This window comes from Primulina tabacum, chromosome 11 (assembly GCF_025594145.1).
Source record: "Primulina tabacum isolate GXHZ01 chromosome 11, ASM2559414v2, whole genome shotgun sequence".
NCBI lineage: Eukaryota > Viridiplantae > Streptophyta > Magnoliopsida > Lamiales > Gesneriaceae > Primulina > Primulina tabacum.
In genome coordinates, this window is record NC_134560.1 from 1,140,762 (window position 1) to 1,197,487 (window position 56,726).

Consider the following 56,726-nt stretch of genomic DNA (forward strand, 5'->3'; position numbering starts at 1 on the left):
AGATGACCTCCCGGATGACCTCCATGTAGATGTCCTGCCAGGAGTTCCTGAATGCTGTGCCACCAACTATATGGGCTACCGAGAGTAAGGCCGGACCCATCCTCGATCCGAGATATCAATCATAATAACAGTACTAACATCCATTTGTGATATAGTTTTTATCGTTCAATATAATTCGTCTTTTCTTTCATAGGAATGTATTTATTTATTATTATTACTAAACAATTGGTGTTATTACAAAACAACTGTAAAAATGATCATATAATAATCTAATTTGATTCAATTAAACAATTGGGATGAACTTATAGCTTGAGATCTTTATGGGACCCCATCCATCACCACAAATTTTGAGGAAAACAGCACACACCACCAAACCATTCCTAAAGTTTAGGCACGATCCAATGATACAAGGTTTTCCAGTGGTTTGTTCTAATTAATTGCAAATCGGATTGTTAGAGAAGTTTAAAAGGTTGGAATTAGGCTATATATTACAAAGTTACAACTTGTATGATAGATCCTCCCAGGGACGGAGCCACCCCAAAGGCTGGGATGGGCTCTAGCCCAGGCTTGATTTTTGGGCTTATTTAAAAATATGGCTGAAGTTTTTTTTTTTCCATTTTAGCCCACATTTTAGCCCACAAATTTAAAAAATAAAATAACATTGAGTATATCACAAATTTTAGCCCACAAATTTTTAGCCCAAAATCGAAACTTTTTCTAACTACGTCCCTGGATCCTCCATCAATTCCTTCCGTCCATTGGATGATGACAGTGATAGCGGGTGTGACCAACTTCATATGGACTTGTTTCTCGCTACTTTCATAATTGTCATCTTATGCCAGCCCCCACCCTCTTCTCCAATCATTTCCACACACAAACACACGCACAAGAATATATATATATATATATATATATATATATATATATATGCAGCTTTTCTTTTGTTATTAAATTAGCTCATTAGAACAACTGTAATTGATTATTTTTAATGTTTAATCCAATTTAGTGAGCTCCAGAGTTGGAAGAGAATATAACAAGTAGTGAAATTTTATTTTACAGGATTGAAGTCTCTCTCATCCCATATCGTTTCAAATTTCACATTCCATTAATTTCGATTTTATGTTTATATACGCAAACACACAACTTTTGAAAATTATTCAGCCAAAAAATTTATATTGATTGGAAAAATGGGAACAGGCTGTTTACAAGTTTGCTTTAGATGGAATTTGGTAAATGAATAGCAGAGACAAATGGAACCAATGACCCTTTCTTTACCTAATATTTATATACCTGTCTTTATAATGAAAGTAGCTACCTAGCTTTAAGACCATGGTGACTGATTCTTGTTCTAATCCCACACGAAATATCAAAGAAAACTGTCGAGTTTTTTGATCCTGACAAAAGAACTCATGTGCAGTATGCACCGACGGTAATTTGTTAAATCCTCTAAAGAAATCATGTCTGGATCATTAATCATGCCCCCAAAAAATTTCGGCCTGCAATTTTGTTTTTTAAAAAAGTCGATGAATTATTTGGTTTCAGGCTTCGGTTGGAAGAGATCAGTCAACAGCTGGCAAAATGAGTGTATATTACGTGAAAAAAGAAAGCTACGCGAGCTTTAAAAATTGACAATTGATTGTTGTCTTGGGCCTGAGTTTTGTTTTGTAGGTCTGGATTATTTTCTGTCTTTTCGCGTGTTTGCTTGAGAGAAAAATAACCAACAAAGTATTATAATTATAACTCTGCTATTATATGGAGGAAACACACAAGATGATCAGAATCATACGAAAATGTAGCAAGACTTCAATGATGCTGATAAAAGCAGTGAAGGAAATCCGGAGAATCATTTTTTTTTTGGGAGGTCTGAAACATTCCCTAAGCTTCAATCGAGCTCGAGCTATTTGAATCCATATTTAAGCTAAAATCAACGGCAATACAGCATGCTGCAGTCAAAATTCAAATTGTATATATAATGGAGCGCACACGAGTCCAATTCAACTGCGCCCATGTATACAAAGAAAACATTGACCTCAACTGACAACAAAGATTTAGATAGATATCATATAGCAGCCAGAGTGCTTCCTTTATAAAGGAAAATTCTTAACCAGCAACATCCGGATACATTGTCATGTCACGTATCCTCGGTCTATTCATGTCATCAATAAATCTTAGAATATTTTTCTGTAAATCTACTTCCCCATCTGCTCTGCTCTCAGATGAAAATTTTCGTTGCTCCTCTTTCACTAATTTGTTGGATGATATCCCCAGAATGAAAATTTTCAAATTATACAAACGTATAGATCAAGAACGATATCTGAACTATTATATTATAATTTTTAATTATTAAAGAACTTGCTGGTCTCTAATTTTTTTTAATCAAATTCTACCATTAGTCTGAATAGTCGATTTCTCGATTCGGCATCTTCTCGGACTTTTATTTGGTCCCAAAAACCATCTAATATTTTATTTCCAGTTTCATTTCAGAAATACATCCACCGACAACCATTTCATTCGTAATCCTAGCGGATTTATGCAGATCACATTTACTGCAAGAACGTTGATCCGAAGGTTGTTGCCTCAATAGATAAGCCCCTAGCACAGTCTTTCAAAACGGAGAGCAGGCAGAATATTTGGAGTGATTTGACACTTCTCTCTTCTCATCCTCCTATCAAGCATATCTATCCTCTGCTATCAAGTTTTCTTAACCGAATGTAGGCAGTTGTTATGTTTACTCATCTTTTGATATTCTTTTACCGGCAGCTCTACAGAACTTGGATGCTTGGACGTAAAATTATGGAGGAACAGAGAAACTTATTGTTACCGTCATACCCGCGTAGCAGATAGAAAAGGAGAGATATAGTTATACAGATTTCACATCCCTTCATTGTAGGGTTGAGGTATCTTGCAATCTGGTGCTAATATAAATTTAGTACTTTGAATACATTTGATACCATATCCTGAATATGTAGTGCGTGGATCAAGATTTTCGACTAAACAATATGTGAGACTGTGAATGTATGTCTGATTGAAACCTCTCGAGTCGAATCCCAAGATTAGTGACACACTGATACCTGTAATGAAACAACATATGCAACCTTATGAACAGTTTCGAGCTCTATACAGTACCACACCCTGTAACTAAGGAGGTAGCAGTTTCTTGACTCCAGATCTCTGTTCGGCAGTCAACTTAGTCGGAAATTTTATTTTGAACTTGATCCTCATATCACCCTTTTTCGAGGGTTCTTTGGAAATCGGCATTCCTTCTCCACGCACCACCTCTTCATAGCCTGGATGAATAACACTATTTGTAGGTATACTCAAGTTCCTCCCATCCAACGTGGTTAAGTGGACTGTGTATCCTGTTAACGCTTCAGCAAGAGATATTTTCTGTGTGACAACAAGATCATTGCCATCCCTCGTGAACACGCTGTGTGGCTTCTCGTCAATTACAAATACTAAATCTGAAGGAATCACGTTTGGTTCTTCGTTTCCTTTATCTGGGAATGTGATCTTTGTTCCCTTTTTCCAGCCAGGTTTAATGTCAATTGTCAAAATCTCTTGTATCGGTAAAGTCTTCCTGTACAAATATCGCAATAATCATAAGAAAACCAACAAGCAAGCATGGTAAATGAAAAGCGTAATAAAAGACTTGGACAATAGCAATCTATTCTACATACCCACTGGCATCGGCAATTTCTCTGGAAATTTTCATCTTCTTCTTAGATCCTTTGTAGAGTTCTTCCAAGCTGCAAGGTAAGAGCCGTTCAATAGGTGGCGCCTTTCTAGGACCTGAACTCATATGTCTACTGTCTCCTCCAAAGGAGCTAAAGATATCGTCTCCAAAAATGGAACTAGAAAATTTCGAACCACCTCTCGTTCCATTACCATTTCCCATGCCTCCGAATGGGGATGAATGGCCAAAAAACTCCGCAAAGATGTCATTGGCGTTTCTGGGGCTGAATCTAAACACATTGGGTCCGTCCCCAGTCCGGAAAAATGTTGTGCCATCAGGCCCACCAGCATTCGGAGGGGGCACTTGACCTTTCAGTCCCTCCTCCCCGTACTGATCATAGCTAGATTGCCATCTTCTGGGAATCACTTACAACCTGGACAAACAATTAGAATATAATATTCAGGACCCCCATACTAAAATACCAACAAATTATGGGCCACTAACATCTAAAAATTCCACGTTTAAACAATCAAAAAATCACAGGCAATATGATCATTCTAGCCTCTTTGGTAGCCTCTAACCAAAGATAACTCCCTTAAACTATTTCTCTACAGAAAAAGCTCCATGTTTGTAAATAAACTCAATACCGTTGTGATGAATGAAAAAAAGGTTCTACCTTACATATCAGTTTGTATAAAAAACGATAAATCTCAATAAATTAAGCAGGTAATAAACGGACGGATATCAATATGCACGCACATGTATCTTTGGGGGAAACAAATAGACAGCAAGAAAAAAGAGCTTATACCTCGTACGCTTCAGAAATTTCCTTGAATTTAGCCTCGGCTTCCGTCTTACTGTTGGGATTTTTGTCGGGGTGCCACTTCATCGCCAGCTTTCGATAAGCTTTCTTCAACTCATCGTCCGTTGCATTCTTGTCAACCTTCAATATCTTGTAGTAATCCACACCCATACTTAATTCTTCTTCTTCTAATCTGCTTTTCTACTCAAGACAATACGCAGTTGTGACACAACTAAAAGGGAGATTTCGAATTCGAAATCTAAAAGGTATACGTATATCGATCGAATCGGAGGACCGCTTGTATATATGTTATATATATTTTATTTTATGATGATGATGATGATGGCGATTATTATACAGGCAGATGGAGAGATAGGGTCTGGGAGGACGTGGAACTCTCCAGATTTTGGTTAGATTCCGATTCACCTTCCAACGTGGGAGGATCTAGACTTATTATTATTTCAGTTAGATGCTTATATAATTTAATTTAATTTAATATTAATAATAACAATAATTTGAGATATAGAATAAAATATAATCATAAGGAAAATAACATTTTTTTTTAAATTCAATAAAAAAATTTGATGATCAATTTATAATTTTAGGCCATTAATTTACATTTTTTCGATTTTAATTTTTTAAAAATGTTAATGTAACATTGTAGTCTGGAGTGAAAATTGATTACATGTTTTTTACGAATAAGTAATTACCACAATGTCTGTTACTTAACAATTTAATATAAATTATTATTGATGTATTTTGTGCATGATTTTCATCATTATTTATATATTTCAGTATAAAAATTTAGTAGAAAGACGTGTCGGCTCCTTTTCCTTGTCATTGTTTCTATCCATACATAAATATATATATATTTTATGTTTATACGTTCTACTTTATATATAAAATATTTGTCAAATTTATTCATAAATAGAATGTAAATATTAACGTTCTACATATTTATAAATATGTATGATGTACTTATTTTATTTTATTTTTTCTAGGCAGCTTTAATATATCTAAATATTTATACGATCTAAATTTTATTTTTTTAATCTATAACTATCATATTTTGATAAAATATTATTTTATTTTTATCTTTATTTTGAACTTTCAAATGATCAAATCACATTTAACATAAAAAAATATTATAATTTATCTATTTTTATATGTGTTTCACAAAAACATTATTTAATATAATTTTTTTTTTAATATGAACGATGAGTCTAGCTCTACTATGGACAAAGCACGTTCAATTTGAACCAAGAAGTTAAATTTTAGTTTTATTCTTTTTTTTTTTTTTGAGTAAAGTTTTATTCTTTTAAATTGAATATAATTGAATGGGCCTTTCCAATATATAAGTTATTATTCAAATGGACACATCAGAAGAAAGAACGTAGGATAACGTATTCATGACCATTTCATATATACGGTGGTGATGATCGACTTCGTGGTTAAACTGAAATGGAAATAAAGAATAATGCATGTGAGCTAAATGGATCCCATGTCAATCCAAATTCCAAGCTGTTGATGTAAATGTTTGATGCGAGAGATCAAACTTCAGAATTGCAACGACAAGAATCAATAACACTGAGAGGTCCCTCATAGGATATAATAAATTATTGATGTTTAATGGATTTAAATCGCAAATGAATGCCGCTAATCGCGCAAGATTTTCACGAAGATGAGTGAGCACAAAATCCTCAAATTTTAGCGTGTCGACTGGATGAGTTTTGAGCTCCTCAAACTTCAATTTATATTTGGCCAAACAACCCCTGAATAATAGAAATATTAATTTTGCGCGACATATAATTTCTAGAAAGACAACCACGGTAATAATAAGTGCAAAAAGTTTGGTGTGACCTTACTGAATAATATTTTCAGGGGACATGCCTTGTATAGTAGTAATAGTACACGGCTTGCTCTATTGTTCATGTCCCACCCACTCCTCAATCCACGCATAATGAACCGGCATAGTTTTATTTCCCCTCCTTCGGTCAATTGACTATTGTCACTTGCTGAATTCTTCCAACTCGAGACTCGTGAATACTTACACAATCTTCTCTTCTCCAAAATAAATCGAGAAACTTTGGAGTACTTATACATAAAATGAGAGGTATAAGCCTTTCATGTTATTTATTAATAATTAGTAGCTTATTTGACACTAATATCTTGAACTTAGAATAGTATATCGAGTTCAAAATTCAATTATAGCAAAATATGTACGTTTGCCCCGACTCGAAAAAACAAATCACATGTAATTTATTATTAAAATGAAAACATATTTTATAATCAATAAATACTATTCTTTACTAGAGGCATCCATTTGCACCAAAAATAAGTTGAAACTTAAATGCTGAAAACACCAGTAACATATCACCCCATTCCCACTAGCCACAAGAAAGTACTTTCATCTCTCGTAAACCTCTCTATATAAAAACAGAAAGAAGCATGAGAGAGCTCTCACAACATTATAACGAAATCGATCATCTCTTTCTCTATCTTCGATCCAATGAATTCCTCTTCAGCCAAATATTTGCTTCCCTTCCTCCTCTCACCCTCTTATCCTCACTGCATTTTACCCATGCACGAGACAACCAATTCTTCAACACAGTTACCAACAACAATGTTCTTCCACATGAAGAACAGCCTCTGAACAATCAGCAACAACAAGAACCCGATTTCCACCCTGAAAATGACAATGGCTATCGCCAAGAATCCAACAATTACCTCCATCCTTCCTCCGACGCCACCACCTTTCCAGATGGCATAGAATCTAAACAACCCCTCAACAAGTACCGCCCCAAAAACTACAATCCCGTAGCCTATGTAACCGAACCAGAAGATACAGGCGACGCCCCTTCGTTGACGAATTACGAAAACAGCAATAATTACCCTAACAACCTGCAGCAACAAGAAGAAGAATCAGAATACAGAAGCTACCCCACCACCACCACAGTAAACAACAGAAACAACTACAATAATTACTACGGCGGTAGCAGCAGTTTCAACAGCGACCCTCTAGGGACGATCGACACCAGGTTCATGGGTGGAGCAGCCAGTGAAAAGTACTTCAACAATGGCGGTGAAACTACCAGATATCAGCCGCAAGGAATGAGTGATACAAGATCCCTGGAAAGTGGGAAATATTTTTATGATGTTAATTCTGAGAAATACAGCAATAACCATCCGTTTACGAGATTAAGTGGTGTTCGAGCAAGGAATGAGTACAGTGACAGTGAAAACACACATGAGTTTAACGGTGAAAATTCCATTGGAGGATACCAGAACCAAGATGATTTCCAAGACGAAGAAGACAACGCCCTGCCTTGAAATTCGAAAGTGCGGAGGTTTAATTTAATATTTTCCACGTTATATATCATTTATGGTTTTCAGGGTTTTTTTATATATCATACACATGTTTAATCGGTAAGAAAACAAAATTACAGTTTTATTTATGCAATGTTGTTTTGTCTTCAACTTTGCTCACGGGTTTCATGCTTTAATTTGTCTGAAAGATTTGTAATTTTCTAATGTGGGAAGAAATATATATAAGTTAAACTTCGTGTTAATCTCTTGTAGAATAACTCTCTCCATAATTATGATTGATACTCGGTGCATGCATGTTTAATGTTACTACGGTAAGCAATAATTCCGTTTTTTAATTGATTAACTTTCTATTAATTGTAATTAAAAGTTTCAAATATCGAATATAACATGCAACTTAAAGTGTTCCACTTAATTATTCATCATTATATTATATGTATATATATAACATTATACTTAAACATAAACCTACCATTTTTATTTTTCATAATACTCTCTCCTTTTATATCTAACTTGTCAATCGATGGATCAAATTAAATAATACAAATTATTTAATACTTAACATAGTTATAAATATTTATCATTTATATTTTCTTCTTTCATTCAAATTTTATATATATATATATATATATATATGATTAAAAAATAAAAATATATATATAAATAATCATGTAATGTGGTGATAAACAATTGTTAACTATACAAGTGTAGATAATGACTACTCCCGATATGAGATCGAAATTGTGTTATTATGATTATCCGTGAACACTGCTTTTTCAAGCCACCTAGCTGGCTGGCCTACCAAAACGTGGGAAGATTTTATTTATATTTATTGTTACTTAAATGGCAGGGTGGCTCAACTATCTTGCGGGGCTGATGCGCAATATATAAAATCTAAATACGGGACGATTAAGGGCCGAAAGATATTGTAGCCAATGAGACTAATTATCCGAGGAGTAGGTATCTTGTGACACGTCTAATGAATCTTTATCTGTGAGATGAGTCAATCATACCTATATTCACAATAAAATGTAATACTCTTAGCATAAAAAGTAATATTTTTTCATGGATGACCCAAATAAGATATCTGTCTCACAAAATACGACCCGTAAAACTGTTTCACATGTGTTTTTGTCTTATCCAAATGCAGTACAAGAATAGTGGTGACAATCATAACCCGGCCTCTGTCCAAAAAAAAAAATTATGTCGTAACCCATGTGAATTTTCATACACGGAATTTTTTTTTTCCCATTGAAAAATGGAAAGGAAAGTAATAATAAATTGACAATAAAAATTAATTTAACGTGTTCATGGGACATTTTTCACCCGCAGATGACGGGATCGGACAGGCCGACTTTTATTTTCTAGACACATTTTGTTGTATTAAGCTTCAAGTTTCCATGTCTTTTGACTGTCAAATTGCACCCCTTCGTGTCCTTTTGCTTCGTCTTTCAGCATTTCTTTAATTATTAGTTTGAGCTTAGTCATATTAATTATCAGATTTGCCACCAGTTTATAACTATATCACGCCTATTATCCATTTACCAATATTCGCAATTAATTAGTCCCCATTTAGTTAGAATTATCTTTGTTTTCATTTCATATAAATTCAATCTCATTCCCTGTGCTATTGTCGTTATCGGAATTAGCTAAACATTAAGGACATTTTAGGATGACTGAAGACTGTGAATCCCAAGAAAACATAAATATTCTGCAATTTGAGTACCAATAAATCATCAGATTTTTAAATTTTTTTCACGATTATATAACTATATATGATCGATTGTGAAAATTAAATAAAACATTTCCCCTAATTTAATTTCTCTGAAGTTTCTGTCTCTCTTATAACTTCTCCTTCAATGGAGCTTCCCGATCTCGATTGGAAATATATGATGTTCGTTACATAGTAATCATCATATAGTCTGAAATTAGTCCTGAAACTAATGTACAAGTAAGTGAGCTATGATGGTTCGTAATTTAGAATTCCGGACCGAAATTTTGCACTTTCAAAGCATTATATATATATATATAATTAAGCATGATTTTTTTTCCATTCAAAGTGGTCACACTGCATTTCACAATTTGATGTGCCCATTATAATTTAGCATTAGACACCGAGGTTATTTTGCAAAATTTCCATGTAGCGTGGAGTTTACAAATGACCCAATTATGGGCAGAACGGGTGGCCTAATTATAGGTTGTCCAACACATAACGGTGGAACCCGGGCTCTGATATCATATTAAGATTGGAACTTGGACCTAACTCAACCCCAAAAGCTAGCTCAAGGGGGAGGACTGTCCAAGCCCATATATACAACTCTCAGGTTATTCATCCAACCGATGTGGGACAATTAACAATACTCCCTCATGAGTAATGATCGATTCCATCTTCTAATGAAAATGGATCACTTTTTTATCAGTTGTAAAAAAAAAAAGTACAAATGCCATGCTCGATCGACTTGTTCTATTGAAGCACTCTACAAATTCCATGTGGTCCTAATTTTACCCCCTCATATTCAGCTGGAGTTGGCTCTGATGTGATTAAATATTGTAATTAATTCATAGGTCTGATATCAAAATCAATACATTATTTTGCTAAGCAGACTAGGCTATATATTAATGCTAAGAATTTAAATAGATGGGGTCTGCTGATTCATTCCAAACATTTTTTGTGTATGGTTGATATATGTTCTACATGATTCACCATAGCCTAGATGGACCAAGCGACCCAGAGACTTTATGAGCAAGCTGTGACTTCAGACTTTAGAAAACAAGAGGGCAGTTGAAGCGCAGTACAATCTCCGACCCCTACCCTTTTTCCTTAAATTCCTTAGATGGGATTGGACCCAAAAAAGAAAAGGAGCTAGCAAGCTTGATTAATACATACGTGTGTATCAACTAGCATCATGTGGGATATTTAATAAGCACTCAAATTGGAAAAAATTCGAAGTGCTGGTGCAGAAAATAGTGCTGTTGTTTCCAAAACTTAATTATTGCCAAGATGTGATGTGTGGTAATATACAAATATAATATATATTTCTATATTTCTCACTTCAAACATAGGTTTTGATTAGATTAATTGTTGAGCTCTCGGATCAGGGGGAATTGTGTTCCTTTGCTACGTCATGTTATTGGGAGAATGACTCGAGTGGACGATATATGCTTTGATTAATAATTTCACATTCTTGAATGGATTGAAATGTTGATGTATTTTCACTGCTATGCCTCAGTTTAACCTTTATTGTGTGCATCTGCCACTGAGAATATCTTACATTCGATATTGGGTGCATCTGCCCCTGAGAATATCCTGAATTCCGTTTCGTTCTACTTGCCATCTTTCGAGCTTGGGTTCAAATTCACACCAACACATTTGCATACATTTAGAGTGGAGGACTGGGCCGGTATCATGTGCGTCGTATGAGTCCAAGTTTAGTTTAAACTAAACTTGGACTATTTTCGGGCCCACAATCTGAATGGATTTATATACTATTATTCCTGAAAATTATTAATCCGAGTGTAATTTATACTCCATTTTTGCTCATTTCTTTTTCTGTTATAAAATCCCTACTATAGTGATTCCTCAAATTTTAATATTATTTTTAAAATTTTGTATTATACAAATATTATAGAAAATGTTAACAATGATTTCTATCTTGATTTTTTTTACAAATAAGTTGACAAAAAATTTGATTTCCAAACACTTTATTATAATATATAAAAATGGTGTTTGACGTGGGAGATCAGTTTTGAATTGATAAATGATTTTGAAAAATCGGATCGAACCGAACCTCATAAAGCCCTACCTTTGTTGTGAGCTCATACCAACTCTATTCACACCATATCTACCATGGCCACTGTAGCCGCCAGGTCATTCATGCGCTCAGCCGCCACTTCCGTCCGTGTCGCCGCCTCCAGAAGCTCCGCCGCAATCAAACCTGCGGCTGCTTCTTCTCAATTTCGCGTGTCATCTTCATCTCAAAAACCGCTCTCTGCTCGCATTTTCAGGTTGCTCACTCTAAGTTAATTATTTGGTTTTAAATTTTTCTCTCAATGATTGAGTTTTATCGAGCCTGTTGTTACTATAATTTGATGTTCAATACCTGTTCCGACTAGATCTCCTGTGGAGATGAGCTGTGTTAGCGTGGTGTCGATGTTACCGTATCACACTGCAACGGCCTCTGCCGTGCTCACTTCTATGCTCTCCGTTTCTCCTCGAAGTCTCGCCTGGACTCTTGAAGGTATTTTAAGTGTTTTTGTTCAACCAAGGGTTCTGTCCAACATTTGGGGAATTATAAAAGTTAATGTTTTCAGTTATTGGCTTTTGTGAGGTTCATTTCAAAATATTCAGAATGCAGTTTCTATGAAATTGTTTGTATTAATGCGTGTTAATATTTATCATCTCAGGAAGCTTATGTATGTTGGTTTGATGCATGTTTGTGTTTTTCAATGAGTAATTGTGCAACAAAGGTGTTATGAGATGCTTATTTTGATAAATGAGCAATTAGAGATTTTTGTAGGAGTAGCAGTACCCTTCATTTTATTTTTATGATATTTGGGACTAGATAGTGCTTTTAATGGGTATGGATACTGCGGACGTAAGTAGGTGTAGTTTAGGAGGAAAAAAATTTGTTGATTGCCGGTAGTTTGAGGTCTTAGATCAGATATGAGATTAGGTTTAAGAAGACTGCACAACACTGGGCTTTTGTGGCGGTTAAATGAATCATACTTTCCGAAAATTTTCTAAGAATCATTTGTTTATTTCAAGAATATTGACATTAAAGTCTAAGTTACAACCATTGTCTACCTACCAAACCTCTTTTTTTTTAATATTTTCCTTCTAATATTCGGTATAACATTGAGTTTCAAAATAAAAGAGGTTTATTTTTTGTTGTAGGCCAAGAAAGGACTAGATGAAGGTCGTGAAAAAGAGGTGAAGTGATTTTGTTTCTTTAACGGATGAAGATAAGGAATATGTTTGTAGTTTAGGTGGTAAACCCTCTGTCTGAAAAATTATTAGTAAACTTGGTTGAAACTAAAAAGACCATATCAAGTGTGCAAGAATCCACAAACTGCAAGGTCTGATAAAATTTAGTTGTGATTAGCCTTAATCTTGTTAGTGAGGAGGTTGTTTCCTTGAGCCAGGGTACCGATATTTTAATGACCTAATTCACTGAAAAATTCATTCTGCTCCATGTAGACTTGTTCTTATTTCAATTTGTTCTTGTATTTACTTTAGACGTGAAACCTTGGGTAACATGAAAAGTGGGATGTCTCATTCGGCTTGAATCTTGTTTTCTGACTGTCTTAACAAGTGCTTCTGTCACACAGGTTGTTTCTAGTAGCTCTTTTGGGGTCTTAAAGTTGGGCTTAGAATATTTTTCCCAAATGTTGTTATGCCTTAAAATACTTCAAGGCAAATCTAAAATTACTGCTTGATCATGAAACGAGGCTTTATTAGACTGTCGAATCACCTACTTGATAACTGGCCAATATTAAGATCCATTCTGAAAATTTTGGTCACTCGTGAGTTTGTGGCTCTAGTTGACTGTTGATGAAATGACATTCATCATTTTTTATTTTTATTTTTATTTTTATTTTTATTTTTATTTTTATAAGAAACAAAAAATGACATTCATCAATTATTTATCATGAGACTGGAATCCTTACGAAATTTGTAACTTTATTTGTTCAGATATGATTATTGCTAATTTAATAGTTTATAGATCATTCTGATGCATGGTATTTATCAGATTGCAAAGATGATTTATGATGACTGTTGGATGAGAGCAAAGTGTTATTAAATGCGCAGTTGGAGAATGCTTCATAATTAGAGCCACAAATGGGCTTGTACTAGCCATTATTGATTTCTTTGTTATTTTCTTTCCAGACTGTTAAAATGTTAAGATGCACAGAGCTTGTTTGTTTCTTTTCAAGGAAAATGATTATTTAGTTTGTGACTTGTTCATTCTGAATGACATTTTTGTGCATCTTATAAACCTCTGAGAAGCAGTATCACAATGGATGTGCTAGACTGTGGTTGCATCACATTGCTAATAATTTCTTTAATGAAGAAAGCAGGCAATCCTTTGTATGTTACCTGTATAATTTTGCAACTTTGTTCGTATTTTTTCTGAGACTTTCTTTTCGGAGGGGTCTCGTATTATGGAATTTATAAAAGTAAATGCTGGCATTGCTGTGGATACCTTTTGACTTGGGTTTTTTTCTAGGGTTGTGATTACTGCTCAATGGCTGACTTTCCGCATGAAGATTTTCGAAATTGTCCCATCTTTTTATCTGAAACATGTATTTTACATCATACAAGGCACAGTTAAACTTGCATTTTAGAATCGTAGTTTCTTTATACTTGAATTTCAGCTGCATGTGGTTTAAGTAATTATTCACTTGGACTTGGTAAGTACTTTTCCTTTTTTCCTGAATTGTAGATGGATGATTGTTAGATTATGTTGAGATGCGGTGCATTATAATTTCGTGGATGTCACTGCGCATGTTTAGCTCTGCCAGGGGCAATTATTCTGCATACTGTGATTGGAGTATTAATGTTCAGTATTTGAATTATATATTTGCTTTGCTACGCCTTAAAACCAGGTTTCCTCGCTCTAAACTTGAAATTATCTTTTCCCTTGTTTGGGAACAGATTTTCCGCTGTATTATTCGTCAGATTTCATGCTACACATTATTCTGAACTCTGAAGCCCGTTTTGTTTGTAAAAGTTGTCTTTTTATGTCAACATAGGATTAAAAAGCACGATTTGTCATATAATCGATGTATGGATTTCATTCACGTTTGATTTTTGGGGATGTATTGTAGGCTGGAATTCTTGATTGCCATCTGAAATTCCCTGTTCACATTTTTCTCGAAGTTTCAAATTGACTAGTAGAATACACAAACTTTGCGGCTCTGGCCCATCTAGTTGGTTTCTTAAATCATAAAAACTTGATTCTAATAAATAGAAAGTTTTGTTGGATTAAGTGTCAGAGGTTGCAACCCTCATGGACCCCTTGAACACATCATTTTTTGCATTCCGAAGCGTTACATACTTATACGCCCGCCTTCGTTATATCAACTGCAATCCAATCAAAGTGTGATTAACCAATATATGCCTACGCAATTAGAGAAATAATAGTTAATTATGAATGTATTATACAAGTTAGTACCAAACATATATATTATTTTCTCTCTCAAATATTTCTTCTTTTTCACCTAGTGAAATTATTTGGATGAAGATATTTTCAGGTAATTTTCTATTCACAGGGGGTGTCGATACTATAAAGAGTTCTAGTAGGCCTTCGGAAAATGCTCTTATTAATATACATACATATATATATATATATATATATATATAAGAAAAATGATACATGTACAAATTAATTTTTAAAATGTATTTGAATTATAAAATTATTCTCATATTTTATTTAAAAAATCATTTAAAAAATGTATTTAATATAATTTTATAACTTAATCTGTAACTCGATCTGTACATTGTCTGTTTAAACATAAATGTCGGCTAACGATTCAGGGCCAATGAGCCTCGCTTTTTCCACGCTGTAAGATGAGAAGGCCACGTCATAGCACCAATAATTTATTTGATAATTGTTTTAAATATATGTATAAATGTATATATATTTAATTCGAAAAAACTACTTGTTAAAATCACACTTGGTCCAATGACATCAACGTTTCTTTTTATAATTATAATCGCGGATCATCTCCTTTTCATTACACTAAATAATCGTCCAAATTTAATCCTAATAATATAGTAATATATATATGAAGTCAAAATCATTATTTAAATATATAAATAACACGATATAACGAAAACTTGTAAATCATTACTAAAATTCAATGCTCTATTATTGCAGTTAACTTGTATTCTCCACCATTTTCCCCACCAGCTCTCCCTCCACTCATCACAAAAATTTTGGTTGAGGCGTCGTGTAATTCACCAACGTTTTATGTTTTTTTTTCCGTGAGGAGAAGAGAATATCAAATTCCTTTTGATCATTTCTTAAATTTCCAGCAGGTTCAGAAGTTGATTAATCATCCGATCGAGAAGCTAAGATGCTGAATTATTCCTGCTGGGGTGCACCGGAGTGGTGGTGTTCCTTCACGGCGCCAACTTCTTCTTCCACGCCCTTTCTTTCCATTTCGCCGTCCGTGCTCTCAGGTTCATTTAATCCTCGAAATTGTTTGTGCTTCAGTCATCTATGTAGACCAGACCAAAAAGTACTGATTATTTTGGAGTTGATAAATGTCGAAACCTACTTTCTTGAAATGCTCAAGTTGGCCGAGTCATAGTTTATCCTTTTCAAGAAATACTAGTTTCGTTATCTGATAAATACTCCTACCATTTACGTATAACCTAGTGGGAAAAAATAATTAGACAATCTAGATAAACGTTATTCAAAATATAGATCATTTAATAGAATGTAAATGGGGATTGAGGTGAAATGGCTTGATGTAGTGAAGTTCAAATAAAAAAAAATCGATGTATAAACGTTTCCTGTCTGTAATATATTTTGTTGACAGTTTCTTGGGGTTTGCTGCTTGGTAAAGGGGGGGCCTGATAGAAGACAAAAAACTTTGCAGAGAAACGACCTGCTGTTTGTATAAATAAATATTTTAATTTCTTATTCTATCGTATGTTTGGGTATTACTATCGTATGTTTGGGTAATTCGAATTCATTACTATTTCCCACCCTACTCTCAGAAGTCAACGACCAAGGCGGATCTTCTAGTCCCCTCGCCATTTCTTTGTCTGCAGTCCCAAATACGAGATGTTGTGGAGCTCTGGCATAAACTACTGCAATCCACTTCATTTTTGATGGCTTCTGTAAATGAAAATCAAATACCAGTATTTCATATGAATAGGTGGGTCTATTCCAGTTGTGATATATGGGTTTCAGATATGCTACATTGAGAACCCAAGCCTTGAAAGTGTAGTTGGTGCACAAGAAGAGTTGAGCTTCTTGATTGATTTTTTCTACACCTTGTAGCTTACAAAATGACCTATTAATACAACTAGAATCGCCAATTTTCTAAGCACAGTAAATCTAAATTTTAACATCATCAGTTAATCTAAGTCTCCAAATTCTAAGTTTAATAAATCTTTTTTCTTTACCATCTAGAACATGACCCTTAATTTAGCATGACTCTTAATTTGAAATCAGAAATTATTTCAACAGAAAGAGGACGTTTTGGGCACCTCCTCAAAGTAGTATAAACAACATTAACCAAGACCTTTTTGGCACCAAGAACCTAGAGCTGCAGCATATATACTACTCCAGTTAGAATCGTTAAACAAAATGATGAGCTTGTAATGGAATTACATTATCTTGCAAGATATTTTGTCAACAGCAAGACTGGGGATTAATATTTAAAATTTTTTATAATTATATATTATATTATTATTTTTATATAATTTAACAGTTTTATCATATCTTCTGTTTAACCAGACGTTTTTAAAATAAATCGATTCTATTACCAATCTGATTCTGAAAACATTGTTTTTAAGCATAAAATCAAGGGTCAATATACTAACCTGGCAATTGATATCCTAACTTTTTCGTATTTTTGTTTCTTTTAATGGAAAAAATACTTGGTTGTATTCAACAGGGTACGGCGGCCAACATCTAATTTGGTCACCCCACGTGCAAAATCTACATCACGCGCTTCAGGAGAGCGTGGGATGATTTTCTTGCCGAAAGATAAATCAATCCATAGGCGGGGGACTGCTATGATAGCAAATTCCCACGCGTACACACACGTGTCTTGTTTTTATTGAATCACCGAACGAATACCAAAATGCCTGATATTTTTATGGATGATATTCTCGTCCATTTAACATATCATTAGTATATTAAAAAGTGGATCTTTTATGAGACGATCTCACGAATTTTTATCTGTGATAAAAAAAATAATATTCTTAGCATAAAAATTAATATTTTATTATGGATGACCCAAATAAAAGATCTGTCTTACAAAATATAACATGTAATATTGTCTCAAACAAATTTTTTTTTTTATATTAAATAATGAATTATGATCATTTATTTATAAATTTAAGTAATAGTCATAATTTATCCATTCATTCATTATATGTATTGTTAAAAATTGAATGGATTAAGACATTGTGTATCTAAATAGCATGTCAAAACCTGCCCTATAACCTGTACCAATGCTGCCACTTACTATAACAGATTCCTTCTCGCTTTTAATTAAATATATCAGCTCCATTCAAAACTATTTTCAATTTGTTTAAAAGAAAAAAAAACAACTTCAATCAATAAATTATATATAAACCGATACATTTTTATTTATTTTTTCAATAAATATAGATGATACTAATATAAAACTATAGTGTAATAATTATTTACTTTTTCAATAAAAAAAATATAGATGATACTTTTTTTGAGGTTACACTTTCAAGTTTGAAAGAACTACACGCAATCTAACCGCTTGATACATGAAGTAATTAATGCATTTCTTTGTCTTTGACACCTTTTTTAGATAATTATTATTTATTTCGTCGGACCAATAAAAATAATTAATGCCTGCGCTAGCAACTATATTGTATATTTTCTATCGGGCTATTTCCAATATATCAACTCTCAATTAGCTTATCTGAAAACATTTATAACACAATTCAAAAAATTTATGATTTATAGAAAATTTAGATACCACTTGAATATGGGATGTTAAAAATTAAACACACGTGCAGAAAAATCACTTGATCCTTGGAACACAGTGGAAAATTGAAAATTTTGGGTAAATTCTTAAATATAAATATAAAAGGTGTTTGGGGTTTGGAAATAGAAGAGGACAATTAGGCATGCAAATTTATTACAGCGGTCATGTGCTTAACATAGACAACGCTTTCACGTATCCACCGCCAACAGATCTTGGCTGCCACGTAACTCAGCGGGTCCCACTCCCCCATCTCTACTTTGACTGCAATGCCTCTCTATATATTCAAATCCTCAGCCATTCCATCACCCGTACTTTTAGCTCTACCATTTGATAATTTAATCATCCTTAAACTAATATTATTAATTAAGCTCTTGATTTTTTTTTTCCTCTCTTTATATGTCATGGCTCCAAGGGCTAAAGCCGCGGCGGCGCTGGGAATGAGGCGGGGTGATGATGGCACGCATTTTCGCGGGGTTAGGAAGAGGCCGTGGGGAAGGTACGCGGCGGAGATAAGGGATCCCGGGAAGAAGAGTCGAGTGTGGTTGGGGACATTCGATACGGCGGAGGAGGCTGCTAGAGCTTACGATGAGGCCGCCCGCCAATTTCGAGGACACAAGGCCAAGACAAACTTTCCTCCTCCCGATTCCTCTGTTCAGAAAACCAGCAATCGGAGCCCAAGCCAGAGCAGTACCGTGGAATCTTCTGGCCTGGAGCCTGCCCCCCCGCCGCCTGATCCTTTTCATCTGGACCTCACTCTTGGCCGGCGGCCCATGAGATTTCCGTTTCAGAATAACCTCAAGTTGCTGCCGCCGTTCACCGACGCCAGATTCGTCAGCTACAAACCGGACAACAGCACGATGCTGCACCTTGGGCCCGAGTCTCGTCAAGAAATCGCCGAGCTCATGAACCAATTTCGACGGCTGCCAGTGGATTTCTTCCCCGCCGGCGACTCAGATTCATCGTCAGCAGTCGTTGACCACACCCCGAAGTCGCAACATGGGAGAGACTTGAATCTGGATCTCAACCTCCCTCCACCGGAAAGCTTTTGATCCCGGCGGCGAGATTTTGTTCCATTAATTCCTTGATTTAGTATGTTTAACCTTGTTCGGCCGAAAATCGTAAGCAAAGAAAAAAAAAACCAGGAGAGAGATACAGAGTAGTACTAAACCATGAAAATTCTCAGTCTGTAATCTGTCGTTGTAAGGGTCGCCGTAATTAGATGTGAATAGTAAAGTCTGAATTTCGTGAAAGCGGTAGTTAGCGTTTGAGGGACGGCGATGGTCGGCAATCGAATCTGTACGGACATCTCCTAGCTAGAGTTAATAATGAGTGGATAGGCCGCCCACCCCCTGCCTAATTTCACCTTTATTTCAAGTAACTGTATTTTTAAAGAGTTTCAAGCAGTGGGCCTTCTTCTTGATAAATATATAATCATTATAATCTGAAACATCCACAAATGATCTATAAAATCAAAATATACATTGCCTTTCCATCTGTTCTTAAAATATTGGTAAAAACACGTGGGCAAAAATTTGTGTGAGACGGTCTCACGGATCGTATTTGTGAGACATGATCTCTTATTTGGATCACCCATAAAAAGTATTACTTTTTATGTTAAGAGTATTACTTTTGATTGTGAATATGGGTAAGGTTATCAGTCTCACGGATTTGATCCGTGAGACGGTCTCACAAGAGACCCATTCAAATATGTGTGAGTTGGTTTCACGGCTCGTATTTTGTCATCCATAAAAAAATATTATTTTTTATGCAAAGAGTATTAATTTTTATCAATGTTCTACTTCTTAAACACGCTTAAGCTTGAAGTTCGACACTCGTTTCGGACAAAAAGGTTAAACGATCGAATTAAACGTAATTAAGACGTTTAATTAAATGTACTTATAAACAATTAATCACATCTATTTATTTTTAATTTTTTTGTACATTTTTATTTTAAAATAATAAATTAGATTTATAATTTAAATGTTTATTTTTTAATTTTAATTATTATTAAGAATGTGTGATAATGATTTGACAAATACTCACGTGAATACCCAAACTCACGTAGTTATTAATAAAAATATTATTACTTAATAATGATAATATAATCAATGGATAAAAAATGGAGGTAGGTGGCGGCGGCTGCTCGCTGGGCCACCCTTTTTTTATTGGGAAAACCGGTGACATTCACTCCAAATCTATTTAAATTAAACAAAATGTAATTAAGATAGTTTTATCCATTAAAAATATTACAAGAATTATGTGATTGGTCGGGTCAGGCCAATATTGTTGATAATTTTGTTAGTACCTTTGATTGACCCGACCCATACGTACTTCAAATGTCCCCATTGCAAGCGCATCAAATGAGTTCGTTGCACAAAAATAATAAAACAATCATTCATCTAATTGACATTTTTTTTACATATATATAAATCAAAAAATTATCAAGAAATTGTGAGATTCCATCTTTATATATTTACTACCTTCATTTATAGTACTCGTTTTTAATTTATTGAAGAAACAAAAATAAAATATCCACAAACCTCGTCCTTAATATTTAAATTTATTCTTGTTTCAATAATATTATAAGAATTAATTAATTACTATAAGATGACATATATTATATTACCGACAGATGGTAGACTTTATTCGTGGCCCATTTTGATCGACAAAATCTCAATCTTCACAGCGACCCCCCTCTATAAGTATTACTATATTTCAACATTTGCTGCACAATATATATTTTTATACAAAATATATATTCTGATTTATTAGTTTTAAATTTTTAATACTTTATATTTTCACTAAATTTACATTTTTGAAAAAAAAAACATTTCGTTGATTTTTATTTTCTTCTCATCAAAATAGATTTTATGTTCATTTCATAATGATCGTTATAAATTTTCAATGTTTTTCCATGAAAATACACTATTTCAATATTATAATCTACGTATAAGTCCTTACAATTATTTCATCGAATTAAATGAAATAATTTTATTCCCCAAAACAAAATCACACACAACTTTTTTCTCATATTTTTCTCTAACTTCAAATGGGAAATCAAACGAGGCCTTGATATCTATGACATTTTGTTAGTTACTTTTAGAGTTTTTTTTTTTTTTTTTTTTTGCCCAAGAGATTTATTTTTTGGTGATAAATAAATTTGGTTCACAAATCAAAACACGAAATTCCCTTCCTCTATGTGTAACTAATTATGATTATAACTACTTCCTAAAAATGACGTGTATTTTTCAAACTACTATATCACATCGCCTGCGCCAAATTTGGTGCAACAATTTTTTTAAATAAAATTATTTGTTTTTAATAATTATTAATAATGTATAAATAATAACTTAATACTTATTTTATTAATTTAATAATCATATATTTTAACATAAAAATTAATTATAATTATTCATTAATTTTATAAGTAAATGTTTAATTATTGATTTTTTAATATTTTATTTATTTATGTTAATTATTAATAATTAAGGAATAATTTGATATAATGATTTATAAATAATATAATTTAATACGAATGAAAAAATTAATATAACAATACAATTCATAACTAAATTGAATCTCATAATTGAAATAAAAATGCAACTTGAAACACATAATTCGAATACAAACGCAAATACAAAGATAATAATTGAAAGTAAAATATATTTATCAGATAAACAAACTAGATAATCAATAATCTGGTAAATTTGATCCGGGTCATCCAAAATCACCCAAATATTTTCGAAATGTGTCGACATCTTGTTGTCCGTGATATAAAATAAAATGAATATTTCGATAATATTTTTGTGTGTGTAAGACTTGAAGTAATGGGTTGAGATGAATATTGTATTTGGTCCAAAAATCACATTATTTTAGCGTAAAATAGATTTTGTGATTGTAGATGATCTAATTAACAAATATCATCTCAACTATTTTCACATAAATACCTACAATAATGTGTGTGTATATATATATAAGGACATTAATCAAGTCTGATATTTTCTAGAAACGCAAATCATGCATTAAAAAATTTATATAATACTTTTATTTAAATAAAAAATTTGTTCAGTGCTATTTTAAAGCAAATTTACCCCAATTAATATTGCTGGTAGGTTTTAGATGAGGAAATGACGGCCGGCGGAGACAAATTTGTGTAATCAAGAGTATTTAATAAAAAAAATTGAATTTAAAAGTTGAAAGGGTGGGACCGAGAAGCGGCTGCAGCAAAGATCTGAAAGAATCTGCGGCTTTTCTGTGGGGCTGCTGCTGCTGCTGCTCACGCTTTATTAGGTAGTACATTTTTTATATATAAAAATAAAATAAATAAATAAAATTGGTGGGGACTCGCGTTTGCGTGTGTGACTATACAAAATTTATCTCTCTCCACTGCGCGTATTCCTGACATTGCCAATTCTTTAATTTCACCACGTCTAAAATCAATTCCGAATTTAATGTTACTTCACAGTTCACAACCACCAATCCTGGGGCAATTATTTTATTTGCGTTTCCTTTTTCATTTATGTCGAACAGGAAAACGTTTGACTAGGTAGCATTTCTTTTTATTGATTTCTATAATTATCTAGGCCCTCCCCCCTTGTTGATTTTATATCTTATTAATATATATATATATATATATTATATATTAATTAATGCCGATTTACCACACCTTTAGGAAGATTCTATCAGTGGTAAGTGACACAATGGCCTTAATTCGCACTTTCATAGGCATTATTTTATCATATTATAAAATTATAATTTGTTGATCATAAGCATCATTTGCACTCACGAGTAGGTAAAAACTAAATTTTTTTTACACTTTGGTTAAAAAGGGTAAAAATTTAGCTTTACTCATCAAACTGTGAGGTGAAATATCAGTTATATCCCCCACGAGATGCTAATTTCTGAATGTCTCCATTCAATAATGTCATACCCCTTGTGTTCACTTCACAAAATGTTACTTACTACCAGCGGAGCAAAGGGGGGAAAGTAGGAAACTTTTTGACCTGAATATTATGCCGTAGATTAGGCACAGAATGCCCCAAACCAATTTAACTAAAAATATTACAGAATCCAGATTCAAATAATATATTAATTAAAGTTTTGCAAATGAAATTGTTTAGGGACAGAAACCCTAGACATTATGTGAATGGTACTCCGTGCGGAATCCTTTCGATATTTAATAATTTACAGTAGAGATGCAGTTGAAGGGTCAAATCGGAGAAGCCCACGTGAATGTTGGCCTAAAGCGTCCAAAGGAAATCCAATCCCGGGATGAATATACAAAATCGTTATGCTGGAAAAAGTAGCCACAAACCGCGAGAACGTTGTACTATTAATCCTCTGAATAGAAATCCCAATCACTTACATTATGCCCACACGCTTGCCGTCCCAAACACTCATTTCCTCTTCTACCCTTTTTTTTCCCTCTTTCTGTCTTGATAATTACAATTATAAAATTAAAAAATTAAATCCCACCTGCGCGTGACACACCAATACCATTTTAGCAAGAGTCGATCATGCATCTAAATCATGGTATTTGTGGAACATTAAATTCTTACATATATATACATATATGTGTGTATACTATATATAAACGGTGTTATTCGACATACAAGCCCTGTGCATATAATTAAAAAAAATATTAATTGACCAAGTAAAACAGGGAAATGTTCAAATGATAAATATCCAAGAAAATCGTGGGATAAAAGATTCATTCAGTGATAGGAAAAATGACAAGGTGCCAACCAGCTCGAGGAGAACTCCGGTGGATCTTAGGAAAAATTAAACAAATATATACAGAGTTAAAGATACTTAATCTGATCATGATAACCGGGGCTAAGTCGAGAGAAAAATGCTGTCCGAAAGCATTGACATGCTAAAAAAACCATAATCTAACAAAGTGCCACATAAAAAAAATATGCCTACATCCACAGAGGTGGAGGTTCGTTCAAATCTATGGGCAACCCACGTCTCACTATCCCAAAATATTTCGCTGGACCATCGCCACCGACGGACGGAGCCATGGATGAGGCCGCCACGTGTCCTGCATTTCCCTGTGGCACGACATCTTTCAGCGCCCCAGTGTGCATGAACTCGTTGATCATGAGTCTTCCGGACGGAGACAACCACCGGTGGTCAGAAGGAAGGTTGAGGTCCAAGGAGAGCCCCTTAGGAGGCCCGGGGAAGTTGGTCTTGGCTTTTGCTCCCCGGAGTGACCTGGCGGCTCCGTCGTATGCCAGCGCCGCCTCCTCGGGAGTGTCAAAGGTGCCCAGCCAAACGCGTGTTTTCTTCCACGGATCGCGAATTTCGGCAGCGTAACGCCCCCATGGACGCTTTCTGACTCCCCTGTAGTGACCTTCTCGTGTGGAAGCCATGGAAGAGAGAAGAGGAGTTGCAGAGAGATAGAGAGAGAAGTGGGTTGCAGGTCGGGAGAATTTTCAAAGCGGGTGGTGTTATGTTATGTGTGTGGGAGTGAGGGTAAAAGCACGGGTCCCGCAGTCTCCCGTAATCGTCGGCTGGACGGCGAGAGCCCGCTCCTTAAATAAATGAATATATAACGGCGGCTTTATTGTGACGTCGTTCCATTTTGCTGTTTAAAGGCCAACCCTACTCATCCTTAGACGCCGTTTGTTATTTATTACTTTTCACCATGTGATGTGACAGACTTGGTCGTTTCTTTTTATTTAAAATAAATTCCAATACTTCTCTTAAAATCTTATCAACCTCCCCATGAGCCCCGTCCGTCCATCTTTTCTAAAAAAAAAATTAGGTCATCAAAATTCACTAAATAAATGTACCACAGCGTGCATTTATTCGATTCGATTTGATTCTAAATATTTATTTTTGGTGGTACGTTGGTTTGACTGCAAAATGAAGTCTGTACAGGCGGTGAAAAATTACCGAACAATAGTAATGACCGCACGAATTCATACAGTGACGAAAAGGAACTCAAATTAACGATATCCGTCGTCCAGTCACCTTTCAAAACACCCATTATGGCCTACTTTAAATCGACATCAATTTAATATAATCGAAACAGACATGCATTATTAAGTAAGGCATTGGAAAATTAATAAGTAAATTTATTATTTTTATTGAAATTAGAGTTTTTTAATGCAATTTATCATTTTTATTTGTTGGAAATAAAAATAATATCCTAAAAAGTGAAATAAGATAAATTGATATATCGTTCGTTTTTAGTTTAACATTTTGACGTCTTGGTTTCTATCTTGTCTGATAATCCCACAAGAAAGAACCGAACGTTGTGAGAGAACCAAATCGGGATAAATAAATCTTAGCAATATCACGTTGAATTTGAGAAAAGAAAAAAAAAAAAAAAGAAATTGGAGCAAGAAGACATAATGTTAATTTGCTACTCTTTTTTAATTCAGCCTATATTTCTTTCAAGAAAGCTAATATAATCTTAAAATTTTCAAGATAATGGCAACATAAATATGGTGAGATAACATTGAAATAAACAATGATTATATTTCGTTGAATTTCAGTCCAACAAATGCTTTCTTCTATACAAATATAAAATTTACTCACATGTAAACACATATTTATTGAAATGTCGAAAAAATGAAAATTTGATGAATAGTGATGTGAATGTTTTATTATTTAAGAACATGTGAGGTTGATTATATTGTGACCCGAGGTGAATGAGTAACTTATTTTATTCATATTGGCAAATAATATATTGACAGTAAGTCGATGATCTATCTGGCTGGTTTGCAATGTTGGTCGGGGGGAGATGTATTCGATCTTTGATTAGTTAACATTTTTAATAATGAAAGTGGATGATATATCTGGTTCACATTTATGAGTTTGTATAGTTTGTGATGATCAATGTTTATAACTATTAATTGAAGGAAATTTATATCATTATGAGTTTTTTTAGTTTCAGAAATGATTTGATCTCGGCTTATTTGATATTGAATGATCTCAATAATATCGTTTACAATTGATTAAATTTTTATATTCTGATGACAATGAATGTATTGGATGTTAGCTCATTTTTTATGAGTTTTTTTTTTTTTTTTTTTAAATGTACAATTTTAAATATTGGGGTAGAGAGGTGTGAGCGTGAAGAAAAGGAAACAGAGTATAGCCATTTCCACACCTGTTGGGTGTACCTTTGGAAAAATGGTCGTCTGCATTAGTGTTATGTAAAATTATCATGTTGGCCTCATATATGTCTAAAATACATGTGTGGATTCTTTTAGTTCAAGAAATACGAAATATTTAATTTGGCGTAATGAATTATGTGATTTTATAGGATCTGTTGATATTTTTACGTCAAAATTTAGTGGATATATTGTTTGATTGTCATTTGGTAAAAACATGATAAAAATGAGTGCAAGATACGTGAGCAATTTTATCGGGTCGGGTTATGAAGATGATGAGAAATGAGAGCACAACTAGATGTATCAAGACTATAAATCTTGCTCCCAAGAAAAGCTGGTGCTGATATGCAAATAAGAAGATAACCACGTGAATGGACGTCGGAGGGATATCCGGCGTGATCACTCCGATACTTAAGTCAGACAGTGAATAATGATAAACAATATAGCATGGAGAAATACAGTATTAATGGTGTATTTTTTGGGAGAGTAAATGGTAGGGGCTGAAGATATATGAAACAATGAATGCCTTAATGTTTAAAAAAACCTGGTATTTATATAAAGAAACTGAATAATGACCTTATTTTCAGTGCGCACTTACTAATTATGGCAAGATGGTTGCACATACCCTCTTTTTCTGACACTAACTTCTTTGACACGCCAAATTGTCTCCTTTCACCTTGTCAAATCCATGCGATTCTGACTCTAATGACTAATTAGATAAGGTATCTCATATTTGTACACTCGAGTAAGGTTCTATTATCGAGGTAACCCGGATAGAGAACCGTCACCGAGAACTCGTCTGGAATCCCTGCTTTTGGCAGTTCGGGGAGATGATGTCTCGGGCAGTCATTTGCCCGACTATTATAAAACCGACCCAAAATTTGCCAGGATCTAACTCATGACCCGGGAGTATCCAGTACCCAAGACTTGAGCCTTCTCCGTGGTATCAAATAACAATATTAAAAATATAATCATTATACTTTAAATCTGAGTTAAACCTCGAACAACTACATATTATATCTGTTACAGTGCAATAGTGAATATTATTCTCTATCATCATTTAAGTTCTTAGCTGTGTTGAGATGATAGAAATTCGTGGAGAGAAATTAAAGATTAGTGGGGTTGGAAGGAGGCAATGCATAAGCCACCGCGCCTGATAAGACGTAACTTTACTTGTCGCAAACACGTTCAATCGTCTCCCAATGCTTATGTATGCCCTGCGCTACGACGCTCGCTCAGCTGCGCCTCCACTTCCCCAACATTTTCTTATGCTAATAAATAATATTTTTATAAAAAAAATGAATCCATCCCACTTATAATGAATTTCCCAATTAATGCAACATAGTTGAACTCATAAAATTGAGTCCCGAGCACACTTTTTCCTGCCCATAAGTTCATAAAATTATTTTTTATTTTGAATATTAAAGATGAGACGATAATTTATTTTTTGTAAGCGAAATGGATGATAATTGTGTGGACACCGACCATGCATGATGTCAAATAGTTAAACGGTTTTATATCTCAAAAATAGTTTTTATATGATAAAAAAATCATATTTGTATCAAGTACATATTGTCAAAAAAATAAGAAAGTCTGCAAGGACGAATTTAAGGGCATAATAGGTGTCAGTCAGGTCCCCACGTGCGTTACGTAATGTACGAGTTAAAGGAGACAGCGGAGTGGTGGGCCTATTCAATTCAACCTCTTCTTTGACTTCATCGACCCCTGTCGTCTCGCCTCTTTTAATTTATTATTATCTTGTAATAAATTACAACGTAGATTGGATTTTTTGCAGCGGCGGATATCGTTGTGTGGACGACGACACATGCATAATATATCACATGTCTCTCTCACGTTGTAGTTATCATACACATTATCTACTGCCTGCTCTTTTAATTTTTGCGTCTAAACTTAATGTCCTCCGCCCCTATCCATTTATTTCTTATAAATATTCTGAATTATGTATTGTAATAAGAAGATAAAATGAAAACGCTGTGATGGCCTTTATATGATAGATGTGGAAAATAGAGAAATAAATGATAACCTATTTAAATGGATGAACTCACCGGCTATTCCAAGAATATTCTTTTGCCATCTTTGCTTGAGCCGGTGACAATTAGCAGAAACGCCACGCCCGCGCCTAGACCAATCCCAACTTTAGCACTAGCAGAAACATGAGTCCCAGTTATCAGTAAAACTGCACCCATCCATATAGACATGGTTAAATAATGTTGTCGAATCAATTATAGCATTATTCTCAATCTGCTAGTCTGAAATTGTAAATCCGGCTAGAAATCTAAAATTTAAGCACAATTTGCATATCAATGGATCAAACCATGTAGGGACAATAATACTGAAACTGATTGATTGGACTTGGTGAGATAACCTACTTGAAGGTAGCTCCATGCAAGAGCCTTACCGCGAGTGTAGCTGGATCTTTTCCTTTTAAAGAGTTGCTGTTGAGGTTCCTGTAATGCTAAAAATTACTGTCATGTTATGGACCAATAAGATTCTTGAAATTTCTTACGGTAGTCTTAACGAGGTCAGCTGTCCCAGGTATTCAGGAATGGGTCCATCAAAAAAGTTGAATGAGAGATCCCTTCACGTACCAACAGACAGATGTGCTCAGCTTGACTCAACTGAGACGCAGTCCTCTATTTCACACCAATTGAGCTGAAATATATAAACCTTACAATAAAGTCATCATACTCAATTCAACCAACCGAAGATGATTTTTAACATTTTTATCAGGTGGTTGTTGCCCTCGGGTGAAAAATTGTTTACCCACGGTGTCTCCATACTGCTTCCAAGCGAAGAGGGAATAGGATATGGGCAGTCATCTTGCCATAAATAACAATGAGAATGGAAATAAGGTCATCATTACCTATCTCCTATATTTACCCAGGTTTGATTCTATTCACTTGATCTTTTTCAACAAGCACTCAGTGTACATATGTTGCATTTTTCCTTGCGAGAAATAGTTGACTGGTTTAAGCGTCGCAGTGATCTGTTCAGCCCGGTTTGCCACGTTTGACTTTCCTGAGAAGAATTACCCCTGCCCGATAAAATCACCCCACTAAGTTTACCCGATTTACCCGACCATCACCAGTGTTGTAGACAATAGAAAAAAGGCATAAAAATGGACATCAGCAACCATCTGGTATATACTCTGTATCACTGTACACACTGCGACATAGTAGGTCTGCCAAGGACTAATGTATGATTAGAAAAATTATCAATTAAAGTCACAAACAACGCAAGCTATCAATTTGACCCTCATTTTTTATTCCATCGTTCAACTATTAACTTCAACACCGAAAATGAATATCACACACACTATTTTATTAAAGTTGTCCGCGACCCCGAAAATATCTACGTGTTCATCAAAACCAAAAGAATTATCTTGAACAAAGGTTGTGCAAACGCAATAGAGCACTCCGCTACATACATAGAATCAGTGCATCTCATTATCCTGATTTAAAACAAACCCAAACCCACCCAAAAAGTTAAATAAATCGCAAATTAACTTATCTGTATATCTCATTCAACAGCCGGTGAAACCAACCGACAGCATTAGTGCAAGAGGCCAAATATGTAACATTTCGTGCTATAGAAAAAGTCACTCGGAGCACTGTGAGTACAAGGGAAAGATAAGAGAGAGCTGACCTCGAGAGAAACAAGGTTTGAAAGCCAAGAGCAAGCCCGATTAAGAGAAATCTGAGTTCCAACATTGTTTGTCTGTTTGAATACCGGCTTTCGATCACTTAGATCACACATTAAAATGCGAACAAGATTCAAAATGGGTTTTAGCATAATGATTTGGATATCGATCCAAATTGTGTGAGGCGAACGGAAGAAAGTTCTTACGGGTTTTAGCTAAAATGTTAAAACGTCTCTTTTTCTTGTTTCCATTTGCAAGAATATGAAAGAAAACAAGAAAAATATCATAGTTTAAGTTCAACCGGGGCTTTCTATATGTGATTACACAGTGTATCAAATAATGATTTTTTTTAAAAAAAAAATCACTAAATTTAAGTGGCCACTATAAAGGTACCACGATGTCCAATCAAACACCATTGAAATGGCCAATAACCCTCTTACCGGTTAACATCTTTCCAGTTACTCATACTTTGAAGCTAATCGCATTTAAATTTTTTTATATATTGTGAATCATATTGAAGCATGAAAAGTTAATTACTTCTCCACATTTAAAAAATAAGATACGAATCCCTTCATATTGCCAAATTTGCTTGATTATAATCTCCAATAGAAAAATAAATGAACTAAACTAGTCTAGAACATAAATTTTTGTGAATTACATATACAAAAAAATTGTGTTGAAAATCACAATATTCAAAGCCGAAAATAATGTTTTAAAATATATCAAATACGTATTTTTCATCCGTTTGAACAAAATCTCTCCGTTATTTTTTTTAAAAAAACTTTTAATATACTATAAAATGAGGAAGAATTTTTTTTTTGTTATATTCAATATATCATCCTCAACTTTGAGTATTGTAATTTTGGACATGCATAATTTTGTGTAAATGTGCTTAAAAGGCTCGTTAATCACAAAGAATAATTGGTATGACATTTCTATCTCATTAAATTTTCATGAGGGGAGTTTCACGTTGAAGTTTAAGGCATGGGAGATTTTTAGGTTGTTAATTTTCAATATGAAGTCATTCTACAATTTGCCCATAGAATAGATTCCTACCTTGGTAATTTCTCCAAAATATACCCACAAGATACATCCCAAATCTTTATTATTGTTGTATAATAAAAAGTAAATATTCTTTTCCCTTTTGTTTTTTGAGTCTCGTGGATTTTTCAAGTTCGTATATTCATGGGTACCCAGAGACGGAGCCAAAACCAATGGAAAAGCAGACGCAAATGCGTATGCTACGTCAATCCCATCATCTTGGCTATAATTTCTCTGATCCTATATTTACTTGGTCTTTTACTTACGATCCAGATTAATTTACTCTATTAATTCCAACTACCGTTACGAGTTCGCAACTTTGAAAGATTTTGAATGGAAACTTTCTCCATGTGTATAGGAGATATTTCAGCAAAAAATTCTCTATTTATACTAATCAGTCGTACTCATACATGCATTAAGCTTTTGCATCGTGGTACTTAATCGGGAAAAGAACGTAAATATATTTAATAAGCATAAAAAAATGGTGCTGATCGATCAAATTTGGGATGATGCTGTAGCCGGACCTCCACCGGCAGTAAGTGGCCTCAAACATCTCAAGAAACTCTATTCCAATCCCTCAAGCATGAAAGGTCCGAGCCAAGGGAACCCTCTTTTCCAATTTTGGATGTAGCTTTTTAAAAATATATATATATATATTCTAAGAGATGCATAACCGTATCTCAAAATTTCTCCTTTTTAAGCATTACATGCCTGGATATATTTTAACATATACGTTTCTTTGTATAAATCATTCTGTCCCTAGATATTGGCGCAGAGAGTAGTAGCAAGTATGGGAGGTCTCTGTCAATGCCGACGAGCCCAACAACACCTGGGACTCAGAATAATCTGTCGCCAACAGCCGGCCAAAAGAGTAATGTGTGGCGGAGTGTGTTCAACCCCGGAAGTAACCAGGCCACCAAGAATGTAGGCGCTGATTATTTTGACAAGCCGCAACAAGCCAATGCTCCGACTGTTTATGACTGGTATGTGCACAAACAGATACACAAGAAAATGTAATTATAAATGCTATGATCTGGATGCTTCCTAAATATTGGAGATTGTATGAGAAATTTAAAAGGGGATATAACATTCTTCAAAAAATAACGCAAATTTGAATAATGTGGCATTTTCTGTCGATCATTTGTAGGCTTTACAGTGGGGAGACTAGGAGCAAATATCGCTGAAGGAATTCGATAACTGTTGGATTCATCTTATGGTGGCATTACAAATATTAGTGCATGTAAATAGCTTCTTTATATTTTCAAATTCCTGTGTGATTTTAGCGGTAATCTTATCTTCTAGGAGCAGTGCAAGATCATTTGCTGATAACTAATAAGTGGCACGTGAAAATTATGAGTAGCTCTTCTATAATTGTTGGAATAATAAACGAGTCTAATTTCTTGAAGATATTTTTTCCTTTTTCCTTGAATTAGAATTTGCCACAAATATATGTATGTTTCCAGTGGTATATATGGTGAAATTAAGACAGTGGAAAGCATACACACTAGCAGCCAATAGGCCCAATCTATCCATGTACAAAAATAATTGTCAATAATTTCAGTGGAAATTGTGCAATCAAAGCAAAGATGGGACAGTGAATTTTGGGTCACAACCAAAGCTCCACCATAAATAGAAATGATCGAGTCAAATGCTACCAACAGGATCACGGGACTTGAGATTACTCATATGATCGATCATTCACGATTGTTGAAACAGCATGGCTAGCTACCCCTAATCTCCTACATACGAATCGAATGATGTTTCATCTTCTATGATAAAACCTTAGAATGAAATGAATTTAACAGATTTTAGATTTAATTGACTAGAATGAGATAAACAACAGTGCACTCACAAGGATAATAACAGTAAAGCTTCATTTAAATATGATTCAAATCCAAACCTGTAATTAAGAAGTTAACAAACAACCAACCCACATGTATTGTCATTTGTCGGACAATTGTTTTTCAATATAAATTGTTATAAAAAAAGCAGGTTACTTATTTATAAAAAAATAAAAGCATCCCGTGACATAATATGAAGAATACCAAACAAATACAAATACAAATACAAATACAATTTCACGTCTAAATATAACTCTATGTGTGTGTGTGTGTGTATATATATATATATCAAATTGATGGATAATAAAGCAAATAAAATAAGTCCGGACACAACACAATTGACTATCTCACCAGCTCCTGTAGAATATCTACCCTGAACTTCCCTAAAACTACTTAAAGCTGAACAATAACATAATCCACAGTATGTAGAAAACTGAAATAAAACTCCTTCCAGCATCACATTTCTACAGATTTCACTTAGATGGATGTCAGCTTCGTCCTCATCCCTTCTACAACACTTGTCCCTTTTTCCGGTATCCTAAAACCTGAAAAAGAGGTAAATTTATTTGTGTGCCATGGATGCCGAATCCATTGTGCTTTCATGATTATTGATTTGCCAGCATATATGTGTGTGGGGGCTCAATCTGGCCTGGCTGTTCGAGTTATTTCATTGAGATGATGTGATAGAGAGAGTTTAGCTATCTAAAAGTTTCAAATTTTTTAGATTTATACTAAGCAGAGGATCAGGACAATTAGAACATTTTCAAATTTGACCGAGGATAAAACTTACCAGATTTTGCTGTGTAAAATGGGCATGAACAATACCCAAGATTTGATGATCGTTCAACAATTCCAACTCATTGTAACCAGGATTTGAGAGGCCAGGTTCTTTTTTGAGACTTGAAGTGTTGTTAACAGGATGAAAATCTTTTACTATCAGTATCTCAATTTCACTAGCTTCCAAGGACGTTTGCTGAGCAACATACTACAAGAGACATGGTTTCAAAACTATTTACAATCTGTATCCTACCATCTTATACTAAGTTGAACTTGAAAGACCGAGAGTAAGATGCAGGTGGATACCTGGCACAAGTGTTCAACTGAAGATGTGGGGCTGCAGCTCAAGTAAGGTCGCTTCAAGCTGGATATTTTCTCCTCATGTAGAGAAACAAGCATGACACTAATTTTCAACTGAAACAAGAACACAAACACCCAAGTTGTTTTAAGAAATGAAAGAATCAAATGTCATTTCAGCATGTAATAGGCAAATGCACTAAATAAGTTGTCTTGGGAGTTTTTGATGTATTCTGGTCCCAGGGATTTTGTAACTCCTTCCTCCCAACTAACCTCTATGTTAAAAATTAAATCAGCTATTAACAAAAATCGAATGCAAAATTTCCAAATCACCAAAGCAAAAGTTTAGTAGTATTACTGCTTCATTATTTTCATTCGCACATTGGAGACGATTGATTAGCTTTGAGAGTCTGCTATTTCTGGAAATTTTGCCACCAGCACCATTGGGAACACCATATCGGGTGTTACTGCGCATGCCACCTCTACCCCAGGCAAGAATTTCTGCACTGCCAAGTCCAGCAGATGCACCGAGCACTTCTCTGTTTGCTTCTGAATCATTATCATCACAGCCTCCATCAGCATTGGCTCCTGAAGACGGCTGTGAAATTCGAGCACCTCCCCATCTTTTGTATCGTTTTGATTTGACTTCAGCAGAACGCTCATCATCAGAAGATGAGTCCTTACTACCATCATGACCATTAGCCTCCTCTTCATCAGATCCTTGATTTTCAATAGCTCTGTGATTTCTCCGAGTTCTTAAGTTTCGATAACTTCCTTGCCTCCTAACAAATGTAGCTGTAATAGCTCTGGCTGACGTCCGTTTCTTCCCCAGCGCTTCTGCTTGTCGACGAAAAGTTTGGGCAATTGAAGCTTGGATCTGTAGCCAAAAAGGATCAAGTACGAGGACTTTGAATGTAAGCAGTTTCGTTAAATGCAAAACTAACAAAAATTCTGTAGACAAAGAAACGAAACATGGAAAATATTAGTCTTGTCATGGTTAATGAAGTAACTATATATTTATTTTCACAATTTTTGCAGTAAATTGTTGGAACAATCTACTCTTGAAATTAAAAGACCATTCTACAGTAGATGATTCTCGAGGAATTAAACTCTCAAATAAAATTGAGATCAGCTACCTGCTTATTTCGGGCTTTCTCCTCTTCATGGAAAGCCAGTTCCTGTAATGAAAATTAGAACAATGCTTCACACAATGCAATTGAATTTAATATTTCCCAAAAGACAAGGTAAGAAACTGCTTCATTAGTACCTCTTCTTCATATTTATCAATGTCCGGATAAACAGCAGCAATAAGGGCATCATAATTTGGATCATCCCTCAGAGAACGACGACTAGCACAATGTGTGCGGCAAGCAGGACATTCATTGTTCCTGCATTGAGGCAGACAAAAGATAAAATTATAAAAACCAAGAACATTTCAATGACTAACCTATAGGTGAGAAGGAAAACAAAGTACCCAAGTCGCATGGATTTGTCAATGCACTCTCGGCAGAAGCGATGTAAGCACTCCATGACTGTTCTTGTCTTCCTGATGATACCTGTCCGCAGAAAAATTGAAAATAGAGTACAGTACAGAACTGGCTTGAACAAAAAGAAAAGTTGTTTGCAAGTGGGTTTAAATTAACACATGTAGCCCCGTTTCATGGTAGAAAGAAAAGTATTTGAAACAATGCAACAACCAGTAAGTAGATGTAGATCATCATTTTGGGTTCATGCAATAATAAGTTTCTATAGCACTCAGCTTTTTCAGACTATTTTCCCATGTGTATGCTGGAGGAAATTAAGCCTTACAGCTAATGACAGGAAAAAAAAGTTAAATTCACAACTTCAAATGAAAACTCAATTCACGCTGCCTAATAAAGTTCAATATGTGTACTTCACAAGTCCAGACAGCTCCAACCACCTTTTAATTGAATCAAAAGAAAAAAACATTCATCACATTTGACAATTTCAAAGATTTTCAGGGAGGTGCTGCAACAAAAACTAGATTCTCAAACCAACTCTACTTTTAAGCAATTCACCCGTCATAGTTCAATAACACAAAAGCCTGGAAAACTAAGCAGAACAATGATGGAAAATTGAATCTGAAAAAGATTACAAAACGCATACCTAAACATATTGGACATTGAACTTCTTTGCGTATCTCTGCCAGCTTCACGACAATGAATCTGTATTCAACAGCAAAAAAGTTCAGTGTAATTAATCCTAAAATTCACATGAAATTAGCAAAATTGTGACCTCGTCCATGAAGTAAAAAAAGTTAAGAGCGACTCATTCAATGGAGGCCAACAAATGAATCCCAATTATTTGAAAAATATGCTTTGTGTGAGCGTTCTTATTAAATTTGGTCTTCCCTTAATTAAAGCCCACACCTATAAAGTTTAATCAGCTTTTTCTAATCTCAGCTCATATTTAATGAAGTATGATTTTTCCTAATTTAATTTGCCATCCAATTCAACATGTCGTGCATAATCTTCATGAAAGAATAGTGTGGCTAGGTAGGGATCCTACACTGATATCTAGTATCTAAGTAACCTTATGGTAGCTACTATGTCACGTACTGAACCCACAATTTTATGCTCTGATAATCAGAACCAATGAGCCAAACTTATAACTGTTCCAATAAAATTATGAAGTTTGTACTCAACTCGGAATTACCACTCTTTACATCACAAGAAACAAAGCCATAACCAAGAAAGAAAAAGCACAGAAAAACGAGCATCCAATTCACTACATGATAAGATGCATCGCAATGATATGCTTCCAGTGGCAAAACTTTAAAATGGAAATGACTAAAGACTCGTAATCATCACTTATCTGGTGCTTTGACTTTACTATTTTTCTTTCTTTTTTTTTTTAACAAAAAGTACAAGGAAGCTTCAGAGAATATTTTGGCTAGGAAAGAATAGTAATTGATAGGAAAAAGTACGGTTTACTACTTCCAATAATAGGCTCTCATGTGATTGATAGTATGCTGGGTTACCATGCTGCAATTGTATTGTATGCAACAAGTCAAGAGACGAGCATGCCGTGGATATCAAGATGGCATCCCAAGTGGTAATGCCATTAAAAGAGCGGCAAGAGATTAAATGTTGCATGGAATCCAATCATACCAAGTTTCACAATGTTAAATAGTCTCAGAAGGTGAAAGTTTATCACTGGTAAAATCAGATATCCATTCAAATATTCCCAGAAACAAACTAGGTTTCAGTGGAATAACCATCTGATTCCAGGTAATCATCCTCACCAAACTTAATTCTGGCACAAGGATTGTAATGCTGGATACCTCAAAAAAGCAACCGCCAGTTCACAATCAGAATTCAATTGAAAGTGATTCATAATACACATCATAAGGACAGGTTAACTTAAAGCAAATCACACATGATTTAGACTGAAGTAACAAGAAATAGAAGGAAATGCAAGCACTAAAGTCCCAAAACAAGGTTCATCAACCTTCACCAAGAAAGCTAATATAGAGTTTCAATCACAAAAAGATCCAACTCTTAGAGTCGAACATAAATAAAGCCAAAGCTCATATTCCTATAAAGTAAACAAATCGTTTAACAAAATAAAGCATGCAGATCTCAGACAAAATCCGTTCATCCACAAATCAAACTCCGCCAAAAATCTATTTCAATAGAACTACGTCAGGAAAATCTAGAAACACTCAATAATTTATCACGTAAACCAGAGTTTTCATCGTGGATGTGCACGCCAGGGTGCGTGAGTGCGAGAAGAATATAAAAAGAGAGATAGGAAGTACTCGTCTTTTTCTCCGCCACTAGAGTTAGGAAAGTCATCGGAATCTGGGAATCAACAACAGAACAACGAACGAAGTAAAATAAATCAAAATCAAAAGAAGAGGACAATGCTGACCAAAAGTCGAGAATATCGTCAAAATGAAATAACATGTACATATACGAGTTCACGTGTGTTTAAAAGACCACGCACCGCAAGAGTTTTCAACTGGTTCATGGATGTGATTCTCGCCGCTTTGTAGCGAATCATCGGCCTTTTCTTCCTCGAGCGGTGGCGGAGGAGAAGGCGGAGGAGATGTAGCTTCGAGCGAACGCTTTTGTGCGGGCATTGAGTCAATGAGATGGCGCCGGAGCTTCACCAGCGGTAGAGGTGGCTCTGGTGGTGGTGGAGTCAGCGAAGAACGAGAGGAAAATTGAGTATGGCTTCGTTGTCTCTGGAGAAATAGAATGTACATGTCCTCTGTGAAATTGGGTTTCGCTGTCTCCGGTTTCATTGTGCGGTTTTCTACATTTTCACGGTCTATCCGGATTATGATAAAAGCGTTTTTAAGGTATTTCGTAAATAATGGGTTAAAAACGTTGTTTCCGAAAAATTTCTTGCCGGATAACTTACTATTTTGACATTTACTTGATTTAATTAATTTATTACTTGTATAGACTACAATATTAAGAGACTATAATTTAGTTATAACCTTAAAGAATTAAGAATGTGATTAAGTATTTTTAAAACATGCCAATGACTAACTATATATTTGACCCCAATTAAATAGTATTTGATATTTTCCACCGATTTTCAAATTTTCCCCTACAGAAGGTGTAGATATGGTCGGCTAAATCTGTGATATTCCATAAAAGTAAGAAATATGATTAAAATCAAAATCAAATTATCAGTAAAGGTAACCATTCATATTTCTATAATCAGATTTTCTACATTATATATATTGTTATAATAAGGTTATGTTTTTTATTGATAGATGTGAGAAGATGAGTTTCAAGTTTCTTAGAGTTGATTTAAAAATCATTACATATCAAGTCACGGTATTTCGATTGTAATTGTGGTTGATTTCACGTACATTCAAAATTAATGTCATTTCAAATTTATCTCTCGATTTTTTCTTAAAATCAAATTCATCAATAAAATGCTCATGTCAACAATTAATAACAAATTCAAGCGCTCCGAAACTATATCTAAGAAGAATGAACTGAATGTCTAGTAATATTTACCTACTTGGTATTAAAAATGTTAGAATAGAAAAAAAGATACTATGAAATTTTTTAAAAAATAAATGAATGGAAGTTTAGGTGTTTTTTAACTATTAATGTGGTTTTTAACTTTTTCCTCGCAAGAAAGTAGAAACTATAGGCCACCCACGCATCTCAATGGCCTAATTCGAGAACCATCAATGGGCCAAAATTTTGGGCTTCTAATTCTCGTGGGCCTGATTCATTACTTCTGGAATTCTTTCACAGCCTAATGGGCTGAAGCAAGGGTTAAGCCTAACACAGTAAGCGTCAATGGATGAGCGTTCAAGTTCAATCTTTCAGGATTTAGAGATCGATGTCATAGACATTATTTAGGGAGTTTCCTGCTACTACTGCAGCTGTTGCATGTGACATGGGAAATGGCCGTATACTTCAAAATGCATATAATTCTTTTGGTGTCCCTGTTATGAAAATTATATCGCCATATGATCCATCGAATCACATATTTGGATATATGACTCACCCTTGATATGAGATAAATATAGGTTACTTTTTCTTGAATAATACGATCTTCCATGTCTAATATGTTAGTTTGTTCAAACTTTTTTGGTTAACTTTGTTGTTGAAGTCATCAACGTGCATTTTTGTGAACAAGCAATCTGCTCATGGTGTGTGTACGTGTGACTAACTCATGACAATCTGTTTCATATCCGTAAGGCATTTCTAGCCGTTGTTTGTCCTGTTCGATGACCAGGAAAAAGATCGAGGGCCACATTTTTTCAGGTCAAATGTTTATTGCTCGATCGAGGTGATCTAATTAATGTAGAAAATTGATTGTCTTACATTTCTTGAAATCATTCATGGGAAATGGTTACTTGTATTACTCAGAAAATTGATTGTCTTACATTTCTTGAAATCATTCATGGGAAATGGTTACTTGTATTACTCAGGTAACATGCTCACTAATTTGAATTCCATTCATAAACGGCGATAGGAAACCATGAATTAACTTCTGTAGAAAAAAGCCAATTCGTACATTCTGATTGAAGAAATCCTTCAAATTTGACTGAAGAGTGAGAGCATTTTCGTTTTCATATTCAGAACGAGTTAACTTATTCTCCTCCAAAAACAATGTCACTTCATTGTCTCTTCTCGATGAGAATCATAAGGGATCTTGCGACGTCTTTGATTGTGCCCGGCCAAGCGCATGCGGCAACTTCTTTTAGCTTCGTCAAACTCTGATAACTCATGAAACCTACAAAACAAGATCATAATAGAGGGTGAAGGTTGCACTGGAAGTACTCTATTTTGTATGAGTTCTATCTCTGCCACATTCAGTTCTTTCTTCTGTAGTTAGTTAGCTGTTAACAACTCTATAACAGCTAAAAGACTTTTTGTGATTCCCTTTGTATTATAAATTGACTGTTCTGTTAAGCGTGTATGCACGAACCGATAGTTGAAAAATTCAAGGATTCGCACCTGCTGCACTGCTGGCAGAATCGTTGTTGCTGCCTGGCAACAAGAACCACGGGCGCCTTGGCATGATATACACAAACTTTGTGCCGGCGATGGTATGGTTTTGCCTCATTCATGTCAGCGGTGCAGTCTTCTACCTGGCAAGAACGTGGAGTCGACCCTCCTGCAGTAGATGCTTGTATTCCAGAGGGAGCTAACGCTCTTTTTTTCTTGTTATCCACCTGATCAGCATCCTCTTCTTGTTCATCATCATGATCAAATAAAGGTACCTTTATGAACCTTCTCCCTTCTTCTTTGCTTGTTTCCATCCCTTTGGAAAGGATAATATAAGTGATAAACAGTTGGTCTGTCTAAATTTCAATGGACCCTTCAAACTTTTATCGCTGAATGAAATGTGTAATAATATGAAGTACTGGAAGTTGGTTTGAGCAGGAGCTTCTTGTACAATTGCATTTATACCATTACTCGTTATGCCTTCAAGTTTACGTAGCCAGTTAAAGGATATCATTGCAAGAACGGATAAATCAACATTTACTGTGTGGCTAAGCAAATTTTGTGTGTGACCGCTGAATGGCTCGTATATTTGAAGATATGTTGACATTTACTTGTACTCAATTATTATTATTTTTTTGAAAATAACGTTAATATTTTGGTTTAGCTTCTGTAGCAGGAAACGTTAAAACTTGATGTGTTGAACAAACTTTGGCTTTAATGGTTTGATAGTGAAATTAGTTCCGACTTCCAATAGTGTATTTCCACGTGTAGTCCATCTTTACAAGTGTCATTGCATTGTATTATCCACCTCATAAAAGCGACCACCTTGCTGATTTGGCTGCGGATAACAACTAAGAATAATAGAATGTATCATCATATCTTTAATTTATTAAATAAATAGAAATAAAAATACATATCCAATCCATCAACCTCTGTATTAATATAGTAGATAATAAATCTAATTACAGAATGAATTCGAAATGATCTGGCCGGTGGGCTCGTGTATCATCATTGCATTAGGACAAGGAGGCAATAAAAATTCTAAGACGTACATTTGTATAACTAGTATAGTTTGGTCCACCTTTGTACTAGGACAGCTAATTCAGTTAATGATCATGCTTTTATTTTTCCCGATTGAGTATTGCAATGAATGCATACATCAACTCATTTCCTGTAAAATAATTGAAGTTTCTTTTCTTCACCAATGATACTACAGGTTATAATGATATCCACACGCTCAAGCGGTAAAGAAAGCAAAATAACAGTGCAATGATAAGCTAGCGGCAATTCTATCGATCCAATAGTTGGTCTTAATCTGAGGCTCCAGTTATATTTAATTACTCAAGTTTTCAAGTGTTCAAAAATTGACAATATCCTCTGAGGCTAGGCCATTTCGAATTAATCATCCATATTTTTCATTTCCTCTCAGTATCGGGTTCTGTTCTCTGTTGTTTTATCACTAAGATTGACCTGATCTTGTCATTAAAACCTTAACAACTGGACCCCATTTGATGTCATGGGCTTCAAAGGATTTAATTCCAGAGCAAGTGTTTATTGACTATATACAACCAGAGTGGCCCAAATTAAGGTGCAGGAATCATACCTGGCCTGAAGAGTCAATCATGCATATTTTTTATTCATATGCCTGCCAGATATAAAGGCCAAGACGTTTGAAACATCATCATAATGTGCGAAACCTGAGTTTTAATTATTTGTAAAATTAATATAACTCATGTCATAATTATCCCTACTTAAATCATGCATATAAACTCTTTCGAAACTTCCATGATTTTGACGGATTATTCTATGTTATTTTTTCTATTATGATGTGATCAAACATTAACTTTTGGATCAAACATTAATTTTGTCTCTTAAATTATTATATTTTAGGTTTTGATCTATTAAATATTTAAAGTTTAATTTTGGTGCAGCTACTTTCATTTTTTTGTTTTATTGTTTTATTTTGTCTGGATGTTGTCGTAGCACAGAAATTGTTGATGTATCCAATACTATATGTGTACACAATTGGACCAAAATAGCTGTAATAAAAAATCGATGCACCAAAATAAAAATTGATAAGTTAATTGACTAAAACACAAAATAAAACAAAACCAAAAAAATATATTTTCTGTTAACATATACATGAACACCTCGTACAATTGATTTTCTATAACATAAACATGTTGTACAATAAAATTTTGTAATGCTACAAGGAATAGAAAAGATAGCGTCATAATCGAAAATAAATGCTCTCAAGGAACAAATAATAAACATTCGACCGAATGGAACCCGATCATTTAAAATTAGTTAAATGACTGCGTTGTTAAAAAACAACCAACGTAAGCAAATCGAAAAGAAAAGGGAAATGGATATGCAACCAGCCTTAAAAATGGCTTAAAAGTTAAGGCTGGTGCATGCCATATCGATCTTGCGTTTTCTGTTAGATTCTATGCATCAATTAATCATTGGTATGTTAAATATCGAATTCCAATACAGAAGTTCAGGATTAAAATCCATGCCAAGTTAAACAAATGGACAGTGACACTGTTTTGTCTGCACATGGGAAGGATATACACTCACGTTATATGTGATAACTGATAACAAACAGATTCGAGAGTTGTGTTTTGGTCCCCCTCAAGAAACTGTGGTGTTGCGTTGCCATTCTATCCCACTATTAGACTCCATAATCGTGCTGGTCGAGTTTCTATCATTTCGCCATTTCTGGTGGGATTCCTTCCGCGCGCTGGTCCCATCTGCAGATTAGTGCTGGTGGCTGGCCGGTGGTGGTGACTACTCGACCGACACTTTGGGGACCTAATGTCGCATTTGATTTGATCAGTGTGAGCATGCGACTGACGAATAAAATTACAACACCCCACTAATTTCTTTTTAATATCTATATTCTTATAGCACAAACGAAAGTTTTCAAGGAATCAATGTATATAAATGGAAAATGTTTGGAAAAAAGATGCATATCATAATACGGAATTTAGCTTAAGTTGAGGCTGAAAGAGATTAAAAAAATTTAAACTATGTCATTGTTTATTAAAGCTAGAATTTAAATGGAGGGAGAATAAATTATTTAAAGTAATTAGGTTTCAATTTTTTTAGCAAAAGAACAGACACATATACAACTAGTAGTACGTACGTACGCATGCATCGAGCTATAAGTATGCAGGATTTTGATTTCTTCGCCCGTGCAAACATAAAGAGACAAATGCGATGGTAATTGGTAACCTCTAAGTCAACTGCCATTAACACCAAAACATATTAAAAAATAATCACTTGATTAAATCTTTATGAGTTAACAGTCAGCATTGTCCCTCTCTCAAAATGAAATAAATCACATTTTTTTTTTCAAATGAAAATTATAAGAACTCTTCGTGCCTTTGCGTATCTGTGTTACTTGATCGACGAAACCATTTTTTATCGTGAAACAGAACAATTACGTTTATATTAATTCATAAATATCTAAAATAGTAATGTAATAATGAGTCAATAACCATTTTGATGAAGATTTAATGATGAATAATTATATTAGCTAGAGTGCGGGGAGAAGTTAAAATAATGAAGGAAGTGAGTGGTACGTACGTTCGGTGGAATGTTAATAGATTCAAGAGATCCCTTGGGGTTCTACAAAATCCGTTTGCTCTCCAAACAAATATTAATATTCTTTTTTATTATATATATATTATTACTTTGAAGCCGAGTTGCCACACGACATGTGGGCTAGCTAGCTCGTGCTGATTATTGTTAATTCTTGAAAATCAATTTCGTATCAAAGCCTACTCATGTATAATTACATCAATTCGTTCCCCATATATATATATATATATATATATGGCTGGAAATTAAACAGGCGTTTGCTAATAAAGCGTGGTTTAATTATGATCCAAAGATATAGACATCCACATGCGATTTCTTGGCGCTTTCTCTTTGGAATTTTTTGGGAGCTGTCCAATTCTTTATTATTAAAATATAGTCGACAATTTTGAGCAAGCTCTCAAATATTTCTGCATCAGATTTTATCGGGAAAAAATTGTTGTCAGATGATGTCACACACTTCATTTAAAGACCTGAAAGCAACAGATAAGATCAATAATTAATTAACTTGGTTCAATATTTTTATAGATTTTATTTTATTTATTTATTTTAATAACTTGAACATACATACATCCTCGAGTATTTCAGCGTATTATAATAAAAAGGGGTTTTAAGTAATATTTTTGAATTCATATAAGTTTTACTTTATTTTTTAACATGCATTTCACGTCATTATGCATGCATTTCTTGCAGTATATTAGTTAGGTAGTAAAAGAATGTGATAAAGTGATTTGGGGTACAACGAAAGAATGTGTGGATTGTGAAGATACATTGCGTTGGGCTCTGCAAAATTCCATTTCGATTTCTCGAGAACGCTTCTTGTCCTGACTTAACCATGAATGTCTTCCTGTCCACAAATATATATTCTCATGGTTAGTTCTTCAACTATTCGATCAAAACTCGATGTGAGTTCAGTTTGACAGAGTTTGAGTCGAGTTAACGTCGTTTGAGTATTTTTATAGACTTTCAAGTTTTTTGAGCTCGAATTATAGTGACTCAGGTATATATACTTTGTTAAGTACTTTATCATGAAAATGATGAATTAGGAGAATATAATTTGTAATAAATGTGATATAAGGTTATGAATTTCAAATAGACAATTAATCGTTTCATTTTAATTTTAGAGAGCATAGATTATTAATTTTTTTCATTTATTATAAACTGCATTGTTTATGTATTAAATTGTTTTTTTAATAAAAGAAAACCCCTTTATATTGTAGTTAATAAGAGAAGTTTAGACTGGCTGCTGAAGCATCGAGCATGTGATAAATGAGTAGTTCTTTTATGAGACGGTCTCACGAATCTTTATGTGAGATTTTCACAATAAAAAATAATTATACTATTAGCATATAAAGTAATATTTTTTCATAGATGACCCAAATAAGATATTCGTCTCACAAAATACGACTGTTGAGACCGTCTCACACAAGTTTTTGTCGTGATAAATCTATTGGCAATTCAAATTGAACAAGAGTTTATAATAACCACGTATTATTTCACAATTAAAAAGTGGGTCAAAGCACTAGTTCATTCTACACCAATCCCTTCACGTGAAGTTAGAACTAAACAACGAGCTAATTCCTTTTCGAATCATTCTAGCCCCCTTCTTCTTCTCTCTCTGATCAAACACCAAATTAATTCACAATAAACAGTTCTCACTTCCCACGCACGATACCTGCTCTTTGTCTTCTTCCTATTTGTTTCGAACTAATCTATTATTCTCTCAAGTGTCAAAGAAAGGAAATGCTTGGAAACTGTGAAAAGAAGATGACTGCCACTAATCAATGGAGTCTGCCACAGGTTCTTTCCCGTCTCTCTTTGTCTCAATTATTTGAAAAATTCGACCGGACCCCATTTTTTGTTTCTTAGCTTTTGTCATGGGAATATCCCTGCTGTGCCGTTCAAAAACACGCCATCTTGACAGGACTTCTCTTTCCCTTTGTTTGCTCAGGACCAGAAAGTAAATGATCAGAAAAACTTAATGGCTTCAACGTCAAAAGGTAAGGTTATGGAAAAAACAAGTCTGCAGGAACATCAACGGCAGCTGTCTCTCAACTGCCCTCGCTGCGATTCTTCCAATACAAAGTTTTGTTACCATAACAACTACAGCTTGTCTCAGCCTAGGCACTTTTGTAAAGCCTGTAAGCGTTACTGGACTAGAGGCGGGACATTAAGAAACGTCCCCGTTGGTGGCGGATGCAGGAAGAACAAGAGGGTGAGAAGGCCGGTGCAGCCTGACAACGTTGGGGATGGGATCTCTACTGCTAATTCTACGGCTACCACAAGCCCTAGAGTTCAGCAACAGACAGATCTATCTTCAACGGCAAATCACATCAGTAATTCAATGTTTTACAGCCTACCCACTAATTATCCTGGGCTCAACTTTTCATTTTCCAGGTTTAGTTCTCCTAGGGTTACTTATGATAGCAACGGATACGATTTTCATCTACCTCAGACCAATGGTCTCGGATTAGGGTTTGTTCAGAACAATGAATACAAAGACGGGTTCGATCGAGTCAAGAAAATCGAAGATGTCATAAGCACTTCAAATTCATCTGTTGCTGTTGATCCTATATTTTTCGAATCTTCAGATTTTGCGGCTTCCACTTCAACAATGACTTCCTTTTCTAGCCTTCAATATCAGAAATATGTAACAAGTGGATTGAAGGATGTTACTCCACCAGGTAGTAACTTTCCAGGTTTGATGCCTTTCGATGATATGCAAATGCCCGACGAGAATGATATAAAAGAAAAGGAATATAAAATAGAAGGGAAGAACAGGTTGGATTGGAACCTATATCATCCTATTGATCAACAGATTGATTCCACTGATTCGGCTTCTACCCTTTTATTGAACACCTCCGATGCTGGTTGTTGGTTTGATCCTTCAAATGTCGGTTCTTAATTCCGTCCCTTCTCTGATCTAGCAACTTAACTTTGAAAAAATAATTTATTGCTTGATCTCCCTCCTAATTATTCTCAGTCTAATTTGGGTGGATAGAGTTGTTGTTTCTTTTACATTTATTCCAAATAAAAGCCAGAAAAGGAGAATCAGAGTCTTAGTACTTGAGAGAAATAGATGGCAGAGGTTTAGAATGGATCGGAGTGATCATGTCAGCAGCAAGAGAACTCAGCCTCCTTATTTTAAGTTGGAAGGTTGATCAGATCATTCAAATTTTGCGCCGAGAGGAACCCCCGATCTTCCTCAACTCATTGGCCAAATTAAGGTTTCGACATCCTCAACATCATCATGTTGGAAGAGGTTAATTATATTAGCTCATAAACTTGGGTGGTGTTTTTCACAGTTGAGTAGTTTATTCATGTATATCGGTATACATATCCATGACATTACTCTTCTTCTCCTTTTTCTTCCTTTGTGTATTTCAGTATTTGTACCTTGTTTTATTCTGTGGTTGGGATTTTATTTTATTTTTAGATTTTCGAAATAACCATACATGTTCAAGAAAACCACAGGCAGTGGATCTCTGGGGATGAACCGCGCGTGTATTTATTTTTAAAAAAAATTCCGTTGGTTTTTAGTTTAGGGGAGATGGCCATGTTAATTGGTACAATGAATGATAGAGATGAATTGGATCGGAGATTGTAAACATTTTATATTTTTATTTTCCCGTTTTTATGCCGACATAATTAATGTTTTAGCTCCATTATTTTTATGCATGTTCGTTCGTATTCCCGAGTGGATTAGATTTTGATAAATCCTTTTTTAGAAAATCATTACAGTCCATGCATGCATGATGATTTTTATTAATGGGGTTAATTTCCTTGCGAATTACTGCTTAATAATATTCCAATTTAAAAAGGTCCCGCGTGTGTTAGTCAGCATAATGATCGAATGCAAAACGAAATTTGAATATATGTCTATAGACAACATAATTAGCCTGATTAATTTATGCTCAGCTTTAATCCTAATTCATATATATTACAAAAATTATTGAATGGGCGCACACATTTTACCCGTGCACGAATGGTTTTTGATTCATATTCTTAATGGAAACTTGTGTGACATATATCTTATTGTCGTCGTACAGAAGAACTTTCAATCAGGCAAGTCTAATTTCCCAATTTACTTTTTTTCCTTGAAAAAAAATAAATACAATTATGATAAAATTATATTTGATTAAAAAAAATTAAAGTGGATGAATGACCGAGTATTACTTTTTCTCTGTTGAAATATTTTAAAATGTATCGGAAAATAATAAGTTATTTGTATATTTTCTATTTTTCTAGATTAAATTTAATTATTACTGATACAACTAAGAGTTAAAATAATAAAGTTTATATTTATGAATATAAGTTGTGTGTGTCTGTGAGCATATAAATATATAATGCAAGTAATTTCAATACTGAAAATTATTTAAACTAAAGAAGTAAATATATCTGAGTTTTTATGAAACATTTTGATTTTTAAGAAACAAAAAAACGAATTAGCTTTTAATATTTTTTTATGAGGTTTATGTCTTTTAAACTCTTCACAAAATATGGTGCAATTGACTCTGTTGAAAAATGATGAATACAATACATTAAAAAAAAGTGTGTAAACTATACGTGACATATGAATTATAAAAAAATAAAATATAAAAAAAAAATTAGACTCTTCACAAGGTGTTTTATGTCTTTTGACAACCAACTCATTGTTGAGCTAAGTGATGGGCTCAGCTGGAGCAGAGTCAAAGGGCTTATCTAAACTTGGACTAGGCCTGCACTATGATGGGCTATGTGGAGAGGCTCATTATCAATTGTATGGCATTTTATTTGAGATTTCCCCCCATTTTTTAGACAATTGCATTGGAAAGAATATATTATATAACAAATCAATTAATTAATTGTAACTAAAGTAGCGAATCAACGCTGATAAAGCAATTGGCTTTCTTGTGTTTGAAGCCCTTCGTATTCAAAAATAACTTCACTGATGGGATTATTGTCTTAATACATTATCTTACCTTTTAATAATAATATCATTAATTTTGGTCATAATATAGGTCAATTAGTGTCATGGTGAATTTTTCTTTATCCAAAATACGCATTTTGTTGTTTTGTACGACAAATTAACTTTACCTAAAAAAATTTAAAATAACTTATTAAAACTCATATAATTTTAAATTTGATTTTTAGTTTTTACAAATTTAATTTTTAACTTCATAGAGAATTTTTTTTCAACCCAAATACCCCTATTTTTATTATTTTGTCACGACAAATTAACTTTATGTAAAAAAACATTATAAAAATAAGAAAATTTTAAATTTGATTTCTAATATATTTTTTTTAATGAACACATTAAAACTGATCAAGGCGTACCAAATTGTTTGAAATTTTATGTTTCAAGTGCTATTTGGATGGATGAGAAGTAATAGAGAGAGATTTTAAGAACTTGAAATTATAATGTCTTTAATTCAATTATAAGCTAACGATATAATTCTTTTGGAGAATCAAAATTCATTTAGGGGGAAAAAGAAGCAAACGACCAATATTTAGTTAAACAAATCCAATAAGGCAAAAAACTTCAAGAATGCCATTTTTCTGCGGATCATGGCTAATGGCTCCTAGTTCTACCTAAAACGGATGTTGACTCAACAATAAAAAATGAACCTGAAAGTTAAGCAGTGATCAAACTTTTATCTTCCATTCCCTTTATTCGACAGGATTCAAAGTACCCGTACCTCGGAGAAAAGGCGTCATGGGAGACATGTGAATGATTGTAAGTTTCATCGTTTCATCTCCTTGTGCCAAGAAATTAAACAGCAACACGGGCTCAACTTTGTAAGAAAGCTAATGAATCTACACTTCGCGTGTGTACCAAAACAATGAAAAGTTGAGTAGTTGATTAGCCTAGTGGAGTAGTGGTTGGCGCAAGTATTTGGCGTTGCACAAATTATCTTAATAGCTCAATGAATTAAAGGAAAAAATAAGGCAGTGGAGTTACTCACGAGATACATACCTGATGTGTTAAGTGGAATGTGCTTTTCCTAATCCATCACGATAGGCTCGCCTCATATGTCATGTATCAAACAGAATTGCCTAGATTTACTCATTTCAACTATTTTCAAGATTCAAAAATGCTGGAAAATAAGATAAAGGAGTGGCTGTAGGACATAAGGAACCAGTATCAGTCTCGGGGGACAATCTGCCGACTTTCAGGCAAAAGGAAAAAGAGAGAAATGAACTCAACCATAGTAATACATATGGTGTAGTTTTCTTTTACAAAGGCATTTGTCTACATGTTTTCCAACTACATTCATATTTGGTGAAAATTACACCAGTCAAATGACCAAAAAAAAGTGAAAAAAATTTGGTTTATGCATGGATGAAGTAGGACCGAGTTTTTGAATCCAATTAACCAGACCCTTCTTACGATCTTGACATGTTGGGTTCTGCACCAGATTGAGGGATCCATCACAAGCAAATGAAGACTCCATCTTCTCTAGTACCTTCACAATCTGCCAAAATTCAGGCCTCTTGTCTGGTTGCAAAGACCAACATTGTTCGATCAAAGCTTTCATGGTAGGTGGACAGCCCAAAGGTATAGTTGGCCTCAAATCCTGAAAAATCAAAGACAGCATTGCTTTAGCAAACAAGGGAAAAAATGGTTCAAAAGGCAAGAAGATGTTGATAATTTTAATGCCCATATTTTCGCCAAAACATGCCTTATTCACCACAGCAAAAGCAGCTTGTATAGGAGTCATATCTTCATAGGGGATAGTTCCAGCCACAAATTCCCATAAAATGAGTCCAAAGCCATACACGTCGATTTTCTGTCCATAGTGCTTCCTTTTTATCATTTCTGGAGCCATCCATCTGTATGTACCAGGGTCGTCTGCCAGAAGATCACAATACGCCTCCTCACATGCTATACCAAAATCAGCTACTTTGAGTCGGAAATCTTTGTTAATTAAAACGTTTTCTGGTTTGAGATCCCTATGAATAACACCATGTGAATGAATATACTCCATTCCTCGTGCAATGTCCAAAGCCATAGAGATTAACTTTTGAAAAGGAAGAGATTTATGCTCAAGCTTGTGCAAGTATGCTCTCAAAGATCCCTCAGCCAAATATTCCGTGACAATGCAAAAGACCAGAGGTTTTCGGCAAGCCCCAACAAGCTACATTTCAATATCATTTACAGACATCATGAATTCGGTAGCTTGAATTTAAAAAAGAAAAGAGAAAAACAGAGAGATCAATATTAACGTTAATTTTCAGATTTGCCATAAGCAGAATACATCAAAATATCACACAACACGCAGAAATTTTGTAAACTTAAACACTTGACCAAAAAATGTGGCTAATAATAAGTTATGATTGGAAAACATGATGAACACACCTTGATAATATTTTGATGGTGGAGACGAGACAAGAGAGTGACCTCTCTATTAAACTGCTTCTCTAACCGAGCACCTAGAAATCCATTTTCGTCATCATCTGGCACTCTGATAATTTTCACTGCCACAGGCTCATCCATATAAATCCCATGGTAAAGCTGACTGTGGGCACCATGAGCGAATCTCAATCCTAAAAATAACTTCGAAAGATCAATCATATGCTCATCTGCAGCATCCACAGAGGTGACCCTTCCCCCACCATGATCAAAATACTTTGACCATGCTGACTCCTTGCGGCTCTTAGACTCGACTTGAAACTTCATCGAAGTGAGATGCCTAAGAGGACTATGGTTTCTTGAAGAATTCAGAGTAGGAGCCTTGGTTTCACAAGAATCTTTACGGAACAAATTGCCAACAAGCCCATTCTCGTTTTCTTTCCTTCGTGGGCATGGAGTCGAGAATCTATTCTGATTAAACCTGGCTTCCCTGAAAGAATCAGAAAGCTTAGTTTCTGGATGAGGGGATACAGCCCTCGGCTTATTTATGGTATGATGTTGCTGAATTTGGATGGCATTTGGTTCTGGTTTAGGATTCACCGCAGCTTGTTCTAATGTGGATTTGACACGGCCTGATATTCTAATAGGCTGAACAATAAGAGGAACCGATCTCAATCTTGAAGCATGGCGATATACAGTGTGCGAGAATTTAGTTCTTCTTATCCAGGAATTAACTTCTTCATCCATTGTTGAGATCTAAGATACTATGATTCCATCTTCAAAAAGAAAAATTACGATTCTTCCTCCTCCGAATCACCTATAGATTTAACTGCAGCCCAACTACATAAAATTTTCAATCCCATCAAAATATGAAGAGAGAAGAATCAAATTCCACCTCCATCAGAGATTAAGAACCCTGCAACAATATCAACAGTAAAAAAAACATATATGCATATAAAAATCAATTGCCATTAGAACCGGAATCGGTGAAACACTTCACGTATGAAACTTTTTCAAAGGATAAAAGAAGCTTAAAAAATGAATACAAATGCAGAGAGATAAAACCTGATTTATTGAATTTATCAATATTACATGTAGGCCTACCAAACACTATTTCATACCTCATCAATCACACAAACAAACCCCTTTTAGCTACAAAGTCGATTCCAGCTTCCATAGACTCCTGAAAATCTCGCATAAATTCCCAAACAGAAAGGCAAAAATAAATCAAAATCAAGAAAAAAAAAATCTGAGCATACTCAGTTGTCTAGAGAAGAAAATAACACCCATCATTATACACATCATTGGCCAACAAAAAAATTCATTATTTTCAAACACGCAAAATGGGGATCTTGACTGACCCAAAGGGTATATCTTCCATCATATGCCATCTTCTATTCTTGGTAGCTGCCACCATTTTTTCTTTAAAAAAAAAACATTTTTGTTAAATAGTTGCCACCAATTAAAAAACACATCCTTTGAAGAAAGCCCACCCATTCAAATGAGCCAAAACTCCATGCAGAATAATGACTTGTAAGTATCATAAGTACATTCCCAAAACAAGAAAAATCTAAATGTGAACAGAAATTTACAAATTTTATACGGAGAAGCGGTGAGTGATTTCGTTGTGGTCCCGGCGAGGTTGGGAGGCGAGACTGGGTCCCAAAGTCAAGGGAAAGAGAGGGAATAGGCGGAGAATATTAATAACACCAAACGTCAACATCAAATCGAATCGAGTTGCTGGATTTGATTTTTTATAATTAAAAAACAAAACAAACAAATTTATTTTTACTAAATTAACTAAAGGAGCCGGGATTTCGATGTCTGTTCAAGGTTAGGTTCTCTGTTTTTTTTTTCTTTTTAAAAAATATATATGTGGCCTAATTTTTCCTACTCGAAAATTTTTCCTTTTCAATATTTTGAATTTTTAGCAGCATTGACTATTTTTATGAATTTTCAGTATCTTACAAGTATCATGCATATAGTCAGATGTTGTACATTTAGGGGCCATTTGGTACATGGGATTAGGTGGATTTAAGATTTTTAAACCCACATAATCAAGCGTTTGGTACTATTTTTATTTAACCAACTCAATCCCTCATTAGGTTGTATAAAGTGTGATAAAATAATCACTCCTCACCCTCTAGGATTATTTATCCAACTCTTAATTCATCCAATTTTTCCAATTTCCCTTCTCTTATATCCAAACTGTCACGCCCCGAAACTCGGGATTTGACACCGGCGTCGTTTAACAATCACACAATTGAAACAATCAGCCTCGTAGCATAGTATAAACCGAAATACCAGTTTATTAATCATAATCTAAAAAACCAAAGTCTTTACAACTGAAATAACTAATGAAATAAATGCGGAAACGTTTTTATATAAAACTTGAGTACCAAAATTCAGAAACCTCTTTACTAGCAACTCTCGAGATTAAAACAATTCACCAGCCCCAAAATTGTTCCGATTCTTCTTCTTCAATCTGCTCTTCGGATTTATCTGGGAAGGTTGTAAGGGGTGAGTATTTTGGGAAATACTCAGCAAGTGGAGGCCGTTCGAGTACAACAAAACAACATGCAATTTCGAAATATACATACCATGCAAACATAATTCTTATCACGTGCGCATCATTAACCCGACACTGAGATTCATCTACTTTCAATGGTTTACTGATATCAGTCCCTAATTTTTACTACTCTAAGGGGACGAGGCCGTATAGCGGTTATCTCCCCCACCGCGTAAGGGTACGTATGGTTGGGATTCCCACCCATATCAAGTTGAATTCTCACAGTGTCAAAACATTTATTCATGCAAAATATCGTAATCAGAAGGGTGTAGAAGAAGAATTGTACTCGCCCGAATTTTTATAAAACCGAAAATATATGCATCGAAATTCAATAATTTAAAACAAGCCCACTTACCTTAAATTCTTGATGAAAAACGTAAAAAGGCTAGGGTTCTTCGAAATTCCTACTTCACTGGTTGGACGGCGGCAGGGCTTCGCTGCGCTCGAAAATTCCTAAGGAGACTAGAGCACAAATTTTCGAAAATTTGGTGTGATATGTGGTGTGATTTTCGAGTCTAAAGGGCCCTCCTATTTATAGGGGTTGGTTGCTATCGTGATCGAGTGATATCGCGTTTGAATCTGAATCAAATCTTTATCGAGAATCGTGATCTATCCGTGATATAAATTTGAACTCTAAATCTTTTATCTCTCAATTTTCGAAATTCTCAAATATATACACTGTAAATTTCGAATTCTAGGGATTTTATTATCCTTTGCCTGATTTTTATCCCGGTATCTCCATATCAACTCAAATCTTAGGCATTTATCTGCTGAAATTTCAAATAATAATATACACGATATTATTATTCACTCAATCTTGGTAAAATCTTACAAATCTCACATCCTCAAATGAGATAAATCCTGGTATCCAAAATATACTATCGTGATAAAACTTAAATGATAAAACTTAAAATTCTTGGATTTTACACAAACTCACTGCCACGACCGACCGCCGCCGCCGACCGCCGGAATACCGCAGTCGTTGCAGGTCGACCGCCGCCGTCGGTCAGCCGCCGCCTACTGACGGCCGACCATCGTTTCCACCGACCACCACACCGTCACCGTCGCCGGAGTAAAGAAGGAAAAAAAAGAAAAGGGCAATTTTGTCATTTAATCAAAAAATTCAAAATTATCCCACTTAAAAATCATACCAAACAAAATACAATTTTACATTATATATTATATTTCTATCACAATCATTTCTTTTATTATTTACGTACTAATCATTAGTTTATTTTATCCTTCAAATCAAACTTAGCTTTAAAGTTATCTCGTTTCCATAACATTATCTTTTTTTTTAATGACATAACGTTATTTGAATGTGCCCCACTGCCCTGTACAATTTTTCGTACTTTCTTTGACTCCAACCGACACGTCTACCTAGGCTTGCTTATCAAATAATTGGATATTTCGACTCTTTTGGCACAATACACTCATTGTAATGGCTATAACGTTTAAAGATTTAGTATAAACTTTGTTCTTAGACTAGGGATCCATTTCAGCTTTATACCTCGATTCTCTACCTGGATATGGATTTATATTCTAATTTTTTCTTATTTATTCCTTCGAGTAGAGCAGTCATTTTTGCAAGTCTCAGCAGGACAACTTCTGTTTCTTTTTTTTTTCTTTTTACCTCACACTTGGACGATCATTTTTGCAAATCTCGACGTGTTTAGTTTGTTTTCAACTATTTTTTTCTTCAATTTGTATCGGGACCGTAACTTTTTGCATCTCTATCATGAGTCTTGGTGCCAACAATTGTACTCCAACACCCTTGAGCTCGTTTGCCCACCGTTTTTCCAAAGATCCAACGATTTCGAGTGAACAGTGATCCATATGCCTAAATTATGAACTAAAAAAATATGGATATTTACACAAGAAAATTATGAAACATCGACTCAAAACAAGGTGATACGACACGTATCAACCTCCACATAATAACATTTTGTTCGCTCTCGGGGAAATTAGGTTACAAGACAGAATCAAATACAAAACAAAACTCGTTCGGTGGCGATTCCGTAGTTCATATTGATTCCTCGTCAATTTTTCTGACATACTTCCCAAATATCAAAGCACAAAAAAAATCATCGCACACTCGTTGAAATCTACGAACTATGTTTCTGTATTGAACGCGAACATGTGTGCGTGATGTTATTTCTAGTAACATACACTACAAGTAAACTCGATTAACATAATTTTGAGACACTCAATTGACATGTCAGTTCAAACATACCTTTCATACAACCATTTTCCACTATTTACTGACCAACAATCACAAATTACCAGGATTTTTTAGGTGTACAACGTGGCTTATGTGTGTGCTAACAAAGAAAAAGTAAGATGATCGTAAGGAAAAAAGAGCAAGACGGTCAATATAGAATTATGCACAATCATTTTTTCATTCCTTATCATTATTTTCCATACATTCCTCTCTTTTTAAGCCTTGAATTGTTTGGAATCAAATTTCATTCATTTTTTCAGGATCCACTCACCTTAAATTTTCCCCTTTTAAGCTTTTCTTGC

The 56,726-nt window shown here is 34.6% G+C and overlaps 10 protein-coding genes across 18 annotated transcripts; 5 read left to right on the forward strand and 5 right to left on the reverse strand.

The window, feature by feature from the left end:
* Positions 1–2,900: 2,900 nt before the first annotated feature.
* LOC142518374 (uncharacterized) lies at positions 2,901–4,646 on the reverse strand. Its single transcript, XM_075621134.1, has 4 exons — positions 4,482–4,646; positions 4,236–4,281; positions 3,678–4,098; positions 2,901–3,577 (listed from the first exon to the last, which is right to left on the reverse strand). Exons 1-4 carry the CDS (start codon positions 4,644–4,646, stop codon positions 3,139–3,141), a joined length of 1,071 nt encoding a protein of 356 aa, XP_075477249.1. The 3' UTR covers positions 2,901–3,138.
* Positions 4,647–6,856: 2,210 nt separating this feature from the next.
* LOC142518145 (uncharacterized) lies at positions 6,857–8,044 on the forward strand. Its single transcript, XM_075620851.1, has one exon. It carries the CDS (start codon positions 6,924–6,926, stop codon positions 7,803–7,805), a length of 882 nt encoding a protein of 293 aa, XP_075476966.1. The 5' UTR covers positions 6,857–6,923; the 3' UTR covers positions 7,806–8,044.
* A 3,502-nt stretch (positions 8,045–11,546) lies between these two features.
* On the forward strand, positions 11,547–14,647 carry LOC142519104 (protein NUCLEAR FUSION DEFECTIVE 6, mitochondrial-like). Of its 6 annotated transcripts, none has more exons than XM_075622017.1 (4): positions 11,553–11,804; positions 11,913–12,037; positions 12,694–12,729; positions 14,027–14,242. In XM_075622017.1, the coding sequence occupies exons 1-3, from the start codon at positions 11,647–11,649 to the stop codon at positions 12,711–12,713; spliced, it is 303 nt and encodes a 100-aa protein (XP_075478132.1). In that variant the 5' UTR covers positions 11,553–11,646; the 3' UTR covers positions 12,714–12,729; positions 14,027–14,242. The 6 variants fall into 6 exon arrangements, with proteins under 6 accessions (XP_075478130.1, XP_075478132.1, XP_075478131.1 ...); XM_075622016.1 differs by lacking the exon at positions 14,027–14,242 and adding an exon at positions 13,550–13,776; XM_075622015.1 differs by lacking the exons at positions 12,694–12,729; positions 14,027–14,242 and adding an exon at positions 14,455–14,647 and having other exon boundaries at positions 11,547–11,804.
* Positions 14,648–18,810: 4,163 nt separating this feature from the next.
* LOC142519391 (ethylene-responsive transcription factor 11-like) lies at positions 18,811–19,758 on the forward strand. The gene has a single exon (XM_075622391.1). It carries the CDS (start codon positions 18,908–18,910, stop codon positions 19,553–19,555), a length of 648 nt encoding a protein of 215 aa, XP_075478506.1. The 5' UTR covers positions 18,811–18,907; the 3' UTR covers positions 19,556–19,758.
* A 4,669-nt stretch (positions 19,759–24,427) lies between these two features.
* On the reverse strand, positions 24,428–24,880 carry LOC142518375 (ethylene-responsive transcription factor 12-like). The gene has a single exon (XM_075621135.1). It carries the CDS (start codon positions 24,878–24,880, stop codon positions 24,428–24,430), a length of 453 nt encoding a protein of 150 aa, XP_075477250.1.
* Positions 24,881–31,675: 6,795 nt separating this feature from the next.
* LOC142518925 (dormancy-associated protein 1-like) lies at positions 31,676–32,834 on the forward strand. The gene is made up of 3 exons (XM_075621785.1): positions 31,676–31,924; positions 32,098–32,317; positions 32,482–32,834. Exons 1-3 carry the CDS (start codon positions 31,816–31,818, stop codon positions 32,516–32,518), a joined length of 366 nt encoding a protein of 121 aa, XP_075477900.1. The 5' UTR covers positions 31,676–31,815; the 3' UTR covers positions 32,519–32,834.
* Positions 32,835–33,339: 505 nt separating this feature from the next.
* Positions 33,340–38,523, reverse strand: LOC142518912 (putative E3 ubiquitin-protein ligase RING1a). Its single transcript, XM_075621771.1, has 10 exons — positions 38,219–38,523; positions 38,031–38,073; positions 36,377–36,435; positions 35,724–35,805; positions 35,517–35,637; positions 35,386–35,427; positions 34,608–35,126; positions 34,259–34,366; positions 33,966–34,160; positions 33,340–33,720 (listed from the first exon to the last, which is right to left on the reverse strand). Exons 1-10 carry the CDS (start codon positions 38,517–38,519, stop codon positions 33,685–33,687), a joined length of 1,506 nt encoding a protein of 501 aa, XP_075477886.1. The 5' UTR covers positions 38,520–38,523; the 3' UTR covers positions 33,340–33,684.
* Positions 38,524–40,085: 1,562 nt separating this feature from the next.
* LOC142518949 (squamosa promoter-binding protein 1-like) lies at positions 40,086–41,101 on the reverse strand. The gene is made up of 2 exons (XM_075621810.1): positions 40,708–41,101; positions 40,086–40,483 (listed from the first exon to the last, which is right to left on the reverse strand). Exons 1-2 carry the CDS (start codon positions 41,010–41,012, stop codon positions 40,363–40,365), a joined length of 426 nt encoding a protein of 141 aa, XP_075477925.1. The 5' UTR covers positions 41,013–41,101; the 3' UTR covers positions 40,086–40,362.
* A 4,717-nt stretch (positions 41,102–45,818) lies between these two features.
* Positions 45,819–47,975, forward strand: LOC142518958 (uncharacterized). Its single transcript, XM_075621821.1, has 2 exons — positions 45,819–46,101; positions 46,253–47,975. The coding sequence occupies exons 1-2, from the start codon at positions 46,045–46,047 to the stop codon at positions 47,204–47,206; spliced, it is 1,011 nt and encodes a 336-aa protein (XP_075477936.1). The 5' UTR covers positions 45,819–46,044; the 3' UTR covers positions 47,207–47,975.
* Positions 47,976–50,385: 2,410 nt separating this feature from the next.
* Positions 50,386–53,286, reverse strand: LOC142519425 (serine/threonine/tyrosine-protein kinase HT1-like). 4 transcript variants are annotated; one of them, XM_075622440.1, is made up of 5 exons: positions 53,227–53,286; positions 52,756–52,817; positions 51,641–52,550; positions 50,964–51,419; positions 50,386–50,858 (listed from the first exon to the last, which is right to left on the reverse strand). In XM_075622440.1, the coding sequence occupies exons 3-5, from the start codon at positions 52,379–52,381 to the stop codon at positions 50,580–50,582; spliced, it is 1,476 nt and encodes a 491-aa protein (XP_075478555.1). In that variant the 5' UTR covers positions 52,382–52,550; positions 52,756–52,817; positions 53,227–53,286; the 3' UTR covers positions 50,386–50,579. The 4 variants fall into 4 exon arrangements, with proteins under 4 accessions (XP_075478555.1, XP_075478553.1, XP_075478554.1 ...); XM_075622438.1 differs by lacking the exon at positions 53,227–53,286 and adding an exon at positions 52,996–53,209; XM_075622439.1 differs by lacking the exon at positions 53,227–53,286 and adding an exon at positions 52,894–53,197.
* Positions 53,287–56,726: the final 3,440 nt, after the last annotated feature.

What these genes read in the sequence shown, in the direction of transcription:
- LOC142519425 (XM_075622440.1), bottom strand. Translation starts at nt 52,381, where the DNA reads ATGGATGAAGAAGTTAATTCCTGGATAAGAAGAACTAAATTCTCGCAC. An exon ending in ACCATCAAAATATTATCAAG is followed by an intron (nt 51,420 to 51,640) that starts GTGTGTTCATCA and finishes ATTGAAATGTAG; the next exon opens with CTTGTTGGGGCTTGCCGAAA. An exon ending in CTTTTGCTGTGGTGAATAAG is followed by an intron (nt 50,859 to 50,963) that starts GCATGTTTTGGC and finishes TTGATTTTTCAG; the next exon opens with GATTTGAGGCCAACTATACC.
- LOC142518949 (XM_075621810.1), bottom strand. Translation starts at nt 41,012, where the DNA reads ATGGAAACAAGCAAAGAAGAAGGGAGAAGGTTCATAAAGGTACCTTTA. An exon ending in TTCTGCCAGCAGTGCAGCAG is followed by an intron (nt 40,484 to 40,707) that starts GTGCGAATCCTT and finishes CTTGTTTTGTAG; the next exon opens with GTTTCATGAGTTATCAGAGT.
- LOC142519391 (XM_075622391.1), top strand. Translation starts at nt 18,908, where the DNA reads ATGGCTCCAAGGGCTAAAGCCGCGGCGGCGCTGGGAATGAGGCGGGGT.
- LOC142519104 (XM_075622015.1), top strand. Translation starts at nt 11,647, where the DNA reads ATGGCCACTGTAGCCGCCAGGTCATTCATGCGCTCAGCCGCCACTTCC. An exon ending in CTCTCTGCTCGCATTTTCAG is followed by an intron (nt 11,805 to 11,912) that starts GTTGCTCACTCT and finishes TGTTCCGACTAG; the next exon opens with ATCTCCTGTGGAGATGAGCT. An exon ending in TCTCGCCTGGACTCTTGAAG is followed by an intron (nt 12,038 to 14,454) that starts GTATTTTAAGTG and finishes GTTTGGGAACAG; the next exon opens with ATTTTCCGCTGTATTATTCG.
- LOC142518958 (XM_075621821.1), top strand. Translation starts at nt 46,045, where the DNA reads ATGCTTGGAAACTGTGAAAAGAAGATGACTGCCACTAATCAATGGAGT. An exon ending in ATCAATGGAGTCTGCCACAG is followed by an intron (nt 46,102 to 46,252) that starts GTTCTTTCCCGT and finishes TTGTTTGCTCAG; the next exon opens with GACCAGAAAGTAAATGATCA.
- LOC142518912 (XM_075621771.1), bottom strand. Translation starts at nt 38,519, where the DNA reads ATGAAACCGGAGACAGCGAAACCCAATTTCACAGAGGACATGTACATT. An exon ending in GACAAATCCATGCGACTTGG is followed by an intron (nt 35,638 to 35,723) that starts GTACTTTGTTTT and finishes GCCTCAATGCAG; the next exon opens with GAACAATGAATGTCCTGCTT. An exon ending in AGAAAGCCCGAAATAAGCAG is followed by an intron (nt 35,127 to 35,385) that starts GTAGCTGATCTC and finishes TTTTGGCTACAG; the next exon opens with ATCCAAGCTTCAATTGCCCA.
- LOC142518925 (XM_075621785.1), top strand. Translation starts at nt 31,816, where the DNA reads ATGGTGCTGATCGATCAAATTTGGGATGATGCTGTAGCCGGACCTCCA. An exon ending in CAATCCCTCAAGCATGAAAG is followed by an intron (nt 31,925 to 32,097) that starts GTCCGAGCCAAG and finishes TTCTGTCCCTAG; the next exon opens with ATATTGGCGCAGAGAGTAGT. An exon ending in GCTCCGACTGTTTATGACTG is followed by an intron (nt 32,318 to 32,481) that starts GTATGTGCACAA and finishes GATCATTTGTAG; the next exon opens with GCTTTACAGTGGGGAGACTA.
- LOC142518374 (XM_075621134.1), bottom strand. Translation starts at nt 4,646, where the DNA reads ATGGGTGTGGATTACTACAAGATATTGAAGGTTGACAAGAATGCAACG. An exon ending in AAATTTCTGAAGCGTACGAG is followed by an intron (nt 4,282 to 4,481) that starts GTATAAGCTCTT and finishes CTTTTTCTGTAG; the next exon opens with AGAAATAGTTTAAGGGAGTT. An exon ending in GGTTAGAGGCTACCAAAGAG is followed by an intron (nt 4,099 to 4,235) that starts GCTAGAATGATC and finishes CCAGGTTGTAAG; the next exon opens with TGATTCCCAGAAGATGGCAA.
- LOC142518145 (XM_075620851.1), top strand. Translation starts at nt 6,924, where the DNA reads ATGAGAGAGCTCTCACAACATTATAACGAAATCGATCATCTCTTTCTC.
- LOC142518375 (XM_075621135.1), bottom strand. Translation starts at nt 24,880, where the DNA reads ATGGCTTCCACACGAGAAGGTCACTACAGGGGAGTCAGAAAGCGTCCA.